The 65664-nt window shown below is 40.8% G+C and overlaps 7 protein-coding genes across 11 annotated transcripts in view; 4 read left to right on the forward strand and 3 right to left on the reverse strand.

Moving 5' to 3' along the window:
- Nucleotides 4939-5713, forward strand: LOC8082162 (auxin-responsive protein SAUR71). The gene has a single exon (XM_002455815.2). It carries the CDS (start codon nucleotides 5027-5029, stop codon nucleotides 5366-5368), a length of 342 nt encoding a protein of 113 aa, XP_002455860.1. The 5' UTR covers nucleotides 4939-5026; the 3' UTR covers nucleotides 5369-5713.
- Nucleotides 11896-16052, forward strand: LOC8082163 (protein arginine methyltransferase NDUFAF7 homolog, mitochondrial). 2 transcript variants are annotated; one of them, XM_002455816.2, is made up of 10 exons: nucleotides 11896-12237; nucleotides 12335-12396; nucleotides 12485-12628; nucleotides 12871-12981; nucleotides 13065-13260; nucleotides 14271-14329; nucleotides 14432-14484; nucleotides 14554-14776; nucleotides 15341-15449; nucleotides 15542-16052. In XM_002455816.2, exons 1-10 carry the CDS (start codon nucleotides 11958-11960, stop codon nucleotides 15802-15804), a joined length of 1500 nt encoding a protein of 499 aa, XP_002455861.1. In that variant the 5' UTR covers nucleotides 11896-11957; the 3' UTR covers nucleotides 15805-16052. The 2 variants fall into 2 exon arrangements, with proteins under 2 accessions (XP_002455861.1, XP_021310890.1); XM_021455215.1 differs by having other exon boundaries at nucleotides 11899-12237; nucleotides 12313-12396.
- Nucleotides 23713-26418, reverse strand: LOC110433929 (forkhead box protein C1-like). Its single transcript, XM_021457075.1, has 2 exons — nucleotides 25531-26418; nucleotides 23713-25442 (listed from the first exon to the last, which is right to left on the reverse strand). The coding sequence occupies exon 2, from the start codon at nucleotides 25340-25342 to the stop codon at nucleotides 24479-24481; it is 864 nt and encodes a 287-aa protein (XP_021312750.1). The 5' UTR covers nucleotides 25343-25442; nucleotides 25531-26418; the 3' UTR covers nucleotides 23713-24478.
- LOC8082460 (cytokinin riboside 5'-monophosphate phosphoribohydrolase LOG) lies at nucleotides 26531-30792 on the reverse strand. The gene is made up of 7 exons (XM_002458025.2): nucleotides 30344-30792; nucleotides 29569-29666; nucleotides 28945-28975; nucleotides 28246-28345; nucleotides 28066-28136; nucleotides 27082-27225; nucleotides 26531-26949 (listed from the first exon to the last, which is right to left on the reverse strand). Exons 1-7 carry the CDS (start codon nucleotides 30533-30535, stop codon nucleotides 26830-26832), a joined length of 756 nt encoding a protein of 251 aa, XP_002458070.1. The 5' UTR covers nucleotides 30536-30792; the 3' UTR covers nucleotides 26531-26829.
- Nucleotides 59594-63264, reverse strand: LOC8082461 (30S ribosomal protein S1). Of its 3 annotated transcripts, none has more exons than XM_021456821.1 (8): nucleotides 62540-63189; nucleotides 62379-62457; nucleotides 62196-62267; nucleotides 61923-62003; nucleotides 61097-61194; nucleotides 60714-60839; nucleotides 60514-60562; nucleotides 59594-60389 (listed from the first exon to the last, which is right to left on the reverse strand). In XM_021456821.1, exons 1-8 carry the CDS (start codon nucleotides 62935-62937, stop codon nucleotides 60219-60221), a joined length of 1074 nt encoding a protein of 357 aa, XP_021312496.1. In that variant the 5' UTR covers nucleotides 62938-63189; the 3' UTR covers nucleotides 59594-60218. The 3 variants fall into 3 exon arrangements, with proteins under 3 accessions (XP_021312496.1, XP_021312493.1, XP_021312495.1); XM_021456818.1 differs by having other exon boundaries at nucleotides 59605-60389; nucleotides 62379-62453; nucleotides 62540-63264; XM_021456820.1 differs by lacking the exon at nucleotides 59594-60389 and having other exon boundaries at nucleotides 60514-60619; nucleotides 62379-62453; nucleotides 62540-63264.
- On the forward strand, nucleotides 63335-65463 carry LOC8082462. Its single transcript, XM_002455817.2, has 2 exons — nucleotides 63335-63577; nucleotides 65155-65463. The coding sequence occupies exons 1-2, from the start codon at nucleotides 63455-63457 to the stop codon at nucleotides 65263-65265; spliced, it is 234 nt and encodes a 77-aa protein (XP_002455862.1). The 5' UTR covers nucleotides 63335-63454; the 3' UTR covers nucleotides 65266-65463.
- Nucleotides 65545-65664, forward strand: part of LOC8082165 (putative methyltransferase DDB_G0268948) — a 4452-nt gene continuing 4332 nt past the window's right edge. The window contains exon 1 of one of the 2 annotated variants that reach the window (XM_002455818.2): nucleotides 65545-65664. This exon is cut by the window's right edge and continues 20 nt beyond it. The gene's annotated coding sequence lies outside the window, so the exon portion shown is untranslated. The other variant, XM_021456822.1, reaches the window with a different exon arrangement.

The following is a 65664-nucleotide window of genomic DNA, read 5'->3' on the forward strand; positions in this document are numbered from 1 at the left end:
CTCCAAGTTCAAAACCAAGCTGAGCACTATTAAAGCTCACAAAGTCAACCATGACGGTCGTCTTATTTACATTAACTCTATCCTTGCTTCAATTCCAATCTATTACATGTCCACCATACTTCTCTCTAAAACTTTCATCTCTAAAATTACCTCGATCATCATCATTTTTGGTGGGCTGGGGTGAAGAGGACAACTCTACTACCACTTTTCATTTCAGGTCTTGGATAGATATTTGCAGGCCAAAGAAGGAAGGTGGGTTAGACATAAGAGATCTTCTCACTGTCAATAGGAGTCTCATTGTACATGCAGCATGGAACATAGCCACAGGTAAAAATCCTTTTTTCAAAGACATTCTTAAAGCTAAGTAGTTCCCTAACACAAGTTTCTCGCTGGCAAGCAACACTCCCATCAAATCTGCCTTTTGGTCATCTATTCTCCAAGTCAAAAAGATCCTTATGGACAATTGCATTATCCAAATTCACAATGGTCAATCCAGCATATGGTCTACTCCTTGGTGTCCTATTTAGCATCAAATCCATGACCACATTAAACTGCTAGTAATGGTTTCTAATTTGTTCTAATTTGCCTAACACTATCTCTGATCTCTGGGACAACAACACTCATCACTAGTATTTCAACATCATCTTCCAAATCTTTGATAATCATGCTGCTAAAAAAATCTGCTGTACTCAAATCGTCCACTCCCCTGATCCAGATATTGTCACTTGGAAACCAGCTACAAAGGGAGTATGCACAGCCAAAGAAGCTTTCAATTTTTTTAACTCTCATATGCAGGTTCAGCCTCTTAGCCAAGGCTCCAGAGCCATCACGGATCAAGCTATGGCCATTTTAAAAAGAGCTTGGAAGCACAAACTACTGTCTCCTAATATTAAGACTTTTGTTTGGAGAATCATTAGGAGGGCTATTGCTACAGGTGCTCGTGCAGGAAATCTCTCCAGAAGAATAAATAAAAATTGTGACAGATGCAATACTATTGAGAATGATGCTCACTTGCTTTTCCATTGCCACTTTGCAAGAGCTGTCTGGTTTTCTTCTAGAACTCCTTTGCGCACTTCTCTTTTGCCTTTTGAGCAGGATGGAATACAAGACATTTTAGCTGCCATTATCAATACAAATATCACTGATTCCTATTTTCACAGAATCATGATCACTCTCTGGTATTTATGGAAAGCCAGAAATGATCTCTGCTTTCAAAAAAAGAAATGGACGATTTTGCAGGTACATCATGCAATAGAGGCGAACATCAAAGCTTCTGAAGTTGAAGGAAAACCTGCTACATATACAAAGAATGTAGTGAACAGGACCCAGGACTACCTTCATAGCCGTCCCAACCTGTTAGCTCTTCTTGCACTTTACCTTGTTTGATTGCAGGTCGTGGTACACTGATGCTTCTCTACGGCCCGACAACATCTCCAATGATGAAAGACCTGCTGGACTAGGAATTTTCCTCCTCGATTTCAGCAGACAACTCAAATGTCTTATCAAGACAAGTGTTCAAGCAAACTCAGTTTTACAGGCTGAAGCTTCAGCCATGGCCCTAGCAACAAAGATCATTGCTCTTCTAGGAATCAAAGAGGTATCCTTCATCGCGGACAACCAGCTTTTGGTGAATTTCTTCAATGGAACAAGCTATGATATGCTGCCTCATTGGAGCATTAAATCCTCTGCTCAAAGCTTTCTCAATGCTGTTCATGGCTGCAAATGGAAGGTCCTAAAAATAAGTAGAGGGGATAATGTCACAACTCATATCTTAGCAGCTCAAGGTTCACAACTCATGTTCTTCGGCAAATGAAGTATAGTTTGTAAGAATGCAAATCATGTAATCAATTGCCCTCTGAAGGAGGCGCTAAATTCTGTATCAGGGGAGTTCATCTCCTCTATAGTAGCGGTTTGCTGCAACTAATAAACTTGATGGTTTTCTTGTCAAAAAAAAAAAAATGATACTCGGTCCTGGTACCTTCACGGCTTCACGGACAAATGCTTCCTCTATTTCAAAAATCTTGGAGTTAAAACATCTTAAATTTGACCAAAACTATAGAAAAAATTATAAAGATTTATAACATCAAATAGATATACTATGAAGTATAATTAATGAAGAATCTAATAATACTTATTTGATATCATAAATATTATTATCTTATCATATAAATTTGATCAAACTTGAGATTTTTTACTCTCTAAAATTCTTAGAATGACTTATAATTTAGAATAGAGCAAGTACTCAACATGCCAAAAACAAGGCTACGTGTGTCCTTGTTCGGTAGTCGTACACGTTGATCAAACCAAACCGAGCGACACGGCAGAAGTGTGCTTAACGTTTTCAGAGCAAAGGCCTGCTTGGCCTAGGCGCCAAGTTTTTTGTAAAGCAGAAAAAAAAAGGTATAACGGGTACTGGGGTTCCCGGCTCTACAATAAACGCATGCAGACGTATCAGATCAGCAGACGTTGTTTCTCTTCTAACAGGTTGTATTGGAGTGTTCGCCTTTAACAACCTCAAATGGTAGTCAGCCAACAGTATCATACACTAGTAGAAAAGAGTATAACGCCGACGCTCCCTTTTTATACTACAGGCGGTTGTAGTTATCACGCGCCTGTAGTGTAAAAAGGGCGGTGTCAGAACTACGAACCGTCTGTGAAGATGCATTTTTACAGGCGGTTTTTCTAACTGAACCGCCTGTAGAAATCATGCATTTCTACAGGTGGTTGTTCTAAGGAACCGCCACTAAAAATCATATTTCTACATGCGGTTTTCCTAACAAAACCGCCTGTAGAAATAATTTGAAATTTATTTTTTTGAGTTTTTCAAATGACCTTGTTTGAAAAAACTGTCAAAATGAAAGTTGTAGATCTCGAAAAGTTATGAAACTTTGTAGTTGATAATTTTTTCATCTGACATCATCTTATCATCGAAAACTACGTTTGAATTTCTTAAATTTGAAATTCAAATTTTGTAAATGACCTCGGATGGAAAAACTTCCAATATAAAAGTTGTACATCTTAAAAAGTTATAAAACTTTGTAGTTGACAACTTTTCCATTGGAATCCGTTTAGGGCCTCAAATAATCAATATATGCTCGATTTGTGATAATATGTGGGGAACTAAACTCTAAAATAGACACAAGTGAGTGATAGGTGGAGTGGTAGAGGAGGCTACGCGCAAGGGCGAGGTCTCAGATTCGAATCCCACCAGCCGCGAAGCAACATGATTTTACGCGAAAAAAAGCGCGACTTGCGACTACGACCGAGACGGGCGGGCGAATAGTCGATGGGTCTTCCTGTATTAAAATCTTTTTTTTCTATTTTTAAAAACCGATTTTCTATTTTCTGGAAAAAGATTTCTACATGCGGTTAGCATAACTGAACCGTCTGTAGAAATGCATTTCCACAGGCGGTTCTTTGTTACCGCCTGTAGAAATGTCTCATTTCTACTGGCCTCCAGCGCAGGCGGTGCTGAAAAACGCCAGTAAAAATAGGTTTTCAGCCGCCTGTATAGTATGTGTCTGTACTGGTGATAGTTAGACGATGTCCCTTGACACTGACTAGCAGCTATTGCTACAAGTCTAAACACAAATAAACACAAATAATTTTCACGGAAAAAATTAAAATCACAGTTTTCATTACAACCTCCGTTTCAAAAAAGAAGAAGAAGAAGCAATTTTAAGTTTAAATCCAGTTAAACTTTTTTAAATTTAACCTTATGGCTACATATCTATGTAAATTTAGCTTTTCTATATAAAGAAGCAATACAAGACATTTTAGCTGCCATTATCAATACAATATCACTGATTCCTATTTTCACAGAATCATGATCATTCTCTGGTATTTATGGAAAGCCAGAAATGATCTCTGCTTCAAAAAAAAAGAAATGGACGATTTTAACTTTTTTAAAACAGAACTGAATTATTTAACTTTTTTAAATTTTGAAAATTATTTAACTGAATTTTGAAAATTTTCTAATAATACTAAATTGAAATGCTAGTACTTCTTTATATAGATTTGGTTAAACTTAGTACTTTTTAACTCGTAAAAGAACGAGAATTCCATTCTTTTAGGAAAAATACAATCTAAAAATTATGAGATAGCTTATGTACTAGATCATCCACCTGCCACATATCTTAATAGATAGTTTATTCAAAATAGATTTTTATCCAATCACCTACCTTCTCTCTTCTATCATCCAGCTACCACATCTTTTTTTTATATTGGTTCTCTTGTATACAGTTTTTCTTCCTTATCTAATGTGTTACATCACTATTTTTCTTAGTTGACATCCTAATTAATGGCCATAGAAACCTTGTTAGTTTCTTAGTTGGAACTGCTCCATTCTTAGTGGAGAGCTTCGTAGCATCGTTTCAAAAAAATGTCACGTAAGATACAATGCGATAAAATGTGAATAAAACAACCACCCTCAATTATGGTTTCATTTTGTTATTCCATTAAACATTTAATTTCATGACTCTAGAGTTAGAAACCGTCTCAAAAGAGTTTCATCTACGTGAAACTCAGTTATTTTTTTTCTTTTCTTAAAAACGATACATATCATCTCAGAAATGTTTATGTATAAAAATATATTAAATACCGGTTGCATGAAAGTCTAAGTGAAACTTCTACTGACTGATGACAGAGGACTACAATATAGGAGCCTTTTATTACTGAATTTGATTAATGAACTTTGACGGGGACAGCAAATATAAAACACAGACCGGCGGGGTTCATCAATTTACACTACGCGTACGTACGTAATAATACATACAGGTCAGTGTCACTATGCCCAATGACACAAGTCACGTCTGTCTACTGATCTGGAAAAAGTCCGAATCGACTTTGAATCGTCCTAACCACACCAGCACTCCGATATATATAAAAACCCCTGCGTTGCATCTCTTGATCATCATCGAGTTTGAGCATCATATCGATCAAGTCATCATCATAAGAAACACAACAGGGGCCACCCTTGCAAAATCATATCCACACAGCACTACATATCACAGCATCAGCAACAGCAATGGCCGCCTGGACAAGGAAGGCCTTGGCGAGCTGCGTGCACGGTGGTGCAATTCGTGACGACGACGACGACGACGATGGCATCAAGCAGAGGAGGATCCCGAGAGGGTACCTGCCCCTGGTGCTGGTCCGCGACGACGACGACGACGGCGACGAAGGTACGAGGGTGCTGGTGCGCGTGAGAGACCTGGAGGAGCCATGCATGGCGGCGTTGCTGGAGATGGCGGAGCAGCAGTTTGGGTACGGGCAACAAGGGGTGCTCAAGGTCCCCTGTGACGCACAGCGCTTCGACCATGTGGTTACCATGGCACGCAAGTCCAAGGTTGCTGCTGCTAGGACATAAATGGCAGCATCATTCTATCTGCATGTACGTACGCTGTTCATTAGTTGCTGCAAAACGGCATTGCGATATTTTTTGTTTCGTTTCAATCGGCTTCACGTATTCTAGTTGGGCTTGGATAGGTGTGCTAATGCGACGTAAGTCTGCAGCAAGTTTGATTGCTTATTACTATTATAAGAATTATTATAAGAAGAAGAAGAAGAAGAAGAAGAAGAAGAAGAAGAAGAAGAAGAAGAAGAAGAAGAAGAAGAGATGAAGACATATGATGGGGCGCGTAAGTGTTGTTTAGTAGATTTTTTGTATTTTAATTTTTGTATAATGTTGTATTGTTGTAACAAAGTCTGGGAGAGAACTCCATTTTCACATTTTTTGGTCAAAAAATGTCCCAGTGTTTCTTCCTCCCTTCCGGGTGCATCTACTTAACATGCCTCGAGCGTTTCGTAATTAGAATCCTCAAAGTCCCGTTTGGATCCCTTGAGAATGAAATCTATTTTATGAGGCACGGATCCTGTAAGTTGGTATGAATGAATACTTGTATGCTGTTATCGACCACATGGGGAGATACTTAGGGCTTATTTGGCATAGCTCAACTTCACTAGTAAAACTGTTTTTTAGAAAATAGCTTCATGAGTGACTTTCTAGATGAAGCTAAGCTGTTTTGGAAAAAGTGTTTGGCAAAATAGCTTCACCAACTAATTCATGCATAGTTGAGAGAGAGAAATGAGGGAGAAGCTGCAATAAGCTACTTTTTTTCAGCTTCATCCAACTTATGTTTTTGTGAGAGGAGGGGAAAAACAGCTTCACTCATAAAGCTGTTTGGAAAATAAGTGTTTGGCAAAAAAAAAAAAAACAGCTCACAACAGCTCATGAAGCTGTTGTGAGCTGTACCAAACAGGCCCTTATGTGCCGCGCTGCTGCTGCTCTAGTGAGTGAACCAATAAAGAGCGTGCGTGGTATAAGTTATTTAATAAAACATAACAATGGAGATCAACATAATTTATTTTTTTCTCGAATACGCAAAAGATTTGCGTATCTTTGTATGTAAAAAGAAGAAGTTTTTATAACGTACACAGGCGCACTAGGGATGATAATATATACAGAAGGCGCAGCCTCCCTAGCCTGATTACACATGGCGATTACTCGCGGACTAATTCTCCTAGTGGCATGCTCTCGCCTCTATCCAAAGGTCGGCGATTTGCTTGATCGTGGCGAGGAGTTGTGTGCTGGTGGCCACTTCGTTCTGGAATAATCTTGCGTTCCTTTCTTTCCCCAGCTCCCATGCCAAAAGCGCGAAGAGGGTGTCGGCACCCTTCCTTTTCTCTCTATGCCATCTCTGTCTCGACCGCTCCCACCAGTCGGGGATGGAGCCTCCCCACCTAAGCAGCGTTGGCCCCTAGCACCGTCAGAGTGGACCACCAGATGTGTCTGGAGAAGGAGCAAGTGGTGATGATGTGGTGGTTTCCGGGTCTTGGTCGCAGAGGTAGCATTCGTCGCACGCATCAAGCCCATGGCGGTCCAGTGTCTCTTCCGGACGGCGAGCCACACGAAGGTCCTGACGCGAAGCGGTGCCCAGGTCTTCCAGATCTGAGTCTCATTCTATGATAAAGACAGGTCTATATCTAAACTTCGAAAAATTAAATGTCAAATTTCAAGCCAAATAGCTTAATTCATAAAAGCATATTACAATTCCTCCAAAAACGAAGTTATCCAAACGAGCATTGAGATTCTTTCATAAATTCAATCAGAATGAATTTCATTCAAAACTACAAATTTCAATTGCTAATGTGTTCATCAAGAGGACTGGAAAACTCATATTGCTAGCGGCGCCCCTAATTGTATCCCCATGCATGTGGCCATGTATGTTCTCTATCAAGTGGAAGGAATAAAGAGAAAAAATGAAATCCTATCAAACTTGTCCTGATCAGAAGTTCAGAACACTCCAAAACATAATAACGTGTATTGAGAGTGAGACCATCCTGTTACTCAGCATCCTTTTCCTGACTAAAAAGTGCTGGGCCGTGTGTGCACAAGTCATTTACGTGAGCGACCAAGCGTGTGAGAGAGACGGTTACCGTACGGTAAGACACCACTTTGACGCTTAACCTATTATGTTAATATAATTGAAAGACCTCCATCAAGATGAAGCCAATAATTTTCGTACTCTCTGGTTTGTGCTCCTGCCTCTTTCTAAAAAAACCCGTTGGTCCGCATTATGTCCGTCTCACGGACGAGTCTACTCATAGCCGGTCACTGTCAAGTGGATGAGATGAAAAGAGAATTCTCGTCCCATTTTCTATTTTGTCTCATCCTGTTTTTTGTTTTTTGCGAGATCTTTTATTTTTTGTAGTATTTGAAAAAACAGATAAAAGGTTTTTTCTAGTCTTTTTACGGAATCCTATTTTCATTTAGAACAGACCCATATATTTATTATGTTTTCAATTTATGCAGGATATACCTAACAATTATATGTTATTGTGTCCTCATATGTGTATAATGTTATATGGCTTTTATACATGCATACTTGAAAAATATTAAATCATGTGATTTTAACTTAACTTTTTTAGCTCTCTTTCGTACTTGTCCATTTCCGCACATCCCTATATATTGATTTAGTTTTCAACCCTGGCTTTTTCATACCAAAGCTATTTTCGCCGAAGAAATATAGAAATGGCGATGAGAGATGTTTTTTTTTGTTTCTATCTGCTTTTCATCCTCGTGGATTTGATTATATGCTTGCCTATTGTTAACTATACTATAGATAACGTAACTAGAAAGAAAGGGATTGTTCTTGTCTCCTCCGGTGTGGTGGTCGAGCTTGATAGATGGAGCTTGATAGCATGATGGTTACCATTATTCCCGAGTTTGTGTACTAGACTCCTAGCCTATGTAGAATACATGTGCCACGGGCTATGCTTGTTTAGTATAGAATACATGTGCCACAGTTGCGAGATGCACCAAAACAATAGGCACCCATCTCATGTAGACCAAAACAATAGATGCGCATCCCATATAGAGTCCGACTCCCTCCGTCTCAAAAAGAGCGTCGTTTTAGAATTTTAGACATTTTTTTATCATTGTCTTATTCAAATTTTTTACATAAATATTATATATTTTTTTAAGACTTATTTTATCACTAGAGATACTTTACTAATGATTTATTTATTTTATAATTTACATAAATTTTTTGAATAAGACGAACGGTCAAACCCGATGTCTGAAAGTTAAAAACATCACTCTTTTTGGACGGAAGGAGTACATGTCAGAGGATCTGGTCCAATGAACAACACAAGGCACAACCCTAATAAACAATGACTATATATAAATGATACTATGGTGTAAAGATAGGATAGAAACTAGAAAAGAGAAAGGAGGTAGAGGAAGGGCAACTGCCAATAGGCCGATTCCACTTTCCTTTTTTTTGTTAGCCTACCCTCCATTTTCATCATTTTCCTTTAATAAAATCATTGTTATTTTAAGTGACTTTTAATAAATATTATTTCCAAAATTAAATGCAATATAAATTAATCTACCCACTTATATAAATAAAATTGAGAAAATAAAACTATTATAGGTGAGTAATGACATATAATATGTAAGTTTTCATGAACAAAAATGTGATGTAAAAATTATAACACCGTAAGTATCCTAACTTTGCCACAATAGGTAAGTAATGTTGGTGAATTTCATAGGATTTTTTGAGAAAGTTTAGATATATTAAAACATATTTTGGATATCTAGAATAAATTCTGATGCTAAATTTAATCGGGAAATCTAAGTCGTGTCTAGGATCAATCTTATGGGCCTAGCCATCTCCTCTTTTCCTGGCGAAGCTGGTCTGGTCTGGTTGTATCGCAAGTCTACCTGATAAGTTCAGGCTTGCTCAAAATAAGCCCACGCTCCATTTTTTAATTAAACAAACAACCCACCTTCTAAAATTCATATTTGACACATCAAATTTAGATTGCCTTAGTTAGTTTTCCTAAATTTAAGATATATTGATCGAAACCACTTCTATATTTTTTGCTAAATAATCTTTTTGACGATTTATATGTATTTTTTACCATTTCTTGGAATTACTTCCTATTAGAACATGTAACGCAAAAGCAATCTTTTAATCATAATGAAATATATTTATGAGTAAATTTTAAAATTTCGTACGATAGGAAAATTTGGATGGATAGTTTATAGTCACTTTATAATTGTTAAACTTAAGTACCCAAATTTCTTTGATATTGCAAAATATGGTAGGGAATCAAAACACGTCCTCACAACATCATAAAAAATTACATGAAGAAAAACAAAAAACAGTTCATCGTTTTCTTGATTCGCATTTCATCATTTCATAGCACAGCGTCCTATCTTCTGTCTACTAAGCACTATCTAGCAAGTTTTATTCAAGATTTTTTCTTACTTATTTTTTAGCAAAGAGTCATTCTTTATCGGTAATGATATACAGTAAGACGTCCGTCCGTCCGGACGTTGCTGTCCACTCATTTCGCTGCTCCTCCATGCCTTCTTATCCACTCATCCTTTTTCTCCCCACTCTTTTCTCTCGTCTCGCTGCCGCTCCCCACCGCTCCCACCATGCATGCGCACTTCCTGCCGCGCCATTGGCGAGCCGCTCCTCCCTCCTTTTCTCCCTCCCTCCCTGCTGCGACCTCTCTCCTCGCTGCGACCCACGCGCCCTCGAAGCCACCAGAGTAGAGCGTGACGGTGGTAGCTTCCACTGAACGCCGCAACTCCCTTTCTCCCTGCCCTTTCTCCCTCGCTCTTATGACCTCCATGCATCTGGAGATGGAGACAACGGCGCGGCTCCGACGAGATAGGTGGGGAGGGATTTGGATCTGAGGCCTCCCTCTCCCTTTTCCCTCCCTCCTTTTTGTGGATTTGGATCTAGGCCCTCCTCTTCTCCTCCTCCTCCTCCTCCTCTTCCTCTGGATCTAGATCTATGAGATGTTGTGTTGGCTAGGGTTCCAGCGAGCTCTTGGGATTCAGTGCTCTCGCGTGTTGTAATGGTGTTCTCTGGTTGTTTGCAGTAATATTTTTCAAATGATGTTGCAGTAGGATAGGGTTTCGGCGAGCTCTCGGCTTCAGATTTTCTCATTGTTGCAATGGTTCTCTCTAGACGTTGCAGTAGGTTTCAGTCCTTATTTCAGTTGCAGTTTTTGTGTTTTTGAGATGTTGTTTCAGTTGCTTCAATCTGCATGTTGTAGTAGTTTGTTTCATGTTGTTACAACAGTTGTTTGGTGTTGTTGTAGTACTATGTCTATAGTGTTTCAGTTGCTCCATCCAATGCTTCAATCTGCACTGTTGTATTAGTTGTTGCATGTTGTTGCAACAGTTGTTCGATGTTGTTGTAATACTACGTCCATGGTGTTTCGGTTGCTCCATCCAATGCTTCAACCTATGCTGTTGTATTAGTTGTTACATGTTGTTGTAACAGTCGTTCATTGTTGTTGTAATACTATGTTCATGGTGTTTCAGTTGTTCTATCCAATACTTCAATCTGTATGTTGTAGTAGTTGTTTGCATGCTGTTGCAGCAGTTGTTCGTTGTAATACTATGTTTTATGATGTTTCAGCTCCTTCAACTTGTTTGTTGTAGCAGTATGTCATGTGTTGTTGCACTATCATGCATATTGTGTTGCAGTGCCAAGTATGGAGGCAGGCTATAGGGACGAGTTAGCGGCAGGTAGATCTACTAGGGGCTGACAAGGCGAGGGGCGGGGCGGATCCCATGCTCGTGGGGGTGGGGCACGGACTCCTTGCGTGGGGAACGGACGAAAGGCGGTCCTCCGTGCGGGCGAGTGGCGCAGGGGCGAGTTGGTTGGGCGGTCTTCTGTGCGGGGCGAGTGGGGCAGGGGAGAGTTGGTTAGGGGCGGGTGGAGTTTCCTTTTCTTTTCTTTTTTTTATTTTTCTCTATGGTGGCGCGGGTGGTGGGCTCGGCGTCCAGACGCGTTGCTAGCGCCGGACGTCCGGGCGCTAGCAGTTCCGATTCTTTATTCATCAAGATAAGAAGTACAGACTCCATCAGGACACGAAACAAACCAAAAATAGCTTTCTACTAAAAAATTAACAAAGCTCCTAAGAGCAACTCCAAGCCTTGTTTAGCTAAATTCCATTATTTAGATATTTTATAAAATATAAAACTTCTTAAAAAAGAAGAAGTCCACAAGCTTTTTTATTTTACAAAATCAGATAGCTAGAGTGTCAGTGGTTGGCTATATATGGCCACTAAAAAAATCAAAGGATAACTAATTTTTTATTTTACAAAATTAGATAACACATCTGTTAGAGTATATATTTTGCTATACAAATTTTAAAATAGCCTCCCAACAAGAATAGACGTCGGTAAAGTTGCTCAAAATTAGCCGATGAGCATCACATTTTTTTGGATTCAAATGAGCATAAAAAATTAGAGTGTCTTCCTTCATGAGCCTGCCTTTCCGAAGAATCTCTGGGCCAGGGCAATTGGACCGTGGAACTGGCCCGAGCGAAACCCACACATCCTTCTCCTCCCGCTCCGGCCCAATACGTTCGCACATTCACCTCTCTCTCTCTCTCTCTCTCTCTCTCGTCGCGTCGCCGTCGAGATGCTTCGTGGCTCCGCCGCGCTCCTCCGCCGCCTCGCCCCTCGTGTCTCGGGCGGTGGCTGCGGAAGCACTCACCGGCGCCTCCCTCCTCCCATCGCCACCTTCCTCCAAGCCCGCTTCTTGTCTTCCCCTACCACCTCTTCCTCGCCGCCTTCTTCGTCTTCAGCTGCCGGCCACGACGAGGAGGCGGAGGACAGAGAGCTCCCCGAGATCTCCAATGGTGATGCAGGTGCCCGGCTCAGCATCTCCGTCGACCGCTCCGGGCTCTACAACCCCCCAGGTCCGCTCCGTCCGCCTCTTCTCGTTCACGAGCCACTGGTGTCTGGGTTTGGGGTTTCTGATTATCTGATAGTAGGTGTTGTGTCAAAATGCGGCAGAGCACTCGCACGAGCCGTCGTCGGACTCCGAGCTCGTCAAGCACATCAAGAGCATCATAAAGGTGCCAGCTTCTGTTTCTAGGTTAATCTCTGTTGCTCGCATTGGATAAATGTTAATTGTCCATTTCTATGTGATTGTGGTGGCGTTAGTTTCGGAGTGGGCCAATCAGCATAGCCGAATACATGGAGGAGGTGCTGACGAATCCCCAGTCAGGATTCTATATCAACCGTGATGTGTTTGGGGAATCAGGGGATTTCATCACCTCTCCGGAGGTCAGCCAGATGTTTGGAGAGGTAAAACTAGTGATCACTAATCAATTGCTATGTCAACATAATCAATTGCTATGTCAACACTATTGTGAAGAACATTGTGCTGTGCTGTATTTTGTTACGTAAGCACTATCCAGTAATGAACTGTGTGTTTCAATTATAACTTTTCAACCGTAAGATGTGCTCTCATTTTTTTTTTTCAAACCAACAAGGCATTAATGAGATTCATGAACCGAGTCTGCTGCTATTGCATTTCTTTGGTACAGATGATTGGCATCTGGGCAATGTGCCTCTGGGAGCAAATGGGAAAGCCAGCAATGGTGAATCTGATCGAGCTTGGCCCAGGACGAGGAACACTCTTGGCTGATTTACTTAGGGTATGTTTTATCGCTAGCATCTATCATGTATTGAAGTTCCATTGTGTTCTTCTTACTTCTTAGTGGATGCCTTATTTCAACAGGGCTCAGCAAAGTTTGTTAACTTCACCAAGGCACTCAGCATTAACTTAGTCGAGTGCAGTCCTACATTGCAAAAGATCCAGTATAATACTCTGAAATGTGAAGATGAACATGTTGATGATGGCAAGAGAACAGTTAGCAAGCTTTGTGGAGCCCCCATTTGTTGGCATGCCTCCCTCGAACAGGTTCCCTCAGGATGTATGAGTCTCTTTTCATTTCGAACTGGTTCTTTCACCTTCAAACTTTTGGTTTTGAATTAATGATCTATATAGAAGTTGATATTGTCATAAACGCTTGTGTAATTGACTTCTACACCATTCATCTTATTGGTGTATTGGGTGAAAAATTGGAGGCCATTTAGACAATTTTAGGGTCTGCTTATTTAATCAGAGTCATTCAATTCCCTAGCTGTAGTTAATATGAAAAATCCCAGGTAGGTACTCCCTCTGTCCCTGATTCCCTGAATAAATAGATTTCTAGAGTTCTCTTAAGTCAAACTTTTTAAACTGTGACCGAATTTCTAGAAAAACCTGTCAAGATTTATGATATCAATTTTTATCATTAGATATACCATAGAACATGTTTTCATAATGTGCTTATTTTATGTCATACATTTATTGTTACACATATTGTTACTGTTTCTTTTAAACTTAGTCAAATTTAAGATAGTTTAACTTGCACGGATTATAGGAATTGATTTATTCGGGAACAGAGGGAGTAATTCATACACCCCCAGACACCCGCACCTACTTTATTGGGGTATGGGATCTGCCTTCATATATCATAAGGAGCTGCAGTATTGGTTTATGAAACTGCAGTTTAATTTTCTAAGGACTACCAACAATAACAGTTATTTGCCTCAACTTATGTTAACAAATTCAGTTTTGATTGGAGTAAACATAACCCACTCTTGTAGTTGTAGGTAAAGGCAAAATTGAGACTCGAACACAAGTGTTGGTACTCCTTGTCACTGGTCTAAAGCATCTACCTTGCCATTGTTGACCGGCTAGTTTAGTTACTTCATGCATGGAATATGAATAATTGTTCAACCTGCTGATGGTCTAAGCCCTTAGTATCAAGTATCGGACGGTTTTCCATTTTGAAACTGTTTAAGTTCATGTATTTGCCTTTTGTCAACTTTGTTTCTTTGAAAACTTCTTGATTGGGGGCTTTTATGTTTCTCATATTTGTAACTATCTTATATGCAGCACCAACCATAATCATTGCACATGAATTCTATGATGCCTTACCGATCCATCAGTTTCAGGTTTGTTCCCATGATTAATTACTACAAGTTCTTGTTGTGCTTATCCATTCACCAACAGAGTTTATAGTCATTGCAATGAATAATCCTTCTCTCTTTTTGCAGAAAGCATCACGTGGCTGGTGCGAAAAGATGGTGGATCTTGCAGAAGATTCCTCGTAAGCTCTACAAGTTACGTTTATGTACTTTTAACCGTAAGGAAATGTGTAATGCTTACTTTGCTGCAGGTTTCGGTTTGTTCTATCTCCCCATCCCACACCCTCTTTAATTTACCTCGCCAAGCGTTCTGGTTGGGCTAGCTCTGAGGAGCTTGAGAGGATTGAGCATATTGAAGTCTGCCCCAAAGCGATGGAGCTTACTGAACAAATTGCAGATAGAATTAGTTCGGATGGTGGAGGTGCTCTTATTATTGACTATGGAAAAAACGGAATAGTATCTGATAGTCTCCAGGTTTGGATTTTAAACCACTTCACTGTATCTAAAGTAAACTCAAAATGTTGCATGTACCATAAATTCTTGAAGCCTAGTAGCTAGTCTTTGGCCTTGTTTAGTTCCCAGAAAATTTTGCAAAACTTTTCACATTCCCTGTCTCATCGAATCTTGCGACACATGCATGGAACATTAAATATAAATAGAAAAAATAACTAATTACACAGTTTGTCTGTAATTTGCAAGACGAATCTTTTGAGCCTATTTAGTCTATTGATTGGACAATATTTGTCATATACAAACGAAAGTGCTATAGTGCCCATTTCCCAAAAAATTTTGGAACTAAATGTTCTGAATATTTTACAATACTTACTGTCATGAAAAATGATATTTGAAGACCTTAGAGCAATACTTTTTCGATACTGGAAAGAGTAATAGCTAAATTCAAGGTCCTGAACTTATGCATTATTTGGCACACAGAACTAGCCTTATGGATTTTTTTTGGTTGACATATCTTGTATGATAGCAAATAGCTATTGTCCTGGATGAATGGTTTGGGGACTAAGTAAACTATAATAAATGCAGGCTATCCGCAAGCACAAGTTTGTCGACATATTAGATGATCCTGGCTCTGCTGATTTGAGTGCCTATGTTGATTTTGCTTCAATCAAGCACTCTGCTGAGGAAGCTTCAGGTCTGCACTGGCGTTATTAACTCCTGCCTGTACTTTTTGTCGGTAATAACATTCACAGTACTCACATGAGATTTTTCTCATAATTTCTGCAGATGACATCTCAGTCCATGGGCCAATGACACAGTCCCAGTTCTTGGGTTCTCTTGGCATCAACTTCAGGGTAGAAGCTCTCCTGCAGAATTGCACCGAGGAGCAGGCAGAATCATTGCGAACGGGCTACTGGCGACTAGTTGGAGACGGGGAAGCCCCATTCTGGGAAGGCCCTGAGGACCAGACACCAATTGGAATGGGCACCAGGTACTTGGCCATGGCCATTGTCAACAAAAAGCAGGGCACGCCCATTCCATTCGAGTGAAAAACTCAGGCATAGCTATCCCCTTTTCCTCCAGTAGGGACAAATAAGTGTTGTAACTCCTATAGCATTGTTGAGGGATTTTGATGATCAGCCCAGACAGGGACAATTTTTGCTCCTGCTTTCTCCTGTACACGCAAAAACATAGCCTCATGACAATGTACGCTACTTTCTTTTGTGAGGTACTAGTAATGAAGATGTGTTGTACCTACTCACCTGAAGCAATTCATAATTGTGTTGACATTTTGCCATGACAATGTCTCCTCTCTTGTCACAATGTGCTTCTGTATGTCAGCGTCTGCTATGATTCAAAATGTGAGCAGCAGCCTTGAGAAAGAAGGCGTGTCGTGTCGTGCATCTGTTGGCCGGCAGAGTCAGCATGTTTAGATGGTGTTACTACATGATGATGGCCTCTGTTTCGGAGCTTTGCTGTTGCCCTTTTCCCGGCTGGTCTCCAAGGGGACAATAGATTAGCATTGACCCTTTTACCCGTGCAACGCGGCAGCTTCGCTTACCTTGTGTGATCGTTCCTTTGATTTGAGTAAAGCATTTGGCGTGCGTCAATGCATACATCAAGCAAGTAAGCTACCAGTTCAAGTCATTCTAGTCAAAAATGCATATACTAAATCAAATGCACTTCAAAGTATGCCAATTTCCGGTCAATTAAGTATTTATCTGATACCAACTACGCATACTCTTTGACACCGTGGTACCAAAGCCAACCGTAAAACAGAACCAAAGAAAGAGAAAGAAAATACTGGTAGACTTTGATTGGAAAAAAAAACTGCATGGTCTAGGGGTGTTTAGTTGGGGTTGTTAAAGTTTAACAGGTATTTTTATTTTATTTGACAATTAGTGTCCAATCATGGACTAATTAGGCTTAAAAGATTCGTCTTACAATTTACTCTCTAGTTATGTTTTTAGTTTTGTAAATAAATCTATATTTAATACTCCATACATGTGTCCGAATATTCAATGTGACGGAAGTTAAAGTTTAGAGTGGAACCAAACAGGGCCAGCCGGTAATACATGCAGCAGGTGTCCGAATGAATCCGTCTACAATACACAATACAGTCGTCCTGTCGTGGGTAAGATGGGAAGAGACGCAGCATTTTTTTTTATTTTATTTTTTGAGACTGAGACGCAGCAATTATTTTGACAAAAAGGATGCGGATGAATGAAAGCGGAGGGGGAAAAGGGACCGGAAAACGGCCTGAAACCGTCCACGGCCGGAAAGAGCTCGCATCAACCGAATCCGTCACTGGGGAATGATATTCTATGCTGAACGTCAAGACTTGGGTGAAGCATTGTTCTTAGCTGTTCGCCTAAACAAACACACGTGTGATGCTGTGGCCCCTCCGGAGGAAACTGCTACATTCTTTCCTTTGCTTTGCTTTCACATCCATGAGAAGACTAACGAGGGCGTTTCGATTGTTCTCAAATAGCTAATCTAAGAAGAAAAAAAAGTTCTATTGGCTATGAAGGAGAGGCATCAAATAGCTAACAACTCTCAAATAGATAGCCTAGTATGATCTCCTACAAACAACTCTCTCACAATTCATATAACCCTCTACTATAGTGCTTTATTATTATTATATTTTTAAGTTTTATCTAGCTAGCTATTTATAAGTTATCTATCATCAAGGGCGCTCTAATAATTCATGACATTATTACTGCAAAGATGGCACACTGCTCGGCCCCGCCATCACTGTTACGCGCGTCCAAATTACCTGTCGATTTTATTGCATCACCATTTGCTATCCGGAGTAGTGATACAACGTGCAAGCGAATTCGCCCGTGAACTCACGTGTTTACTGTTGTGGTATGTAATAGGAACAGTAGAAAGTAAAGTGAACAGTAGTCCTTTATTGATGAACAGTGAAAGTATTTATACATGCCCTCGATGGGGCAGTTTCCAGGGGATACGGGAGCCCCGCTCCCACGACGTCCGCTCCCACGATCGGGAGAGCGGGAACGTGAAAGAAAACCGTCATTAGCAGTTGCTAATTATCCACTGATTGATCACTTTAGAATATTAAGAATATTCTTAACACTCCCCTGATCAATTATCTCCTTTAATTGTTCATCATAATAATTGCCATCATATATCCTTCGAAAAACCCTGTGGAAAAAAACTTAGGAATGCTTTGATATATCAAGATAAAACTCCTCAAAAACCCAATGGGAAAATAATAGGAGAAACACCGTGATAATCATTATAACAATATCTTAAAATATCATCTCAAAAAACCCCTTATGGGAAAAACTGGATGATATGACATATATAAAATGCTGATATTGCCTCGTTAAAAACTTTATATGAGAAAACTTTAAAGCAAAACTCATACAAAGAAAAGAGTGCAATATAATACAAATAAATCATTTATCAAGAGATACTCCCCCTGATTTCTGCAAGTCCCTAAGTCTTTTCATACCAATTCCTTCAACATATTTGTGAAACATAGAATATGGTAGAGACTTGGTGAACAAATCTGCTAGATTATCACATGACTTAGTCTGCAGAATCTCAATTTCCCCATTCTTTTGTAACTCATGGGGATAAAATAATTTTGGAGTAATATGCTTTGTTATGTTGCTCTTGATATACCCTGATTCCATTTGTACAACACAAGTAGCATTATCCTCAAAGATAATTGTTGGTGTATCAAGTGCACTAATTCCACATGATTTTAATATGTGGTCTACCATTCTGCGATGCCATACACACTCTCGTGATGCTTCATATAATGCTATAATTTCAGAATGGTTGGTGGAAGTAGACACTAATGTCTGCTTGGATGATTTCCAAGAAATTGTTGTTCCACCATTTAAAAATACAAAACCAGTTTGGGATTTACCATTATGGGGATCTGATAAATATCCAGCATCTGTATAACCCATATAAATTTTGATCTTGATTTTTGCTATAAAATAATCCAAGATCCCTTGTACCATTGAGATACCTAAATATGGTCTTAACTCCAACCTAATGACGCTTGGTAGGAGTGGCACTGTGTCTTGCTAATAGGTTAACTGCAAAAGCAATATCCGGCCGGGTACTATTAGCAAGATACATAAGTGCTCCGATAGCACTTAGATATGGGATTTCAGGTCCCAAAATCTTTTCACCTTCCTCCCTAGGTCTGAAAGGATCTTTCTCTATGTCTAAAGACCTTACAACCATGGGGGTTTTACATGGGTATGCTTTATCCATATTGAATTTCTCCAACATTTTCTGGATATAGGCAGCTTGGTAAATAAAAATCCCAGATAAAAAATGCTCAAGTTGTAAACCTAAGCAAAATTTGGTTTGACCCAAATCTTTCATTTCGAACTCCGCTTTCAAATGATGACGTGCTTCATTAATATCATGCTCATTGCCAATGATGTTTATATCATCAACATATACAGATATAATGCAAAAACCCTTTTGGGATTTCTTAATGAAGACACATGGACAATCATCATTATTTGTGTATCCTTTATGTATAAGGAATTCACTTAACCGATTGTACCACATTCGGCCTGATTGTTTTAAGCCATATAATGACTTCTGCAATTTAACACAAAACATGTTGCGATTTGCCTCAGAATTTGGTATACTAATTCCATCAGGAACTTTCATGTATATCTCAGAATCCAATGACCCATATAAATATGAGGTCACTACATCCATCAACTGCATAGATAGACGATTTTGCACTGCCAAGGATATTAAATATCGAAATGTTATGCCACTCATAACTGGAGAATATGTTTCATTGAAATCAACACCAGGTCTTTGGGTAAAACCTTGTGCTACAAGCCTTGCTTTATATCTCACCACTTCGTTGTTTTCATTCCGTTTCCGGACAAAAACCCATTTATATCCAACAGGATGGATACCATGAGGTGTTGGCAATACAGCCGAAAACACTTCCCTTTTTGAAAGCGAGGCTATCTCTGTTTCTAATGCATCCTTCCATTTGTTCCAGTCCGAGCGTTTCTTACACTCTACCATGGATTTTGGATCTGGATCATTTTGAAGGATTTCAGCAATTTGCTCAGAGAAATAAATGTTAACAATTGTAGCTTTACGATCATAGGACTCTCCAGTCTCTATATAATTAATGGCAATTTCATCTACCCTTGATGGATCATCATTATTTTCCAAAATGATTGATCTAGGGTTTCTTGATGTCCCAACTTTAGTGTTTATACACATAAGTGGGTCAGGTAACATATCAAATCTTTCCAAAAGATATTGATTAGTCACTAGGTGTATATCAACAGAAAGTTGATCTTCGTTTACTACTTTCTTTTGTTTCTTATCTTGCACCTTGGAATTGCCTCTCCCCCTCTTGTTTCCAAGAGGGATTACATGAGTGGTTTTATTTGGTACCTCCACTCTTTCTGGCACATTCCTTGCAGGATAGAAAGATTTAACAGCACCTTTATAGTTAGTAAACGCATCTGGCAGATTATTTGCAATATTTTGCAAATCAATAAGTCTCTGAACCTGAAATTCAGTTTCCATAGTACGTGGATCAGAGGATGAAATGCCTTCCGCATTCCAATTAATTTCTCGGCATTCATTTTGGTACATTTCTCCACCTAATGCCGGAAAATGATCCTCATTAAAAATACAATCAGCGAACCGGGCCGTAAATAGATCCCCTGTGAGAGGTTCTAAATACTTAATGATCGACGGAGATTTAAATCCCACATAGATCTCCAATTTTCTATGTGGTCCCATAGTTGTTCGCTGAGGTGGTGAGATGGGCACATAAACTGCGCACCCAAATTTACGCAAATGGGAAATATTTGGAGGATCACCACGTACTAATTGTAAAGGGGAATTATCATGATATGCAGTTGGTCGTAGTTGGATTAATTCAGCAGCATGCAGTACTGCGTGACCCCAACACGAAGTAGGCAACTTGTAATTCATCAACATTGGTCTTGCAATGAGTTTAATTCTCTTTATTAAAGATTCAGCCAAACCATTTTGAGTGTGGACATAGGGTACAGAATGCTGAACCTGAATTCCCATTGCCATACAATAATCATTAAAAGCATGGGATAAAAATTCAGCAGCATTGTCCATTCGAATTGTTTGAATTCGATGTTCAGGATAATGTGACTTCAACTGTATTAGTTGAGACATTATTTTAGCAAAGGCATGGTTTCGTGTCGATAAAAGACACACATGAGACCATCTTGTAGATGCATCTATTAATACCATGAAATACCTGAACGGTCCACATACAGGTTGAATCGGCCCACAAATATCCCCTTGAATTCTTTCAAGGAATTTTAGTGGTTCAGTCTTGATTTTAAGAGTTGAAGATCTTAAAATCAATTTCCCTGTAGCACATGCAGTGCATACAAAATCCGAAGATTGTGGGAATTTTGCTTTATGCAAATTGTGACCAAATGAATTGCCTATAATTTTTCTCATCATTCCAATTCCTGGATGACCAAGTCTATCATGCCATGTTTGGAATAAATCAACATTTTGAAAAAATATCTTGTATGCAACATGAGATATTGGTTTTATGTATGTATAGTACAATCCAGATTGGAGGGATGGAATTTTCTCACAAACTTGTTTGCCAAATCCGGTAAGTTTAGTAAAGAGAATAAATTCTTCTTTATTATCTACATGTGTTTCCACATGGAGACCATTCTTACGGATATCTTTATAGCTTAAAAGGGTACGGGTTGATTCAGGAAACAATAATGCATCCTCTATCATTAATTGTGTACCCATAGGGAGAACAATAGTGGCTCTACCTGAACCAACTATTAAAGCATCACTTCCAGCGATGGTCATAACATTTCCTTCTCTTTTCTTAAGAGTCTGGAAATATTTCATCTCCCTAAGAATAGTGTTTGTGGTTCCACTATCTACAAGACATAATTCCTCCATTGGATTGACATAGGAAGACATCTATAGTAAAATAAGAATAAAATTTAAATTCTTATGAGACATATAGAAATACATACACAACTTAATTTATTACAATACCAACATAAGAGTATGACATTACAATACATATAGGTCACAATACTCATCTCACAAACAAGTTTGCACAACTCAAGTCACATAGAGTTTGTACAACTTAATTTATTACAACACACTTGCATCTCTAATAAAATAATTAGATAGATATCAACTATGGATCGAGACTTTAATTGAAATCTCCAAACATGTCATTGGAAGTGAACTCCATGATCATGTCATCCCTTCCTGGAAGGTTCTCAACTTGGTGAGCATTGTTGTTCTTTGCTTCCACAATAGCCTTGCTTGAACAACCCACTTCCTTTGTGGCTTCAGAAGCAAGATTGAAGTGTGCTTCAATTCCTGGTTCTTTTGCTTTGCCTTGCTTTGCTTCCTTTAAGGACTTTTGGTAAAGTGCAACCAAGTGCTTAGGAGTACGGCAATCCTTAGCAAAATGAGAGTAAGTCCCACACCTATGACATTTATTGTCATTCTTGGACTTGCCCTCACCTTTTTGCTTATTTTTATCATTTGGCTTTTGCTTTTTGTTGAATTTTCGCTTCTCGGGCTTGTTCTTAGGACCTCCAGAAGTAGATCCTTTGAACTTTTTATTCTTAACATTATTCTGAACATTATGGACCTCAGGCAGAGGTGTTGCCCCAACTGGGCGCTTATGGTGATTCTTCATAAGAAGCTCATCATGTTTCTCAGCCTGGGTTAATGTATGAATAAGTTGAGAATAAACAGTGTAATTACTAGCCCGATACTGCTGTTGTAAGATTTGGTCAGCGGGTAGCATGGTAGATAGAGTTTTGTCTATCTTATCAGCATCCGTTGGCTCTTTCTCACAAAATTTCAATTTAGAGCAAATCTTATGAACAACATGATTGTAATCAGCAACAGACTTAAAGTCCTGCAGACGTAAATGATTCCATTCATGATTAGCCTCAGGCCATATGAGTTCCTTTTGCTGATCATAACGCTCTTTAAGAGCAAGCCATAATGTGCGAGGATTTTCCTCCATAAGGTACTCTTGTTTGAGATCCTTATGAATATAGAACCTTAACTTCTTTTGCTCATCTAGCACTACCCCTTCAATAGGTTCATTTATGTGTGCCAAAAGTCCACGGGATGCAAAGTTAATTTTGATATCCGATGCCCAAGTAGGATAATTGTGACCATCTAAAGCAAGTTCATCGAACTCTTTAGCCATGGCCATAGCCTACAAAGTAATACCATTTGATTTAATAAATTTACTCAAAGTAAATTACAATCATGATGGTAAGCAAAATGTTGTAATAAAATGCAAATTAATTTAACTAGCATAGCTCATCTTGATTTAAGATATCAATAGGTAGACAAAGATCAAATAATATTCAGGGCAACTCTCAAAAATTTGTATATATATGGTTAGATAATCTCAAATGTCATAAGACATAGAGTAGATCTTAATAGTAGGCAAATAATTTGTTGTCTTAGCACGGTCTCTGGGCCGAATAATCCAAATATTGAATTAAACGCAGCCAATGCTAAGAACTCTACTACACCATATATAAATAAATTAATGATTAAAACATGGTAATCACTGCAATAGTGTAAGCCATAAATGATCTTGGTCTAATCCTTTATTTTGGGATATATATTCAGTAGGTAATCATCTAGTCAAAAGGACTTGATGTAGACCTTTGAAAATGTGTGAATAAACTCACTGTCTTAGGCACTGTCTTTAGATTAAATAATCAATAGAAAATTTGAATCATAGCCAATGCCTTGAATATTTAAAAATATTCACCCCAAAATAAATACTTAAGCTATGCATAAATTAATTGCTGCAATTCATCAGAAATAAACTAATGAATAAGATAACAGAGAGATAAGATATGAGATACAATTATTGTAATGACACAACAAGTATGAGAGTGATCATGGAATAACACAAACATACTAGCATTCTATATTAGAATCCGAATTGGCATAAGTACAATGTAAACAAACACATTTGTACAAATATATAAAACAGCAGAGGTCTAATTAAACTGAAATATAGACACTAATACTGATGATCAGCAGCAACTAAACATAATCTAACACAAGGATTAAGTACTAGACTGCTGGAAATTTAAAAACAACAAATAAACATAAAAGATAACTTGGCTTCAAGCCCAGACATGCAGCACAGCAGCATCAGCCAGTGGTAGGGAGGCCCAGCCCGCGGCGGCTTCCTGGCCCAGCCTCAGCCGGCGGTGGGGAGCAGGCCGCAACCTGGGCATGGGCTGCCGAAGTGGCCTAGGTGCGCCACTCCCCCCCCCCCTCTCGCGCCCTGGCCTGTATAACAGGTGGGCAGTTAGGGTTGAAACCCTAACTGCCACCACTCAGCCAGCCACGGCCAGGCAGAGCGCCGCTGCCGCCGGGCGCCGCCGGGTGCTGCCGTCGCCGTCCACGCCAGATGTCGCCGCCGCCCACCTGCTGCAGCGAGGTCGCGAGCGCCGGCTGCCGCGAGGGCGCGAACGCCGGCTGCCGCGAGCGCCGCCGTCGCCGAGTGCAGCCGCCGCCGCCGTTGCCTCCTCCAACTCCTCTCTGTCGCCGGTGAAGAGGTACCGGCGCAGATCGAGGGAAGGTCGAGCCCCTCGGCCTAGGCTTGGTCCCAAGGACTAGCCGGCGGCCGGTGGCTCCCTTCCCCTCTCTGTTGGCGGCTCAAGCAGAGGGAGGGGCGCGCCCCTCCGCGGAGGAAGAAGCGCCGCCGCCGCCGCTCATGCCTGGGCTAGCGTGGCCGTTCTCCAATGCACGCACGCGGCCGTTCGCGCGAGGGCTAGCCTGCGCGCGTGCGGACTCGCCGTGCGGCACGGAGATCCAGGTTCGGCAGAGCGTCGGGCTCACCACCTGGTCGGCGACGTTGACAGCCGGAGGTGTCGTTGGTTGCGGTGGTGGTGGGGCCTGCAGTGCCGGATCGACGACGTCGCCGGCATCCCTGGAGAAGAGGCGGAGCGGAGGTGCGGCCCGGCGCGCTGCGATGGTCGCGAGCGGCCGAGGAGTTGCCAATCCGTTCGGCAAGGTTCCGTTCGCCAACGGGGAACCGGCTGCAGTAGCCGCCTCGTTCGCGGAAGGAGCCGCAGCCGAAGACGAAGGCGCTGCCATGGTGTCGGTGAAGCCAGGCGGTGCGGCCGAAGACGATAGACCGGCCTCTGGGTTCATGGCGGCTAGCGCCACTGGCACCCAGGAGGACGGTCCCGGCGCCGTGCCCTGGAACGGGCACCAGGGGAGGTGCTGGACGGACGCCTCCTCCTGTCCAGGACTCCAGTTCGCCGGCAAACCCATCACTGGGTCAACCGGTGCCACTGGAGCGGAAGCACGACGCCCGCGTCGACGACGACGACGTCCGGCCTCCACCGGAGCACCAGCGCCGCGGCTCTCTCCGAGGAGATTCCGCAGTGCGTTGAGGAGGGAGTCCCGGATGTGTTCGTTGTCGAACGGCACCCCGATGCGGCAGGCGCGGTAGTAGATCATGAAGACGAGGCGAAGAACGAGTTGTGCAGACGGTACGTACGGCCGTGGAGGCATTGTACCTTGTTTCGCTTTCCAACTCCGGTGATCGCCGGAAACACGAAGGGCTCCGGCGCCTGGTGAACTGCTCCCGGCCTTCTCTTCTCAGTGTAGAGCGCTGATAACGTGTTGTGGTATGTAATAGGAACAATAGAAAGTAAAGTGAACAGTAGTCCTTTATTGATGAAGAGTGAAAGTATTTATACATGTCCTCGATGGGGCAGTTTCCAGGGGATACGGGAGCCCCGCTCCCACGACGTCCGCTCCCACGATCAGGAGAGCGGGAACGTGAAAGAAAACCGTCATTAGCAGTTGCTAATTATCTACTAATTGATCACTTTAGAATATTAAGAATATTCTTAACATTTACCACTTAGTATAAATTACTGTACTAGTCAATAGATTCACGGGCTAGCACGCTTTTATGTATACAGTACATTACTGGGTCGTGCAGCGTCCCCTCCCGTGTGGTGCAATGCAACAGTGATTCTACCGCATCACTATTCACTGCAAGAAAAGAAATGGGGACCCGTAGCCGTAGGCTACCTTTGTGTGATGGGATTTGATCCCACCCTCACTTACCTAAAGTACCCGCTCTAACTAACTCTACTCTGCTGATTGTCACGAAAATGCCCGGGCCCACTCGACGAGATCCGTCCAAAGTCGTCAGCGATGGTGGATGGCTACCTAGTGTCGGGGAACACCTGATCGCCGATGTCAAAGCTCGCTCGCTTTCCCTTTCCTTTCCTTTCCTTTCCTCTCCTCTGCAAAAGAGAGAGAGGGCACCAACCGAAAGAAAAGCTCGCGACAGGCGCCACTCCGGTCGCCGCCGCGAGACCCACCGGCTGTCCTGCTGCCCCCCCCGCGGCGCTGCTGCCGACAGCCCCTCGCCCGCCGGACGCACGGGCGGATTCCTCCATTCAGTCCCATCCGTCGCCCGCCCCGGACAGCGACGACGGAACCGCCCGCAAACCCCACCCAGCACCCAAAAGGAGCAACAAGAGCAAGTCTTATCTACAAGCACACAGCGTGACAGTGGCACAAGAAACAGCAGCAGACTCTGATTATTAGTAGTAGATTAGAAATTGAATCGCTTGCATTGCATTAGTTTTGTTTCCAATCCATCACACGTGGCAGCGAGGCTGCATGCATGCGAGCGAAACAAATCGATCGCCACATACCCGGGGGGGGGTGGGGGGGGGAATATACAAACCATGCCTTCCTTCCTACTTCTAGGACCAAAAGCCAAAACCAAAAGGAGCAGCAATGACAGACATTACAGAGATGCACTTGCACTGCGGCTAATGATGCTACTAAGTAGACACTGTCATCCATCCGTCCCAAAAGAACAAATTGACAGGCTCAACTGATCTGAGGCTAGAGCTAAGACAACGTCCCAATCTTCTTTGTTAGATTATTATACTAGATAGAAGATGCCTACTACTTTGGGCCGGCCGTCGGTCTGAATCTGGTTAGGGTGGGTAGGCCAGCCGACGTCCTCATGATCAGGAGGAGGCGATCCCGGGCTCCAGCTCCGGGGCGAACCCATGCGCGGCCGTGGCGGCCACAGCAGCCGGCATCTGATCCTCCCACACCAAACCGACCTCGTACTCCGGAACATACTCCTGCGAGAATCACACGTGAGTGAGAAACCGTCAATCAAATGGTTCGATCGGTCAGTCAACATAGGCATCCCCTACTTGGGAGAGCAATCGCTTAGGAATCGGAATCGGAATCTCAGGTTTAAGTTTCCACACCTCAAGCTTCAGAACAAGCTCCTTCGCCGTGGGAGCTGAGATGATGATGCGCCGAGCGTCCTCCTTGATGAATCCTTCGTTCACAGCCATGTCGATGAAGGACAGCAACGGGTCGTAGAATCCATCCACGTTCAGAAGCCCAACCTGCAGGTGAATATTTACACTCGGTTAGACACACACAATTTTCCCTGAGATAGATGGTTATTGGTTATAGTAGTCTTGCATAGAGAAAATGAGCTAACGTGTGTAGAATAAAATAGACAGATTAGCAGGTTATCAAATTCCAAGCTATTGCTGATTGCAGCCTATTCCACGCTGATAGGATTCGCGTGGGGCCAAGCCAATGATCCCGATTAATATAATACTGCAGCGTTTTAAAAATTCAGTGGGGCCATCAGGCTCCAATAATAGTAAAACAGCTGACTAAGCAAAGTAGATAACAATGGGTCATCGATTGTTCAAATCTTTCATCTATCTATCATTTGTGGCTCACCAATGCGCAGCAATTGTTTAGAGAGGTTGCCAACTGCACATTCCCTTTGAAATGAGAAGTTTGACCAGTACAAGATCCACCAGAATCACTCTGTCAGTTTCGTCAAAGTATTCATGAGGTATTAAGTGGACAAAAGCGTATAAACAACGGAGAGCGCGGATCGCATGCTCCCCCAACTAAGTTCCAATTAAAACACCTGCGGGCGACTGGGTGTTAAGCGAACTAAACTAGACTAATAATGCAATGGTTTGCCTCTGGACATCCAAAACCCCAGCTATCACATGGGCACAGCGTGCGCCACGGAAGCCATGATCAAGGCAAGATGTTTGCGAAAAAAGATCGCAGTATCTCTAATCTAACGACTTTGTGATAAACTAGTGGATTATTACAGAATTGCTAGGACAAACAGAATTCTGCGCTGCACATGATGCTTAATTATTGGGAGAAAGTATTGGGTTTGGATCCAACAAGGTATCGGGATCAGTTCTTACTGGCTTCTTATGGATTCCTAGTTGCGCCCAGGTGATGACCTCAAGTAGCTCTTCCAGAGTTCCGTAGCCACCTGTAATGTAACGCCAATAGAGCGTGTCAAATTTGGAATCCTATGACCATCAACCAAATCCGCAAGAAAACTGTTGTGTACCAGTTCTGTACTGAATAAAAAACCATACCAGGTAATGCTATGAAGGCATCAGCAAACCGAGCCATCTCGGCCTTCCTCTCATGCATGCCAGAGACCGCCCTTACTTCCCCAACAGGTTCCCCAGTTACCTGCAGAAGAAGAAATCAAGAATCTAAGCACCAATCTTACGCGCTTTCAAAGATGGATACTTAAAAATGCTCTACTGAAATTAGAAATGCAGTACCACATGATATCATCCTTCGTATCATATACTATTACAAAATAAAACTGCCTAGTTGCACATAAAAGCACTAGTCAAGGGCACCGACCAGGACCAAATCTACTTTCAGCATAAGAAAGTACAAGTGCATTGCAGCAAGTAAAAAGAACAAGACAACCACATAACATGCGATGCAGTAAAAACTTGACAACAAGCAAGATCAGTACAGTAGCAGTCCGGTAAAACCATAAAGCCTGAATGAATACCTATTGAAGTACAGCACACGATGTTTTTAGGTTCAGGAGCATTAGATTCATGTGATCGATATAAATGCATCATGCCTCCCTACACAAAGGGTCCCCTTGTTATTTATTGGTGCTTGATGTCTACTATTGGTTCACTCAGATGAGAGCCGTGCTACCACAGGCATCACGAAAGCAGCCAGACATGCATTCCAAAGACAGCAGCAATGCACAGCAGCAGTAATCAAAATGCATGCAAAGTCTCCAGGACGTCGAAGAGGCTCACCTCTCTGGGCATCAAGGATTTTGGGATGACCCTGCAGTCAAGAAAAGAGAGGAAACAGAAAGGCACGTCAGTTTATTTGTAGCATGAAGCAGTCGAGCAGGTAGAAAGCACCAGGCCATGGTCTTTCCCGTTGCAGCAAACTGGGAAGCCAGGGCTAGTTCAGGCTAGGCACACCACAGCAAGAGACTCAGGCCCGGCCCCCCCTCTAGAGAGAAGCAGACTATAGCACAATTATTAAGGCAAACCAGAGAAGAGACGAGAGCACTAATGTTGCAACTTGCAATTCAAGACACATTTGGAGCATGCAGCAGAGTGGCCTTTTGGAAAACCAGGCCAAAAGGCACTTAAGCCCAACCCAGTTGCATTCAAAGTGGCTCCTGCTGAGCTGAAATGATGCAGCAAGAGACTCACGTCTCAACGGCATACCCAGGGGGCAGAGCCATGGCTGTGGCAATCAAAAGCTACCATTTTGGTGCAACCAACGCACAGGAAGCATGCACTCACAGGAGCAGGACTATGAGCGCTTCTCATCAAGGAGAGCGAGGACAGCAGCACAACTTGTCTAGTCTAGAGAGTAGAGATAGAGAGGGAAGGAAGGAAAGGGGGTTAGGATAGGATGCTCACCCAATCACATGGCGACCTCCATCATGAACGGCATGAGAGACCAGCCCCATGAGGCCGATGGAACCTCCCCCGTAGACCAGGTCTATGCCCCTCTCCACCTGGCACCAGGAAAAAAAATCGAGCAAATTCATTCACTCATCGTCAATAGCGACACCACCATGTAGAAATGCAGAAAAAAAAAACAAAAACTATAATTTTGCTACAGAAATAGGGATTTTGGTGCGCCAAGGAAGCAAGCAAAGATTGTTCATCCGCGGAGGCAAATGAGGTCACCGCGCGCGGCAGCCCAGCACCATCCATTATGGTCTGTGACAAGGACGGCCGTTCAACTACGAGACCACCGCCCAAAACAGCAAAGACTCGCGGCGCCTTTCGGCTCCCCCGATGGCGAGCAGCCGAGCAAAGGTTCGCCGCGTCCCAGCCGTGCGCCGCGCAGAGCGTGAGCGGGTGCAGGGCATGATCACCCAAGGACGGGACGCGCGGCGTGCGCCACGGCCGCAGCTGTGTCGCCGCCGCAGGCAGGAAGCAGCAGCAGCACACGCAACCGGCGCCCGGCCGCAGAGCCGCAATCGAGTGGAGGAGCGAGGCAAACAAGATGGCAGCAGCAGCAGCAGCAGCAGCAAGGCGCGGGATTTTGATCTGGGACCAGACACCAGACCGGGCAGCGGTGATTCGCCCAAACGAAAAGATTGGATTTTTGTGACCGTAAAGGCGGGATTTTTTTTGAGGCGAGGGAGGAGAGGGTGGAGGGGCCGCGTGGCGGTGACGGACGTACCAGCTCGTTGCCGAGCTCGACGGCGGCGTCCTGGTAGCTGGGCTTGCGGCCCTTGGCGCTGCCGCAGTAGACGCAGATGCGCTGGAACCGGGACCGCCTCTCGCCGCCGTTCATCCCGGCCTGCGCGGCCGCCGCCGCGACGACCCCGGTCACTCCGCCGCTCTTCGCGGCCACAGCGGCGTCCATTTCCATCGCCGCCTTGGTGCTGCTGGGGGTTAGCCGCCGATCGATGTGCTTGTGCTAGTCTTCCGACGAGGTGGTGGTGGCGCCGCGGAAGGGAGGAGGCCGCGAGGTTCTTTTGGGTAGGTGGGCGCGTGGGTGTAGCGGGAGAGAGGGAGGGAGGGAGGGTAGGCAGCTGTACACGGGAAATTGCGAGTGCTCCGACGACTGGGATTGCGATGCTGGCTGCTGCTGCTGCTGCCGCCTCGGCCTGAGCTTTGAGCCGGATGGCGTGGGAGAGCGCGTCAATTTATAGTGAAGCTGAACGGGACGGGAGGGGCCTCCTCCTGGCCTGGGTTGGTATAGGGGCTTTCTCGCCTTTTGTTTTCTACCCTTTCTTCTTTTCCTTCCTGAGAGAGAGGACCCGCTGCTGAAATCCGTGCATGTTTTTCTCTGTCAATTTACTCTTTTCTTTTGAGGAGATCCTCCTGTCTTTATTTTTATTTACGTGCGTGGAAAGTGAAAATTTTGGTCTTGGTCAAGTTTGGAGCTTTGTTGGTCGAGCTGATTGTGTATCAACTTTAATTTTCGGCGCATGCTAGTCTGTTTGAAATGACTATTCAGAATAGTGAGAATTACTTAGGCCTTGTTTAGTTCCGAAAAGTGAAAACTTATCGGAACTGTAGCACTTTCGTTTGTTTGTGACAAATATTATCCAATCATGGACTAACTAGGATTAAAAGATTCGTCTCGTGATTTACAGCTAAACTGTGTAATTAGTTTTTATTTTCGTCTATATTTAATGTTTCATGCATGTGCCACAAGATTCGATGTGACGGGGAATCTTGAAAACTTTTTGGTTTTCAGGGTGAACTAAACAAGGCCTTAGTATTTAAAGGTGTGTTTGGTTTCTTTGCTCGGTACTTTGTCAGTCTTACCGAGTGAGGATTTTGAGCGAGGCTCATATATGTGTGTTAGGTTTTCTTGTCTTCCAAAATTTGTGGGAGTGAGTTTTTGCTTGCTCATGTGAAGAACAAAACGACTCAACTGGTTACACGAGTTTCTCATTGTTTCGTGCTATCCCGGTGACAAGCGGAACCAAACACATCTTAAGGGTCTGTTTCTATTTGGATGCATCAGTTAAACTTTATGTAGCAAATTTAGCTGGGGTAAACATTCAAGCAGCACAACTAAAAGACTAGTTAAAGTTTAGTTAGGTTCAACTATTTTAATCCAACTAAAATTTAGTTGAATCAATTAGCTGGAACATCTAAACAACCCAACTGAAGTTTAGCTAGGGAACTTTTAGCTTACTAAATTTTTATTTTGAAATTTTAGTTAGATATAAACTTTAGTAGGGTCTATCTCTACAACTAAAAATTATAAAAATGACCCATCTACAACACCCATAGTGAAGCCACAGCTTCCGTAAGAAACATCATAGAACATCACATATATATTACGTAAACATGACATAACACAATATAGAACACTAAATATATACTACATAAATATCACATATATATATAGAAAATAAAAATAAAAAATAAAATTACTAAGAAAAAAATATAAAAACAAACATAATTAACAAATGATAAAAAGTGCGTAGAGCAAATAAAATTAATGAATAATTTAAATAAAGATAAATTTAAGATTAAAAGGAAATAAAATATAAAATAAGAATGAAGAAACATAGAAAATCTGAAAAGAAAAAAGAAAAACAAATAGAAGCAAGGAAGAACAATAAAAATAAAACCAAAACAAAAAAAATAAAAAGGTAAAATTAAAACAAGAAAAGAATAAGGAAAGGACAGAAAATAAAATAAAATCGAAAAACAAAAATTAAAAAAATGAAAAAAAAAGAATATAGACAGAAAAAATAAAATAACAATGAAGAAACATAAAGTATGTGGATTTTAAAATCCGTAACAACGTACGGGCATTAACCTAGTCCAAACATATATCTTAAGTTTTGTTCTAAACTATAAAGACTTCATGGGAGCTCCTAACCACTTATAGTGCTACCTCCTCAATTTTTTATTTTGCCCTGACCTAAATCATTTTAAATTGTGATAATGAATAAAAGTACATTTAGGTTCATCCAGAGTAATATTTTTTCGAGGGTACCTATGTGGTATGCTATCATAAATATTGAAACTCTTCCTATAGACATGCCAAGTTTGAGATAATTTGACTTAAAACAAAACTAGAATTGTATTCTTTTAGGAACAAAGGCCCAATAATCAACCACAAAATTAGGCTAGCCATGAGATCATAGGTGTTTAATAATAAGAAACATGATGGAATTTTCTTTTCTCCTTATTTTGTCCTAAGATTCATCGAAATCGAATATCAAGAGTCGTCGTCTTAGAGGAGTGAAGCTAGGTAAGATGTCGCATGTATGTAGATACACCTAAAAATTATAGAACGCGGTTTCTTTGCCCCTAAGGGTTTCTCTTCTGCTGGACACGAATCTTAGTGCGAACTGTAGTCCACATTGCGAGGGCATGTGCCCTTAGGGGCAAATTTTACTTTACCAAGATTATTATTTTCTCTTCTAAGGGGGTGTTTGGTTGAGGGTGTTAAAGTTTAACATGTATTGTAGCATTTTCGTTTTATTTGGAAATTAGTATCCAATCATGGACTAATTAGGCTCTAAAGATTCATCTCACAAATTACTCTTTATCTGTGTTTTTAGTTTCGTAAATAGTCTACATTTAGTACTCTATGCATGTGTCGAAACATTCAATGTGACGGACGATAAATTTTACTGAGAGCAATATCCCGTGTGATGCTATGTCAACGCCATGTAAAACTTATCATGCCTCTAAGCATAAATTTTAGGTTTTCTGAATTGAGCATATCTGTATTTGTGTAAAGTGTAACTCTTCTTTGGAGTGCCTCCTGTGTTTACGTGTTTGTAACGTAAAGTTGGTCTTTTGATCATGTTTGGGAACTGCAGAAACATGTGTGATTATGAATACTCTTAATTTTTTTCCCAAAGTGCTAATTTGCTTGGAGTATAGTACCATTCCCTTCGTCCACAAACAAGTGCATGTCTCGTTTTCCAAGAAGTCAATTTTTTAATTTGACCAAATATAGAATATACTAATATTTATCATATGTAATATGTATCATTAGATTGAGCATGAAATATATTTTCATAATATACTTATTTATATATATACAAATATTAATATTATTTGACATATTTTTAAGTCAAACTTAAAAGTTTGATTTCTTAAAAAACGAGATGTGCATTTATTTGTGGACGAAAAGAATATATCTCAGCAACCGAATCAACCTACAACTTTAATATGCATATATTTCGTCACTATGGTGCAAATTTAAGGATGCGTTTGGTATAGATAGCTCGAGCTTCAGCTTCTTGTAACAAACAACAGTGTTTACAACTATAGCGAGGAGCTACTCCGAGTCACAAGCTAAGGTGTCAAATAAACTAATAATGCTATAATTTTGAGCTCTACCATGCTACTACAGATGAGGAGCTATAGAGCCGAATGAATCTATACTATCAGACGTGTCCCGAATGCATTCCAACGGATCAGTCGAACCGTAAATTTGCCCACAAAACTGAAAATAAAACCAGCTGCTAGCTAGGTTTCACCGATTCGTGTGCGCTGTTTGGGTCTCCTCCATTTTCATTTTTCGAAAAAGAAAGGAAATGCAAGACACGTTTTTGTCTATATCCCGGCCTGGACACTGGAGCAATAAACGTGTTGTCGTCCCTTGTTCCGTTGCGTGGCAAAATCGCGAATAATAATATATACTACTGGTATACTAGTATTCCATTCCCACCTGCAGTACGTGGGCGGGCTGTGTGGCATCTATCTATGCCGTCCCATATCCATGCTCGTGAACCTGTGGTGTGTGCAGGTCGTGGGCCGGTGCGGCCGCGCGTGCCTGATTGCCTGCTGCTGCTGCTGCTCCCATCTTCTCGGCCGGGCTGTTTGACGCCAGCCAATTAATGGCACAATTACAAGTGCCAAGTAGGATCTCGTCTCGCATGCATGTTGTTTGGCTGTTGGACAGACAGGATCACAGGAGCATTCAACACACAGTGTCTTCATGCATGTTACCAATGTCAAATCGCATCGCATCGCGTCCGGTGTGTTTAGTCGTGCATGGTCAAATCAAATCTCATCCCCCCGTAGCCAATGCCCATGCCGCCTTGCGGTGTGTCGATCCTGTGAACTTGACGATGCCTGCCGGGTGCCGCGCGCGCACGCCATCTTGGGCCTTGTTTACTTCCAAAATTTTTTACAAAATATAAATAGTAGTACTTTTATTTGTATTTAACAAATATTGTTCAATTATAGACTAACTAGACTCAAAAGATTCGTCTCGTCAATTCTGGCTAAATTGTGCAATTAGTTTTTATTTTCATCTATATTTAATACTCAATGCATACGTCTAAAGATTCGATGTGACGGGGAATCTGAAAAATTTTACAAAATTTTTGGAGAACTAAACAAGGCCTTGCTGTGAATTGCAATTCCCCACTCTGCAGCTGTTGCAATTCCCCTTCTTCGACTTTCAAAATTACTGTCTTAGGGTCTGTTTAGTTTTCCCAACCATACTAAGGCCTTGTTTAGTTCCAAAAAATTTTAATGATGAATGCTCTGGTCTTGTTTCGTTTGTATTTGACAAATATTATCCAATTATGTACTAACTAGATTTAAAAGATTCGTCTCGTTAATTCCGACCAAACTGTGGAATTAGTTTTTATTTTCGTCTATATTTAATGCTTCATGCATGCGTCTAAAGATTTGATGTGACGGGAAATCTGAAAAATTTTGCAAATATTTTTAGGAACTAAACAGGCCTTAGTATATATGTAATCTATAATAGATGTGATGTTCTATAATATATTTAATGATGTTTTATGATGTATTTAGTGATGTTAATGTTTTATAAATATATTTACGATATTTAAAAAGTAACCCTTTGATATTATTTGAAATTTTTCTCCATTTTGTGTTTTTATTTTTTTCTTATGCTTTTTACTCTAGATTTTATTATTATTTTTATCTATGCCATGTATTTATGTATTTTTATGTATATTGTAATATCATTTTCATAAATCTAAAACCAAAATACTATTCTTCTAAATCGATAACATTTTTTTACAAAGACAGAACATTGTAACCTAGAATATTGTCTCTACTTAATAAAAGAAAATATTTTATCTTTATACGATAAATATTCATTAATAAAATTTTATCTAAATATATCCATGTGTGATCTTGTTTTGAAGGATTTGTTATAAGAAATTTAATGGTGCAATCGAAATTTAATTTATATCTTTGGTTTATGATTTATGACTTTTTTAATTCGTTAAAATAATTTTGCATGTAGAGGTGAGTGGGGCCTAGGTTGATGGGATAGCGTGTCATCGCGCAGTAAAAAAGACCACGAAAGGAATGAGAGTTTTGGACGGGTCCTCTCCATAATTTTTAGTTGTAGAAATAAATATTTATTAATAAAAGTTTATCTAAATATATCCACGTGTGATCTTGTTTTAAAGGATTTGTTATAAGAAATTTAATGATGCAATCAAAATTTAATTTATATCTTCGGTTTAAGAGTTATGAATTTTTTTAATTCGCTAAAACAATTTTGCATGCATGGGTGAGTGGGGCCTGAGTTGATGGGATAACCTATCATGACATAGTAAAAAGGGGAGTTGTGGCTTCACCATAGATGTAGTAGACGGGTCCTCTCCATAATTTTTAGTTGTAGAGATTTATGGATGTGAGTTAAAAACAGCTATAGTAAAAATACTCTCTCCGTTCTATTTTATCTAGCTAGCACAAGTTAGAATAACACAATCTTCTAGATTACATTGTAACCATTTATTTATTTTAGATTATATTATTTAAGTTTATAAACTTATAATCATTGGATAATATAATTAATTACAAATTTAATCATATAAATTTTGTATTATACAATATTTAAACATCATTAGCATAATTATTAGTTAAAGTTTTTAAAGTTGAAATCTTGATATACATGTGTGCTACATAAAATGGAAATGAGGTAGTAGAAGCTAGAGTCAGAGCTCTAATTTAATATAGGCCCCAATTCACAAGGTAGCAAAACAAAATTTATACCGCCAGTAATATCACTATGCTCCAAAATACTATAGGACTTAAGCTTTGTTCTAACACATCTGTAACAACATCTAAAAAATATTAAATTCTCCATGAAATATACCTTAATAGGGCATCTATCTGAACTTGTAATACATATTATAATAAGTTTCCATTAAATTTAATCAATGTACAATCTTTTTACTTAAAATAAAGTAAAGGACCTTGTAATTTGTAACAAATGGGTAGAGCGCAGTGAAAAAAGTTTTTTAGAGAGAGAAGCCGAAATCACTCAAGTGGACACATACAGAAATTATTTGCCATTTGAATTAAACTAGCACTGACAATATCTATTTTTATTGATATAGGGTGTGTTTAGATCCATTTTTTTAGATTTTGATATTGTAGACTTTTCGTTTGTATTTGGCAAACAGTGTTCAATTATGGACTAACTAGACTCAAAAGATTCTTCTCACGATTTACAGACAAATTGTGCAAATAGTTATTCTTTTTATTTATATTTAATGTTTCATACATGTGTCGTAAGATTCGATGTGATAGGGAATCTTGTAAACTTTTTAAATTTTGAAGAGATCTAACCAGGCCCTAAGAAATATAAGGCCATCATTAGTGGAACTTTTATGACCTAGTTTCTAACACATCCATATTTTGAAAACAGTGGAGAAGAGTTTCATGAGAATGAAACTCTTTTTAGAGCAAGTTTAATAATACAACTCATTTGCTGGCTGTAAGGTTTCATGTAGCCTTCTCCGAACTCATCCATACAATAGTTAGCTATTCACTATTAATACATGACCCACTTATCTCTCTCACAAAGTTTCTTGGTTCCTGTGCCTAAGCTGGCTGTAAGCTTACAGCCTGCTTCTCCTCTTTTCTCCCTTCTCTCCTCCACCTCAGCATTTAGCCGGCCTACAGCCCACTATAATACTTGCTCTTACTTTTATAAAACTTTTATCATATCTTTTTATTAATATAGTGTCATATTAATATATTTAATATGCATGAAACTCTATCGAGACTCGTCTAAGCAGGTAAACCCCAGGCTGGCTGCAGGAAACAACTTCATTCTTCTTCCCTCTCTCTTGGAGAAGTTGATGGCAGCAACTCCTCTTGTTCTTCTCTCTCTAACGTTAATTAATGGCAGCAACTAGCTTTCTTTTTTTTATTAGTCTATCTATTTTAGTTGTTCATTCAGTGGAGTTGTCACCGCGCAGGCTAGCTAATAGCTAATTAAACTGCCGCGTTAAACAGGCTTCCTCCATCATGTCCTTGAAAAGTTCGTCTAGTTTACTTGTGCATTGATGACAATTTGTTAAATTTCCTCGACGATCGGGCCTTGTTTAGTTAAGGTCAGTCTCAATGCATATTTTATGGGAGTGTCATGTACATTAAATAGAGTGCCACATAAACAAAATTGCTGACTTGGCAGGGTCATTAAATGAAGGAGTTTCATCAGATGAGAGATGAGTTTCATCCCCATGAAACTCATATGGCTCGGTTACCTAGTTTATAGTCTTGGTAACTGTGTCATGAAACTATGCATTGAGAGTGGCCTAACACAAAAAACCAACAAGTTTTTAAAATTCTCCATCACATCGAATCTTGCGGCACATGCATAAAACATTAAATATAGACTAAAACAAAAACTAATTGCATAGTTTGTCTGTAAATCATGAGATGAATCTTTTGAACCTACTTAGTCCATGATTGAACAATAATTGTCAAATAAAAATAAAAATACTACAATACTAAAAATCAAAAAAAAAATGGAACTAAACAAAGCCTAGATATCCAGGCAAGTATGGGAGTAGTCTTTTATTTGCTCCCCAGCTTGGATACCAAATCAAATCCACCACAAAAGAATTCCAACTCTAGGGTTTAGGGTTTATGCCCATCCTCCTTTACAATCCCTATGAAATTCTTGCGTTGCCACAAAAATTTTAAAACGACATTCAGATACTTTTTGAGATAGATGGATTTACTAGAAGGGAATTGTTCCACCGATTCCAAGAAGACGAGGATTCACATTATTCTAGTATATGTAATAATACTCACGTCTGGTTTAGATGACGAAATTTTTTTGATTTTGAGTACTATAGCATTTTTGTTTATATTTGGTAATTATTATCCAATTATGGACTAACTAGGCTCAAAAGATTCGTCTTGCAAATTACAAACAAACTGTATAATTAGTTATTTTTTATTTATATTTAATGTTTCATACATGTGTTGTAAGATTCGATGCGATGGAAATCAATTATTATCCAATTATGGACTAACTAGGCTGAAAAGATTCGTCTTGCAAATTACAAACAAACTGTATAATTAGTTATTTTTTATTTATATTTAATGTTTCATACATGTGTCGTAAGATTTGATGTGATGAGAAATCTTGAAAAAATTTTGACTACTTTTTGGAGGCCTCAATATGATTTTTCTCTGCATCCTACGCAAATGTGAATTGTAAAATTGTGATGTTTCTAGAAAGACCTAGCCCTGCATCTGCCTCTGATGATGATGTGGACTGAAAGAGTACACGGCTTTGCTCAGTTTTGATAAGACCACTTGCATATACTACTAGTATCTTGTTTAAGCCTAGCTTAGTTGTCTCCAGAGAGCATGGATTAATTTGTAATGTCATCACTAATAAAACAAGCCTACAAGTAAGTGGCAGCGCCACGGCTTACGTGTCGTACGAGACCCCTCTCTGACAAATTCCTCCGGCTGGTTTACTTGCGAATTTTGTGTATTGGCTTGATGCCAAATTATTATTATTTTTTGATTAAAAGGCTTGATGCCAAATTGTTTAAGTCTCCTCGAGGATCGCCCGCGCAAATATTCTGCTGCTCCTCACCTTCGATCCGTCGTCACCGGGAAGGAGCAAAGTCTTCTTGTCTATCTCACATGCCATAGATACTCGTCAGTTTCTTAATGCTGCTCAGGTTGCGTTTGTTTATGGGTCTGGTCCAACTGGAAGAAAGCTAAGATCGCAAAGGAATGGATCATTGGATGGATGGATGGCCACGAGCTACCGCCTATTGGTTGATGGGAGATAAGTAGGAGTATATAGTACTCCAATCAGCGAAACACTTGGCCGTTTTGCTGCATTAGAAATTTGTTTATACTCACTTATGAATCTTTCTTGCGCGACAATTATTGTCTAATTGAACAAGCAAGTGGGCCACACGACGTACTTGCCAATTTGTGACCCGCCAGATCTAACAAAAAGAGCACAAACAAAAGTAAGTGAATCGGGAAGGATTCGGATCGGATGTACTTCCTCCGTTTGACAAATGTAAAGTTTAGTTTTTTTTTTTATCAAGTTAAATTCCTTAAACTTCGATATCAAAATATGTATTGCTACGTTGTATTTTATAAACATGTTTAAATTTAGAAAAGTTTAACATAAAGCTACTTATGCCTCTTAGGCTTTGTTTAGATGTGAAAACTTTTTGAATTTCGATACTGTAGCATTTTTGTTTGTTTGTGACAAATATTGTCTAATTATAGACTAACTAAGGTCAAAAGATTCGTCTCGTGATTTAGAGGCAAACTGTGTAATTAGTTTTTATTTTCGTCTATATTTAATGCTTCATGCATGTGCCGCAAAATTGATGTGATGGGAAATCTTAAAAACTTTTTGGTTTTTGGAGTCAACTAAACAAGGCTCTTAGATAACAACTACTCTCTCCGTCCTAGTATATAAGACGTAACTACTTTTTGTTCATGTCCCATGATATAAGGCATGCTTTCTCACAAACATAAATGCAGTAGTATAAGTGTTGTGAAAGAGAATTAAATGTGTTCTTAGTCTTTGAACCAGAAGTAATTATGCGTTATAATTATGCCTTATATAATGGGACGGAGGGAGTACTCTATAGACACATGGTAACCATCACTTTGCGTAGTGGCAGACCTAGGGCCCAGCGACCCTAGGAGCCTGCCCAAACTCCGATGTCAGCGCATAAGGGCATGTACAACCCACAGACGGGAGGTCGTCTTCAAAAGACTGAAATCTAACATATAGACAACAAAAAAAGATAGGTCATACAACATAGAGATGAGAAGTCGTCTATAAGCACTCAATACTTCGTATGTTGCCAAGATCAATGATGAATAACAATTTGTACACTAGTGTGTTGCTGTTTGATGAAAAATAATTCAAGAGTGAATATCAATATTTGCTTGAATAAACAAACATGCATAAACAGGCTATTTGTTTTCTCGTTACCGTCGAGTTTTCAAGAAAAAAATCATCACATTTTCAGAAACTACATGCCATCCAATTTTGTAAAAGGCACGACAAATGAGAGTGGGTGCCATCATGCAACCAAGGCCTTCCTGGGAGCGGAGACAGGCCTGATCTGCGGCGTGCTGCCCAGCATGAACGCAAGAAGCTAGATAGGTGTATATGCCGAGCAACACAAGGATGCGCTGGGGCCTGACGAGGACTATGACGTTGCAGCCCTGCTCCTCCTCGGTCGCCTTGACCTGGCCAGACAGAGCACCTCCCGAGGGTTGGTTGTGCGGGTTAGGGCTCAGCGGAGAAAGCCTAAGTTTGGTTTTGGTAATTAATGATATCAAGTTGATAATGTCATTGCGTTTAATTAATTTGAGTTAGGCATAGAAACACATGTGATGAAGGAGAAATATGACATGGAGTGGTGGACACATGATCATAAAGAGATGAAACATGAAGTGGAGATCATGGTGATAGGTAAGGAGTAAAGTGATCAATGCAAAGATATAAACATAAGATTTTACTTTTGTTGGTCTAAGTTGAGTAGAGAAGTAATTAAATGGATTTAGGATAGATAGCCGACTATCAAGAGGGAAAATCACGGTCATCTCTCGAATCAAGTGCTACTAGATCAATGTCTCAAGCATATGCATTAGGATCTATTAAAGTGCTAATCTAACTCCTTTAAGAAAATATTTGTGAAATGCTAACACACATGCACAATGGTGGTGGACACCTGGTGGTGTTTACACATTTGCAAAGGAGGTGGAGTTCCTATGGTAAAGAGGGATTTGGGTTCCTCTCTCCCTCCCGCCTAGGCGGGATTCGACGCTTTTGGGAAAATAAAATGCATATTTTCTATTACGCCGGAAGAAGTTTTTGAAAAGTTGTGCGAGTGTTTTTCAGCAAGAAACACTCATCGGACTCTGGGTAAAACAACGTCAAATGCTGGACCCATGTCTGACATGTGTAGCGCAGTGAGGCAAAACTCAAACCACGCGTCGGAGCGTCCGACATGCAGCATAGGCACGACCGGTACTAGCACTGTAGCAGCAGGGTTTCGTCTCTGAACTCACCGGATGCTGAGGGTGCGTCTGATGACCCTTCGTCGAACGTGTCCGACAACCTAGCGAGTTTACAGACCTCTCTGAGTAGTATCCGATGTGAGGTGGCGCGTCTGATGCCTGGCATCTGACGCGTTTGACGCTTTGTGTTTCCGAAGCGTTAAGGTTCTACTGACCGTCAAAGATTAACGATCCATGTCCAAAGAGGGACATGCGGCAGCGATCTAAGGCATGAGGTAGGCGAGCGTCAGACACTCAACCGCGTCTAACGAGGTGGCATCGGAGTGTCCGACACCTCCGCAGAAAGCCCTAACGGCTAGTTTTCAGGCTAACCTCTTTAAATAGAAGGTGGCCTGCCTTGGGGCTTCAATCTTGTACTTTTGAACACTTCAAACATACTTTGAGCTAGAGAACACTCTCTCCACTCATCTCATTGCTTGATTGTTAATCCTAGTGAGATTCAAGTGCATTGCTTAGTGAGTTGCATCTAGTGGCACTTGATCCTTGAGTTTGCTACAAATTTCTTGTTACTCTTGGGTGTTTCCCGACACCCTAGATGGCATGGAGTAGTAGAGGTGTTGAGCTCATGATTGGAGATTATTTCGAGCCTCACTAAGTGATTTGTGAGGGGTTCTTGAGCCTTCCTCGAGGGAGATCGCCATTGGCTACTCTAGTGGATTGCTCGTGGCTTGGAGGATCCACATCTTATGAGTGGATGTGAGGCACCTACTAAGGGTTTGGCTTTGGATTGTTAATTAGCTCATGATCCATCAAGTGGGTGTATCGCCATAGCAAGGACTAGATTGCCGGGGAGCAAGTGAACCTCGGCAAAAAATCTTGTGTCATCTCTTACCGAGGATTCTCTCTTGTGATTGTGATTATGAGTGATTGTTTGGATATATCTCTACTCTACAATATAGGTATAACAATCACTCTCCACTCCTTTACTTACTTGTATAGCTTACTAGTTGTTTAGCTTGTGTAGCTTAGTCTTCTTGTTTAGTAGTGTTGCTAGCCCTTAGTTACAGTTTGTTGTTGTGACTTAATGTTTAGCCTTCTTGCTAGACTTGTATAGGTGGCTTCCATATCTTAGTTGTGCTAGTGCTAGAATAGCTTTGCTATTTGTTTTACTAACCAACTTGTGTAGTTGAGATTATAGAAAATTTAAATATGCTATTCACCCCCTCTAGCCATTTGGACCTTACACCTATGATAGGAGGAGACACTAGCACGACGACACAAGCGAACACCAGCACAGGCGTGCGCATTCACCGGATCCACACTCTCGATTTGGGGACACCCGCACCCTGTACAATGGTGCTGGAGGTGGCATCTCGGCCTCCGGCCACGTGACCTCCCCGTCGCCTCAAGTGAGGAGGCAGACCCAATCTCCTAGCATTGGTGGGGTGTTTTCTATGAAATTAACATCGTGGAGACAAGTTCAAGGGACCCGTTGTACATGCACTAATGAAGCATTCATCGCAGCACCCTTTGCCCAAAGCTTCAAAAGATGTTACCCCATGTATCACCTTAAGCTTCGCCTAGGGCTCTGTTCAAGCACTCAATCCCCTACTATTTTGCGGATTCCAAGTGTTTCATGTGTTTTGCTCTGTTTTGACCGGACAATGTAGCTATTATCTAGTTGTTGGTATTTAGATATCATATCCGCATGGATACCGTTGTAGCTTTCACCCGGAGGGTTTTAGATATCATATCCACAAACAAAAAAGATCCGCAAGCACACAGATACCGTTGTAGCTTTCACTCGGAGGGTTTTAGATATCATATCCGCATGGAAACATGTGAATCAACTACGTACTAACTTAACTATAAAAGGTGATTGAGTTGGAAACATAGATTCACCAAAACTTATGGAACTTGTTAGTTTCAAACCCTACAACTACGCTTTATGGTTCATATTAAGAACATGTCATATCAAGCAATAGTTGATGGTTAAAATGAACAATAGTGACTGTCAACACTAGCCTTCAATATGATCCAATTAATCCTGCATACCATAAAGAACTGCTACCGTGCGAGGGATGATCTATGTACAAAGAACTGTGCCAAAGATAATCCATGAGGCAAAAAAGGCATCCAAACTCAATGAAATGGAGAACATGCAAATCTTTAAGAAAACCATTTGGCGTGGTTATATATCTATATCTAATATTAAAGAGTGAATTTTTTTCTTCCTTCTCTTACTCTCTCCATCGTTTGTCCATCTGATCCCACACTTCTTTACTCCCCTGTTTCTCCATCAATCACTTTTGCTCTCTCGGTTTATGTTCTCTCACTCTCACCTTTCTTACTTTGAGTTTGAAGCTGTAAAACCTTTGTTCCCTCATTTGTCCATCAATCAATCACTTCTTTTGGTCTCTTGGTCCATGTTCTTTCACCCTCACCATTCTTGCTTTTAGGTTTGAAGCTGCAAAATCTTTGTTGACATCGCACCACTCATTTATTGGTTTAGCCATCCAAGCCCGTTTGTGTCATTGCACATCTGTGTGTGGTTCGTCTTCCGCTTTTCTTAAATGAACAACAAGTGAAGACAATAGTACATATTTAAATTGAGTCAATCCTCTTATCAAATTTGCATATAGAATTAATCATTATTACACTAGTATTTATTGTGGGTCTTAGAATTAATTTGATTTAAGGTTGGGCGAAGCCTAAATGTAACAAAAAAATAGCTAGTCTATCATCATTGCCATGAATACCACATAACAATTTGCAAACCGTGTTGCAACCCATGAACATATTTGCTAGTTAAGAATAAGCCAAATCATTCATGAGACTATGTGACAAACAATCATATTACTGGAACAACCAAATTTCGGTTTTTAAAAACACACAAAAAAAGTGACATGAGAGTAACTTTTTTAAAAAGCAAAACTAACTTTCAAGTTTTTTATGGATTTTTAAATGGCTCAAAGTAAAATAAGTTGTTTTGTAGTAAGTTGTAATATCATTTTAGATGAGTTTGTGTTGTATACCATGACAATAGTTCTACATAAAAACACATGAACAATACTATGCACATAATTTTGGAGTATCCATCATCGAGCAATAATAAACTTATTTATTTTTCCTATGTCAATTTTCATTTTTTGTTTCTATGTTATTTACCTGCAACCGTGCTAAAAAAAACTATGTAAGAATAATAGCCGTGCTTATATGTCCAATATTTTCTATTTTCTCAGAAAAAAAATCCATCAATGAATAAGATTGGTCGTATGAAATGATCCTATATACATTTGTTGATCCTTAGCCGCGGCAAATAATCCGTTGCAACTGCGAATCCATGAGGCAGTTGACCAGGCCATGCACCCCAAGCATGTGCAGGTTAGACAAAGAGGCAGCATGTTGCACTTGCACCCAGCAGTTCACATCTACAGCTGAAACCAAAAGTTGCACGCATATATGTTGTGCAAGTAGTATAGTAATGCTACAGTTGCAGAGAGGAGCAACAGTACGTAGTGTGGCTTCACCTTTTGATCGAAGTTGGTTGGTAGCAGCACACACGGCAGCAGCAGTGTTTTCAACTCTGCTCCCAGCCTTCGACCCACACACTCGCCGTCGTCTCCATTGTTTATAAATCGTTTTGCTTGCCCATCTGAGGCAAAGATTCCTTGGCTGGCCAACAGAGATGGTTGCAGTGCATTTGTTTTTAATTTGGAGGCTTCCAATTCCAACTCCAATTCCAACTCCACCGACTCAATCCATGGGGAGATATGGGTCCGTATACACGCTGCTGCGCCGATCTCTCTCTTGTAGTCTTGTTCTTCTTGGCCAGTCAAAAGAGCACAGTGCTGGTCTCCCATCTTTGCATCCAAACGATTCCGTCCGGGCGTGACCGTGGCTAGCTAATTGAGAGGCGACGTGTGGATAAGTGCAAAATCCTGATGGAACCGGTCCATGCAATTTATCTAATCGTCCGCCGTCCAATTGATCGAATCCCTTGTTTAGTTAGTTAATGTCGATAGCTGGATCTGGTTGTTACACTTAATAACTTTTTTAGTAGTTGTAAAGAAAAGACGACATTTTATCTGATAGCTGAATGGTTGGATATGTATATCTATGGTGTGAAACTTTTTAATATAGATGTAATTCAAACGGTCAGTTGAGATGTACCAATGGAAGAAATCATAGCAGTTTCTATAGTCTAGGATAATGTACCAAGAAACTATTCTCTCCAATGCAAAATTTGTTACTAGAGTCTAGATATAAATTTTTCTCAGTCATCGAACGTGTTCCTCTCTCCCATCCGTGGATCCTCTGTGCAGTTGCCTTTTCTTTCAATTTTCCAGTGCTTGACAGAGGTTTGAACAATACGCACAAAATAGGTGAAAGCAACGCCTGACCATGGCACGGAACCGAGCGCCGAGGCCCTTGCCGGCACGGCGCCTGCCGCCTCGGGCTCCTGTGAGGCTGGCTCCACCGCTGGCGTAGGAGGCGAAGGCAAAAGAGGTGGCTGGTTCCATACGTGGAACTTACGAGGGCCATCAACGAGAGCTGCGCAAGGAGAAGTAGCAGCAGGATGCGAACGAGGGCTTTCAGCGAGCGCACGCAACTGGAGCATGAGATCCAGGCCATTAAGGAAGGAAACGATCAGTTTCTTCCCAACGCGGTTTGCGTCGTTTCCTCACGCATCGGTACCTGAGAAGACTTCGTTTCCTATCAAGGAAACGGTTTCTTGGTTTCCTCTTATCTCTCTGTATTAAATCTACTACCACATCAGCAATTTGCTTAGTTGGCAGGATAATTAATAGAGATAGAAACTATCATAAATACATCATTGGGACTGCCCTAAGTAATTCAGTTACCTAAATAAAGGATTAGCAGCTCATCAGCATGACTGCATGACGAGTCGTCCAAAATTAGCTAGCTAGGAATTAATTCTCCTTTTCCAATTAAATTTTTCTTGGCGTTTCAAACGACACATAATTTGTAGTACATACCAGGCACTGCATTTGCTTTTTAACAAGGATGTGCTAGCTCTTACAGTATGTGTTGTGCTTCAAAAGAAAAAAAAAACTGCACCCTGCTCTTCTTTGGGTTCACTTGCCTCCTCTCCTTTTTGTGATCTCAACAGCGCACAACCATGTCCAACACCAACAGGCTGGCCCAGTGTTTTTCAGAACGTCCTGGAAATTAGGACTACTTAACTTAAATAACGAGAGTGCGTGTGTGAGAGAGGGAATTTTAATTAATAAACTAAACAAACTGCGCTGCGATATTTAGTTTGAAAAAGGTCAGAATCAGAGGCGAATCGTGTGTGTAGAAAGTCAAAATTTAGAATCAGATCCAAGTGGGAAAAGAAAAGGGCAAGATACGGGCAGCTGGCTGGCGCTGCCAGTGAATCGTCGGTACGGTACCCTAGTTTTATCTACCACTGGCACTGAGCTAGCTGAGCACCGGGGTTGTTTGTACGCGTGGCCTCAACTCCAAAGTCTAAACAGCACGAGCTGGATCGTATTTTTGGACCGGCAAGAAGGAAGGAAGGAAGGAATGATCATCAGAGCTCAAAGGAAAGGACCAACAAGGTTTTTAATTTCTTGGGCTTTTTTTATTATTATATTTATGTATATAAGCATACGCATAGTATGAGTTTGGTGGTGGCTGGCACCCGTATCAGCAGCGATTGGCTCCCGGAGCTGCTACTTGGAACCGGGATCTTCCTCGATGAGCTAGCTACTGATGAATATCCTCCACGGACCACACTGGGGTGGTTGTGTGACTAGGACGTCACTCTTGGCGTGGGCATCGGCACGGCACATGCCCGGAACCGAACAAGAGAACGTGTTGACGCAAGCGTACGTGGTAGCGCAGCAGATGCTATCGATGCAAGATGGGAACGCAGCGGACGGAGCTGCTGTACGTGTCGCTGTCGAGGTGGATAAGTGGATAGGATACACACAGTGTCGACCACACGGTAGCGATGGAGGCCAGTTCACGTCGAGCTAGCAGTAGCAGTAGCATCAGCTCGTACGTGACGCGACCAGAGGACAGAGGAGTACGTACTCGTAGACATATAAAAATACGCGGCTGTCCCCCTGTGGTCATGACGGGTGCAATGACGACGCGACATATACATGCCGTGTCCCGGTGTGTCGTACTCCGACCCAACGCCGTCGGGAACGCGCGCCAACGAACCAACGCGGGTCCAGTCTCCCGTCCGGTCCGGAGGAGGCGCGTGCGCGTACGAGCAGGCGCTGGCCACACCATCCACCACGACGTAGGAGTAGAGTGGCCGGTGGACCGACGCGACGTCGCTCGGCGCGCACGTGTCGGCCCGCGGGGCGCCCGGACGTGAGCGAGACGCTGCCGCCTGCCTTTGCCGTCGCCGGCCTCGCCTCGATCGTCGGCCGCTTTTCTTCTTTCTTTACACGGGACCGTGACAGCCGACGCCGACCTCCACCGCGGCGGCGGCGTGCGGGTGCGGTGTGGGGGCGCGGCCGCCGCGACGAGGACCCCCCGGTCCCGTGGCCGTGGGTGGTGGGTAGTAGTATGAAGAAGCCGGCACCCGGCAGGCGGGATCGGAGGCGCGCCGCGCGGATGTGAATGGGCCGGGGCGCGCGGCGCGGCGCGCGGCGTCGGCGGGCCAACCAGCAACCAACTACTACTACTCCAGCTGCCGTCCGCCGAGCCCACAAACGACCGACCCCCCCCCCCCCCCCCCCCCCCCCCCCCTGGATCGCGACGGCGCGTCGTTGCGATTGCGATTGCGATGCGAACCTGCACCTGACAAATGAGTTCCAATGACAAGATTCACCGTCACCGGACAAATGAGGTTACGCGGTGCCCAGATCTCAGATGTCCTGTCGCGTTGGAGAAAGATCCAGCACAGACCAGTCATGTTGTGTTGAAAAGATGAGATGAGATATATGGCCAATTGTTTATTGTTGGTTCAGCCAACAAATCAACCAACACTACTTTCTCACTTATCAGCTAAATAAACAAGGAAAGTTTACAAAAAAATTTAGATTTTTCACCGCATCGGATCTTACGACATATATATATATAAAATATTGAATATATATATATATATTAAAAAATAATTAATTATAAAATTTACCTTTAGTTTGCTAGATAAATTTTCTAAATCTAGTTATTATATAATTGAACAATATTTATCAAATAAAAATAGAAGTGTTGCAAAAAATTTCAAGGCCTGACATGAGATCTGCACAAGTGCGGAGGGACCTGCAGCAGAGGACTAGTAGAGCACTGGTAGTAGTAGACTGTAGTAGTATAGCTGGTGCATGCAGCATGTGATGTGCCTGGTCTTGTCTTGGCGTCACACGTCTCGGGGGCGTCGGGCTCGGGCGCTCCTCCGAAAGAACGGACGCCCGATGCTCCGGCCGGCAGCTACTCTACTCACTGCTACTACTACAGCTACAGGATAGTGCATGATGAAGGGTGGGTTGCATTGCATTGCATGCATGATCTTGTCGCTGCGAGCTGCCATGGTGCTTGCGTGTTTCCACTCCAGGAGCTACAGTGGAGTACGTAGCAAGCAGCAGCAGGAGCAACAGGCTACGGGCGGGCGGGCGGGCAGGACAAGTGCAAGATCATGCTCTGGAGTAATCATTAGATTTCCTTTGGGAACCGCCGAAACCGTAGAGAGGTGCCAGTGTGCAGTGGCCACTACGATGTAGTAGGAGAGCAGTAGCAGTAGTAGCAGTAGTAGCAGTCGGCTTCAGTGGAAATTGGAAATCTTGTGCACAGGGGGAATGTGATGGTTTCTCTGCCCCATTACGCGATGGCGATGCACAAGAGAGCTTGTCAGGTCATTAGATTCAGTATACCGGCCCATATCTCTACCATGTTAAAAGAGGTAAATTATAGAAAAAAAATAGATTAGCCTGTTCACTTAACTGATAAGTCTTGACTAATACTAAAGTCGCTGATTTGTTATAAAAGAAAAATATTTTTAAATGACTGAAAAATTTGGCACTTGGGTATGATCTCCTTGCATCTTTTTCTCAAGATGTGGTTACTCACCTGACTGTATCTACGGGCACACTACAACCTCTTCACACATAAGGTGTTTGGTTGGAGGTGTTAAAGTTTAACAAATAATATAGCTTTTTTGTTTTATTTGACAATTAGTGTCCAATCATGGACTAATTAGGTTTAAAAGATCCGTCTCACAATTTTCACTCTAGCCGTGTTTTTAATTTTATAAATAATCTATATTTAGTACTTCATGCATGTGTCTGAATATTCGATACAACGAGAGTTAAAATTTATCCAAATAGGGTCTAATAAGTTGAACTGAAAAGAGAAGTTTGAGAATTGAAATCACAGCTTTTATAGTTTATGTACACAATTGAGCCTACAAAACAAAGTTTGAGAAATAAAATAGTGACTTATTACTTTGAAATGAAACTTAGCCTAAAGGTAAAGTTTGAATGATCGCTTTAAAAGTTTAAGGACAAAGGCTCGGTTCGCTGTTTTATAAGTCATATTTTTTCTGTCAACTAACAATGATTTTTCTTTCATAATAAATTAACGAACAATATTTTCAACTATGATTTTTTAGACAAGCAAACACACTCAAAATTGAGCCTCACACGATGGTTGAGGGATAAAATTACCAACATATGATAAGAATTATTTATATGATGGCTGACTGAAAATTCGGTTGATGCAGATATTGATACTGATTTATTACAAGAAAAATATATTGTTCATATTTTCATTTTATCTTGTTCATATTTTCATATAATGTCCTGACCAAAAAATATATTGTTCATATTTTCATATAATGTCCTGACCGTTATCAACACGTTTCTGTTCTGATCGATCCTTTTTTTCAGTTTTAAATGAATGCCATTTCGTTTTCGTGTCTGACCATCCTTGTTTCAATCTCGTTTTCTTAAATATAAAAGTAAAAACAACCAAACATTAGAAGGTTTATCCAAAGGGCTGTTAAGTTGGTGAAAGATTTTGGCTTTAGTCATTGTAGCATTTTCGTTTATATTTAATAATTATTGTGACTAACTAGACTCAAAATTTATCTTACAAATTACAAACAAACTATGCAATAATTTATTTTTTATCTATATTTAATGCTTTATGTATGTGACGCAAAAGTTGATAGGACGGAGAATCTTAAGAACTTTGTAAAAATTTTGGGGAACTAAGGAGGTGTTTAGTTGGGTGCGGTAATGTTTAATGGGTACTGTAGCATTTTTCGTTTTATTAGGCAATTAGTGTCTAATCATAAACTAATTAGACTTAAAGAATTCGTCTTGAAAATTATTCTCTACCTATGTTTTTATTTTTGTCAATAGTCTAAATTTAATATTTTATGCATGTGTGTAAACATTTGATATGATAGTCAGTAAATTAACAGGTCCAACCAAATAGGCAACCCCTCTAATCGATCTGTTCCTTTTGATTATAAGTCTATTTTTCTATCAGTCGACGGTGTTTTCTCTCATAATAAATTAAAAAAAGTTTACATAACCCCTCCAAATCATATAGGGTGGACTATTTACCCTCCTAACTATAAACCGGATATTCTTCCTCCTAAGCTTTTCAAAACCGGTTAAATAACCCCATCGAGTGACTTTGGAGGGTGGTTTTGTCTTTTGTCTTTTTTTTTATTTATTTTTGTTGAATCGTTAAAAAATATAATAAATCATAGAAAAATAATTAAATAGAAAATCTAATCTTTTTGGACTCCATATAAGTAGATCTACCAGTAAATATATAATATGGTATGCTTTAGTACAAAGTTTTTGCTCTAACTTTAGATCTATATTTTTTTAATTAATTAGAATAATTCATATATATAGTTTCTATAGTCCAATTATAGTGAAATTTTTTTGATGAGCTAATTATTGTCTGGTTGAAGTATAGTCCAAATTTCATATCCATTGGAATACGTATAACTTAGTTATAAATTTTTTTTAGCTTTATTCTTGTTAAATCAATGTTTTATCTACAACTAAGATACACGTGATCCAATGAGTATGAAATTTTTGTTATAGTTTAAGAATACAATAATAAGCCCATAAAATTTTTTTACCACAATTAGACTATAGAAACTGCATATATGAATTATTCTAATTAATTATAGAGAAACAAATATTTAAAGCTAAGTATATATTCACTGTGTAAATCTACTCATTGAAAGTCCAATAGAATTAAATTTTACATTTTATAATTTTATGTGATCTAGTATGATTTTTCAAAGATTCGATAAAAATAAATAAAAAAGAAAAAGACAAATTATTTGACTGGTTTTGAAAAGTGCAGAAGCACAATATTCGGTTTCATAGTTTGAAGGTAAGGCCTTGTTTAGATGTGAAATTTTTTTGGATTTCGCTACTGTAGCACTTTCGTTTGTTTGTTGTAAATATACTAACTAAGGTCAATAGATTCGTCTTGCGATTTACAGTCAAACTTTGTGATTAGTTTTTATTTTTGTCTATATTTAATACTTCATGCATGTGTATTAAGATTCGATGTGATAAGAAATCTTGAAAACTTTTTTGCATTTCGGGGTGAACTAAACAAGGCCTAAGGGCACTCACAATGCAAGACTTTATCACAGAGTCCAAGACAATTAATTACATATTATTTATGGTATTTTGCTGATGTGACAGCATATTTATTAAAGAAATAGACAGAAAAAATAAGACTTAAAGTCTTATTTAGACTCCAAATTCATATTGTTCGAGGTAATAAATAACTTTAGACTCTATGATAGAGTCTGTGAGTGCCCTACATAGAATACACTCAGCCATGATTCTTCTCCGTGTTTGTTGGAAGCCGAGATGAAGAGAGCGGTGAACCCATAAACATGAAGCATCACCATTGGCCTCATTTGCAGTGTAGCCTAGTAGTAGCTCAGAGGCAGGAGTAGTAAAGTGTTCTAGAGAGCATAATGTTTGGTCTGAACGTTACACGTGAAATCAAATTGCGAAAGCAACGAGGACGTGGGAAAATATTCGTGAAATCTTGGTGGCAGGCTTCGTTTGAGTATATTCAGCAGTGCTTTTTATAATTAATTAATGAAAAATACTTTGAGAAAATCCCTTGCGGCTAATTCCTCGGTACTGAGGATCAGGGGCGTCCCTGAGCCCGTGCGGCCTGTGCGACCGAACTGGGCCTCCAAAATTTATGGGTCCCAAAATTTACTAAGTGTTCTAAGTATATATAATAATTAGTAAAAGCTTGTTACTTCTTTCGTGAGAAAACACATTGAGTCCATGATTGTGAGTTAGAAAAGTCTATGGTTGGTAATTTTTTTTCACATAAGTTTGTAACCTTTCGTGAGTTCGTGGTTTCGTCCCTTAGACTTATTCCTCGCCTTTGGTGTTGTTCGTCGCTCAAGAGTCGAGACCTAATAGCAATTATAGACGGCTGGACCCAGATTAGGACGCCAGACGGAGATCATTGCCTGGTATAATCCCTATTTTATTTAGTTAATTTTTTATACATTGTCTTTGTAATATGTTGATATTTAATATATTTTTTAGATTTTGACAATAGACACTAGACCTTCACTTATTGTTTTGAACTGGGCCCCATATTTACTCGGGACGCCCTGCTGAGGATCCGTTTGGTTTTGAACAGGAGAACAGCAAGTCCTCCAGTACGTTTGGTTTCCAGCTGGTACGCGGCCATGGCCCTACCTCGGCCCATACACCGTCTCCGTACGTGTTGGTGGAAGCCGAAGCCGAGGAGGCCAGGGTGCACGGTGAACCATCCGGGCGGCCGGCGCGCGCATGCAGGGGATTTAAATGCGGGTGATTTGACCGCACGCGGCCGCACCATGATTGATTTTTATCCTCGACTTGACTGGGGCTCAAGCACGAGCAGCCAAGCAAGCAGGGTGGCGCTGGTGGCAGGAAGGGGCAGTCCACTTCGCCTTGGGGCTTGTTTAGTTCCAAAATATTTTGCACACTGTAGCTTTTTTATTTGTATTTTACAAATATTATTCAATCATAGACTAATTAGGTTCAAAAGATTCGTCTCGTCAATTTCGACCAAACTGTGCAATTAGTTTTTATTTTTATTTATATTTAATACTTTATGCATGTGTCTAAAGATTCGATGTGACGGAGAATTTGAAAAATTTTGCAAAATTTTTTGGGAACTAAGGCCTTGTTTAATTGACCCCGAAATCCAAAAAGTTTTCAAGATTCTCCATCACATCGAATCTTGCGACACATGCATGAAGTATTAAATATAGACGAAAACAAAAGCTAATTACACAGTTTGTCTGTAAATTACGAGACGAATATTTTGATCCTAGTTAGTTCATGGTTGGACAATATTTGTCAAATAAAAACGAAATTGCTACAGTAGCGAAATCCGAAATTTTTTCGGAAATAAACAAGGCCTTGGCATCTGCAGCTCAGCTCAGCCTTGCCTGCCGCAATGCAGCATGCATGGCCCCCTTCAGCCTAGCATACAAGGCTCTCAAAGGGGTTTCCGCTGTGATTTTGTGAATGGGATCGGCCTGATTGGATCTGTGATTCATGATCAGGAAAGAAAACAGAATATGACCGGCTTATCAACAACAATCCCCGCAAAAGTATGTTCAACTTTGAAATTTTTAGGCAAAATATTTGTGGAACGACGTGTTTAGCTTCGCACTAGTAGCTACGAGTGTTCAAACGCTGTTCAATGCAGGAGCAAATGCACCTGCAAGGCTGCGATCTGCAGTGATTCCTCCGTCGTCTCCCTGCTCGAGGCCGAACAGCAGCCGCGCCCGCGCAGCGTCAGCCAAGGAGGGCAACAAGTTCCAACGCGCAACGAAACATTCCATCTCTGATCCCTCAGATTCAAATTATCTCTAATCTCATCACAAAAGATACGCACCGTGGCGTCAGACTTCACTCTGATGAGCCTGAAAAGTCTGGCACACGGCACAGCCATCAGCTACTCCCCTCAAGGCCTTGTTTAGGCCTTGTTTAGTTCCCGAAAAATTTTACAAAATTTTTCAGATTCCCCGTCACATCGAATCTTTAGACGTATACATAAGTATTAAATATAGATAAAAATAAAAACTAATTGCACAGTTTGGTCGGAATTGACGAGACGAATCTTTTGAGCCTAGTTAGTCCATAATTGGATAATATTTGTCAAATACAAACGAAAGTGCTACTATTCTTATTTTGCAAAAAAATTTGGAAGTAAACAAGGCCTTAGTTCCCAGAAAATGCAAAATTTTTCACATTCTCCGTCACATCGAATCTTTAGACGTATGCATGGAGTATTAAATATAGACGAAAATAAAAACTAATTGCACAGTTTGGTCGGAATTGACGAAACGAATCTTTTGAGCCTAGTTAGTAGTCCATGATTGAACAATATTTATCAAATACAAACGAAAGTGCTACGGTGTCGATTTTGCAAAATTTTTCGGAACTAAACAAGGCCCAAGTCTCTCCTCAACTCCTCCTAACTGTACGGATCTACTGGAACTGGAGCACTGTAATATGAGCTCATCACGCCTCTTCTGATCAGGCACGGAGGAGAACATACATATACTCCCTAAGTCCAAAAAAAAATATCGTTTTAGAATTTTAGATATCTTATTTAATTATTTGTCTTATTTAAATTTTTTATATAAATATTTTATATTTTGTTGACACTTATTTTATCATTAGAGATATTTTATTAATGATTTGTTTATTTTACAATTTATAAAAAAATTTGAATAAAACGAATGGTCAAATATGATGTCTAAAAATAAAAAACGTCACTTTTTTTTAGGATTGAGGGAGTATTTCAGAATAATACAATGCATTCTAAATACCTTCAGATACTAAAGACACACGCCGCTCGGCGTCACTGCTAAGGATGTCTCCAAGAAACCCATTTGGGAACCTAAATCCAAAATCTGTCTCCAATACAATACCTATAGCCTCCAACAGAGTAACCACACAGAAGATTCATTTTGGGTATCAGGAGAGACATAGTCTAAATTTGGGTATCATCTCTCTTTGAGACCCATTTGTAGAGAGTGTTATCTTTTAGGTCTTATTATTAGAGAAGACTAAAAATAGATATAGAACTTTTACCTGTAGCGCTACTTAAAGGACAAATGAGTCTTGTACTTTGGGTGACGATTGTTGAAGATAGTCTAACTTGTACTTTGGGTGACGATTGTTGAAGATATTCTAAGTTTGATGATGGTTGCTCTGCTGATATGCCACGAAAATATGATGAATGAGTTGTGGATTGTCTATCTTATAATTTGAAGATGCTAAAAAATGACCTGAAAGCTAGGCTCAATTGGGGAAGCGGGGCAGCTGCCTGTAATACATGAGTTTGACATGAGTAGTGGTAGAGAAAGAAAATTGCATATAGGAGGATTCGATGTGACAGGAAATCTTGTAAAGTTTTGGGTTTTTGGGTGTATCTAAACAAGGCCTAAATGATACAGAACCGTCCCTTGCATTTGTTGAAAGGATGGGTGATAAGAAGTTATTCTTATTTGTTGATGTTGAGAACAAACCCAGAGAAGTGTTTTGTAGCTATGTAACAGAGGCAGCAACAAGTAATGTGGGGCTTGATAATGTCATAGGACCAATAGATTCAAGCAAGGAGGCATTTGTTTCTCATGCAATCGACTGGGACAATCCGGAGATTATTCCTCTTGGGCTCTTGGACAAGATCAAATTGGTGGTGTATTTCGTGTGTTGGATGAAGATGCAATGTATGAGTTTGTTGGCCTCAGGGCAGAGGATGAGAGGGCTGAGCAAGCTCGAAGGTGGCTGAAATTAATCTTGATAATGTGGGCCTATAAGATATAGAGTTGTTAGTTAATGATCGTATACCCGGTGAGGATTATGTGTTATATGATAGAGAAGACCCTCCAATGAAAGCTAGAACCATATATGCTAGTATGTTGTATGAATGAGGTCTTGTTCAGTTCCACCCAAAATCCAAAAAAAATTCAAGATAATTTCAAGATTCTCATCGCATCGAATCTTGCGACACATACATAGTACATTAAATATAGATAAAAATAACTAATTACATAGTTTGTCTGTAATTTGCTAGACGAATCTTTTGAGTCTAGTTAGTCCATGTTGGAATGTTGGACAATAATTAGCAAATACAAATGAAAATGCTACAGTGACAAAAAAAATCCACGTAGAGAACTAAACAAGGCCTGATTTCGGGGCCGCAGTGCGGCAACATGCTATAAAGGGACAATTTAAACTTGCAACAGATAAACCTTGCAAACATTTGTTTAGAGGGCACTGCACTAAGCTGAGGGTTGTCCATGGTCTATTGTAGCAAGGATGATGCCTGATCAAGTCCAAGTCAGGGTACTAACACTTTTCAGATATGCAGTATGCTAACTTAATGTATTATGCAGTATTAGTCCTCATGCATGTATGTTGCTTTACTAACATATTTGTTTCCATTTAACAGATTACATTGAATAAAGAAAAGGATTTCTGTCCATCTACTGGAAGAGTGAGGACCAAGATGGCATCATACCATTGGGTACACGAGAAGTCAGTCCCCTTACTAATGAAGGATCCAAACATGGGTGCAAAGAAAAAACAAAAAGAGTTAGAGGACAAGTATCAAGTTAAAATTGGGTATGATACTGTGCATAAGGGTTTTGTTCTGGCGAAAGAACAAAACTCATGGGACATGGTTACAAAGTTTTAGATATTTATTCAACTTCAAGGCAGAGATTGAGCTTAGGATGCCAGGAAGTGTTGTAGAGATATACGTCGTGAATAAAGAGCAAGGTGTATTTTTTTTACAGATTTTTTTGTTGTTTGAAACCAAGTATTGATGGTTTCATAAATGGTTGTCGATCATTTTTGAGTATTGACTCCACAACTCTCAATGGTAGATGGAGTGGTGAAGCAGAGGTGATAGAGGTCATAAATTCCCAAAAGATCATAAGGCATGTGGTTAATATTTGGAATCACACATGTACCTGTAGGGAGTGGCAAGTTTCAGGGAAACCATGTGCACATGCTTTGCTTCTAATTACCACACATAGAAAATCCTAAGATGAAAGATTACCTTGATCCATACTACTCAGTGTACCATTTTAGACTAGCCTATGGTAATGTGATCAAACCACTACCTGATAAATCTCAATGGACAGTGTGGATCCTGGATTTAAAGTGCTACCACCACTTGATAAGAGAGAGGTTGGAAGACAAAGGGAACTCAGATATCTAGCTGCATTGAGAACAAGGGAAACAAGCCTAGGGGAAAAGGCATGTGGCAAGTACAGTGCAAAATTTGCTTAGGTCATGGCCATAGGACAACATCCCCAAAGTGTCCTCTCAATGGAACAAAGAAGAGGTAAATGTGTATTTCTTTTTCGAACTAACTCATATTTTCTTCATATTTTGAACTTATCTCTATTTTATATTTATAGGAAAAGTTGGGCCAAGAAAGGAAAGGCAAGTAGGCCTGCTTGTTCTACCAAAGGTGATGCGGCTCCTAGTCCATCCAAAAGACAGAAGGTTCATGTGCAAGAAAATTCAGTGAATAATAGTCCTGGACTTGTGCAAGAACTAGAAGACACAAGAGAAATTAACACTAGTCCTAGGCCTGTTACAAGAAGGTGAATTGCCAATTGACAATGAATAGCCTAAAAATTAAAAATGATCTGATTAGCCTAAAAATGATTTGCCTAAAATACAATTAACAATGGTGGAATCTGAAGGCACTAATCAGATCATCGCAAGCCGTACAACAATGACCATAAGGTAAAACAATACACTATGTTTAACATGTTTGTGCTTACCTTACTTCATATACTGAACCAGATTACTTTCCTATGGTATTTAGTCAAACCGGAGAAGGGGCAAGTAATACTATGGTCACTCCAAGGAAGAGGCTAGGTCTGAAGAAAAAACTCACTCCAAAGAAGAGAGAGAAGATCGATGTTTGAATATTCCTAGAACAATGCTTGGAGACTTTTATATTATTGTAGATTATCAGCCATCAGGATGTTTCTTTTGTCTATGTGAACCTGTATGTCAAATTGGCTGGATGATTCTAGTGTTTCTATGTGAACCTGTACTTTTTAAATTGCCTACATGGTTCTATTGTCGACTTGAACCTATTTACTAAATTGTATGCAGTTCTATTATGTACGATAAAATACATTGATTTTTTTACTAAATATGTTAGCTCCGTGTGAAATTTAAGTTCTGGGGACTATGGGAACTGTTAGGAGGGCCAGCAGGGAAGATGTCGGGAAAAGAAGTGCAGAACCAAGAGAAGTGGGGCGCTGGGCGAGCGTCGAGGCTTCCAGAATACAGGGGATGGTAGTATCATCATTTCCCGTGACCTAAACAATGGCCTTGTTTAGTCCTAAAAAATTTTACAAATTTTTTTATATTTTCCGTCACATTGAATCTTTAGATGTATGCATAGAGCATTAAATATAGACGAAAATAAAAACTAATTACACAGTTCACCTGTAATTTGCGAGACGAATCTTTTGAGTCTAGTTAGTCTATGATTGGACACAATTTGTCAAATATAAACAAAGTGCTACAGTGTCCATTTTGTAAAAAAAATTGAAACTAAACAAGGCCAATAATGTAAAGAGGTAGCTGGAAATAAGAAATGAGTCAAATTCTTCGTAATCCCTTCAATTGAAACAATTCACACGCATAGAGTTAAATATTGAAAGGCTTGCGATCGCGAAATCAGGGTTAAATATTGAAATTTCTCACTCTAACACGACTGCCAGTGGTAACTAGCCCGGCAGAGTGTACATAATAATAATCCAGAGACTCCCTTGCGCCCATCACAATACCTCAAAAATTCAGGGACATGGTGCTACTACATATTGAGCCAAAATTTCTGAAACTATTTCATGGACAGATCCGTGTTGTTGCCACGGAGTGCTCTGACTCGTGTTTGACAGAATATGAATGCAATGAAGCTATATTCTACAGACAGATAAAATGATATTACAACATTTCACTCCAGGGGGAACTAGGAATGAGGCAATTCGAAACACCAATGTTCTGCAGCCAGGAACCATTTCCCTTATTTTGGTTGCCGGATGAAGTTGCCTGTCCAGTATAATTCTCCATGATTGATGCTCGGTTATGGAGGTGGAGTGCTACCACCAGTGGTCAGTATTTGACTTCAACAGGTCCTCTAGCGATGGTTCAGCTTTGCATTATTGCATAGTCAACAATTGCCAGATATGTGTTCTGCTACATTAGGTGCCATACTCTTTGACGTGATCCATAATTTCCTCAAAACTATGGAAGATCTCTGTTGCTGTTGTCACCAGGTTAGTTATGATGCAGAAATTTGAACCATTGCCAGTTTGCATACAGTTTAGCTTCGTCATCAAATGGTAGCATTTCTCCTGGAATGCCATCATCTAATATAGGGTTCTGAGACATAACTGGAAGCTGCTCCCTGTACCTCTTTGCCATTTCCTCAGCTTCTGAGAACACTTTCTGCATCAGTACAAGACAAGTAATACTAAGAATAGATACATATAGGAGGGAGATTCATCAAACAAGAGATGTAGTATTCCGATATATAATAACTACTAGGCTAGAGTGCAGCTCAGTATCTCACCTCTCTGTCTGAAAGAAACAAACCAGGTGCACTCTCCAGGTCTGCTGTGCTGTTGACCAAGTAGCAAAAAATAGTTTCAGAACTCTACGATCTATGTTGATTAGACCTTACCACAAAGAAAGTATTCAGTAAAATCGAGACAAACACAGCAGCTAGTTCACAACTGAATAGAGCCAATGCTAGTGTGAGGTCAGGTTTACCTCAGTGCAATTTTGTCTGGGACATTTGACTTGATCACGATAACTTTCACCTCGTCATCTATCTTCAGGATGTCACTTACTGACAAAACATTGCCTCGAGTAATATTCGATATGTGAAGTAAGCCACTGCAAATAAGTAGTTGACTACACTATTAGTTGCATTTATAGGGAAGTGGGTCTTGATTTCTCTCTAGGTCATTGGGTTGACCCAAAACTCATGCAAATGAACTAATCTAGATTTCAAAGTGGAATGAACATCCCATTGGGTACCCACTTGCATTTCTTGGCTTAATAAGAAAAACAGACAGTTTTTTTAGCTTATGCAGTTATGCTTGACTGTAAATACACAAACAGCATGCAGACTTGTAGGTTCCATTTCACACCTTCTGTTTGTCCCAGCAATCCTAACTTGTGCACCATACGGAAAAATCTTGCGAACAGTCCCTTGTAGGAGGGTTCCTTCTTTAAGATAAGTCATTTCCTGATGATTATAATTCAGAACATCAGTACATTCAGCATTACAAATTTACAATATCTTTTGCAGTGTTAGCTATTTGCAGACAAATTCAATGTCAAGAAGCTGATTTACCATTGATAATTTGGGCAAGTATGATGGCATTCAGTACATAAGTGCAACCGTGCAAACAAATAACCTACACAATTTCCATGTACAGAATTTAATGTGTCTCAACATACTTGACTGTGGTAAACAGTAAAGTACAGTTAGCATTTTGGGCATCTGGTCATCCCTTCCGTCCAGAAATGATAATCGCATTTTACCAAAGTAAAAGTAATACAAAGTTGATTTTGACCCTTAATTTCTCTTACAATATGTAGTCAGTTGCTAAATATCAATGTGAAAAACCTATTGATGTAAGTTTTGCCAACACTCTCACGGTGCATCTGGTCAGCACAACACGCCAAAGAAGCGGTTGGCCGAGCCAGCCTGGGTCCGAGTCACGGCACCATCTTCTTAAGATGAAAATCAGGGGGACATCTCTCCCCCTAGTGGAGTCTTTTTTATTGATGTAGGTTTTATGCTCTACACTTGCATATAATTTGAATTGTTGGTCAAATTTATAAAGTTTGACTTCTCCTCTGGTCAAATATGGTTATCATTTCTGGATGGAGTACAATTCAATTTATAAAACATACACGTAATATGTAAAACAAAACCATAGTTGTAGCTTATAGAGAGATGTCACCGACCCATGCTTTCTTTTCACTAATTATCAGGTCGTTAGTTTCTTCATCGAGCCTTGCAATGCACACACGAATGCTGCAACCGACCTGTATGCCAAGGAGCAAAAGTGATGTCAGCCAACATAACCACAAGATTTTAACTTAAATATCAGATAGTGCAGTCCCTTATTTAATAAAAAAAACAGAAAGCACAATCTGTTTCCAGTATCATAACCACGTAATAACGACAATCAAATGATGAAATGGGCATTAACAGCACTACATCCAAAAGCTCCTTACCTTGTTTTTCAAGTCTGTAAATGAACTTATCCTGTCCACAAGCTCAAATTTAGGAAGGAATGCTCTCAGACCCTGAAATGAAGTTGGCCTAAATCTTAGCCTTGAACAGAAGTCAAAATAACACAACTGGTGACCATATGACACATCAATAGTAGAAGGGGTAGGGAAAAGACTCTTCCTTGCCTCAATTCTTGTGAGTAGCCCCCCGGTGTTCCACTCGTAAATTTTTACCTGAATTGGCTCGTCAAGTTGCAGAATCTGTCTGACAAAACGCACCAATCACTGCATCAGCACCTATACTATCTGAATCATCAATGTCTGAAGGGAGAACAAATGCACTCAACCTGCCTGGCGCGGTGCCACGCGAGGCGCCGGAAGAGCCGCCGCGCCGACAGCAGTGGCCGCCCGCTAAGCGTCCGTCCAAGCACCTCCGCGAATACGACCGTCCCGGGCGCCACCAGCGTCCTGCTCCCGCGCTTCTGCCTCCGGGCCTCCTTGTCGTCGTCCACGGTGAGGCCCGCCACGACGCCGATGCTCCCCGGCCCAGGCAGAGCTTGTCGCGTCGGCGAGTCAGCACTGTCGCGGTCGAGCGGGAGAAGCTCCTTGGCGAGCAGCGTGGCGAGACGGTCGGCGCCGACCGCGACGTCGAGGCGCGCCTCGGTGCCGGAGACCACGACCCCGACCGCGAAGTCGCCCGGCTTGGGGTCGTAGCGCCGGTCGGTTCCGCTAGCAGAGTCCGCATCCTGGACGTGGCCGGCGTTGAGGAGGCGGACGAAGCCGGCGGAGAGCGCGTCGTCGAGGCGCTTGGAGCTGGCACACATGACCGGCTGGGGTCGGCCTCGCCCTCGGGCCTGGGGTTGCGCCTGCCGAGGGGATAGGACCAGGGCTTTGGCTACGTGGAGGATGGGTTGCGGCTTCGGGAGGGAAGGGAGCGGCGGCGCCGGCGCCGGCATTTCGTCCGTTGCAGCCTTGCCTTGCAGGCGTTCCGGCCGTCGCCAACACGTCCGGTTACTTTATCCGGTAACGATACGATTTCTTTTCTCTCGCAATGGGAAATGAGTAGGCTGGGCCGAGTGCAGTGAGGCCCGTGTGGTGCTACTCTTTCCACGAGCCCATTATCAGCCCAGATAGATATATCCATTTTTGGGAAAAGAAGAATCGTGGGCTCTGGGCTGTGATCTGTCGTCTTCGTCTCCGGCGGAGCAAAGCGGCGGCGAGGCGGGAGATAGAGAGGAGGAGAGCTGACAGGTGAGAGCGGGATGGGGTACCTGTGGAGGGTGCGTCTGTCGTCTTTCGCTGCCGGCGCAGCGACGGCTTCGGCGGCGGGGTTCTTCCTCATCTACAAGGACCACCTGATCGCCCGCGCCGCCATCACCCGCCAGGTGAGTCCCCGGCCTCCGTCTAGCCGTTTTTTTTCTTCTTCTGGCGGATATCTGATTAATTACCCCGGTTCATTTGCGAATCTGTTTGTTGTCTAGCAAATTTAGTCCCCTCTGGTTGTCGAGGCATTCTCACCTTTCCGTGATCTGGTCGCCGCGGCGTTCTGGACGACTAACTATTAGCCCCTGCCAAATTTCTTCCCTTGTCAGATTATTGATCGAAATGCGCATTTTTTGGTTCCCAGAATTGAAATGGACTAATTGCAAAACACGGCCTCGTCAAGGGAAATGTGGGTTGTAGTTGATTCCATTTCATGTGCTTATTCTAAAAGCTCCAGCTGTTCGGACTTATGTGTGCTTGCAGCAAATTAATTTTAGGTTGCTGCAGAAGATTGCTGTATAAATGAGAATGCTGTAGAACAGAACATGTCATGCTCGGCTGTGTAGTTAGAGCAACATCCAGAGTTTGCGAGGCACATTGACATCAATATACATCACATGAATAATTATGCCCTTTTTAATGTGACCATGTAGGTGTTATGTGCATTATACACGTTTAAGGTGCCAACATTTGCCACTTAGTTGGTCTTATCAATGCGTTCTGTATTATGACTTAGGGCACCCGCTTGATGAAAAAGTTAGCCTTAAGCAATTAATGCTTGTACTATACAATACCATAGCCATTGTGGAAGAACACCTCAAGCAAGATGCACCATAAGCTTAGAGTGCACCATAAGAAATAAACAAGTACTTTCTCTTTCTGTCCCTGATATCACGCTCCCTCACTGCCAACTGACCGCAAAAGTACAAAGTCCTATTTCCTTCAGAGACATATGCATTGTAGAATTGGTCATAGCTATTGCCAATTGAAGTAGGCCCCACCTTTACTGCCAACTGAGTCACAAGCATTGCCCTTGCCCTGGATCTCCACAAACTGCTTATCTAACTATAACTATGTGTTGCTGTTGAATCTTTTTTTTTTTTGAGCGGTCAGCGGCGTTGAGTCACATGTTTGTTGTCAAACTATGAACCCTGAGAGTTAGAGGCACTGTTGGTGAATCAGAGTTTGCACTCATCATATGAGAGATATTATGAGTCTCAGTGCACCTTGCATGTGCCAATTGCATTAGCTAACAAGGTCAGCTGAGCTTCTTCTATGGGAGTATTATCTATGTCCTGGTGTATTTTGTAAGTTGGCTTACCAAATTAACGTGTGGCGTGCTATTAATTATCAAGGATATTTATCTCATATAGAGGATTGATGTAACTGAGTTCCTGTGGTTTTATAAATGGTAGTTGAACTTAAATTTACTTTTATCTAACTTTTGGTGTAGTCATCTGTGCATAAACAAGTAAAACTATTCTTGATTTTGTGCATTTAAATTCTGTTGTGAAGTAATTATGATTGTTTTGATGTTTCTTTTTTGTTCGAAATATTACAACCTCATGATGAATTTTCCATTTATGTCTTTGTTTTCCCTTACGAGGCTGGTACCTTAACACAACATTTTGAAAAAGGTCTGCATTTAAATTTGGTTTGTGTTTGACTAGTGGTTAAGATTTGATGTGCTTAATTCCAGGTGGAGGACATTAAAGAAACTTCTGAAAAGCATTATGCATCCCTAAATAAGAGGATATCGGCACTGGAAAGCAGAAAAGAATCAGGAACTATCAAAGAGGCATCAGATTAATTCTATGAGTTGGGCTTATGTCATGGTTACGTCTGCCCAGGTGTTTTTGATTGCTGCATGTGGTATAAACTGCAGCGTTTTAAGTTGTACTATTTTGTTGTTGGAATTCTATGAACTCTGAATTTGAATTGTGTTCTGCATGTCTATGTCATCTTTTTGAGATGGACAAAGATCAAATAAAATACAACTTTTCTTGATTGAATAAGTTATCAGATGCGTGCATACTATATGTATATATTTTTTTTCCTATGTGACCATTTGCTAAGCAACAGTTTGGCACTTGTTAGTCTGTGGCTCCACACATTGCATTGCTTTTGAGCACTTCAGCAATTTACTTGTGAATTTTATAAAGCACTGGTGACTGCAAAGCATGTAATGAGATGATTCCTTGAACTTCAC

Source organism: Sorghum bicolor, chromosome 3 (assembly GCF_000003195.3).
Source record: "Sorghum bicolor cultivar BTx623 chromosome 3, Sorghum_bicolor_NCBIv3, whole genome shotgun sequence".
NCBI classification, from domain to species: domain Eukaryota; kingdom Viridiplantae; phylum Streptophyta; class Magnoliopsida; order Poales; family Poaceae; genus Sorghum; species Sorghum bicolor.

What these genes read in the sequence shown, in the direction of transcription:
- LOC8082162 (XM_002455815.2), top strand. Translation starts at nt 5,027, where the DNA reads ATGGCCGCCTGGACAAGGAAGGCCTTGGCGAGCTGCGTGCACGGTGGT.
- LOC8082163 (XM_002455816.2), top strand. Translation starts at nt 11,958, where the DNA reads ATGCTTCGTGGCTCCGCCGCGCTCCTCCGCCGCCTCGCCCCTCGTGTC. An exon ending in CGGGCTCTACAACCCCCCAG is followed by an intron (nt 12,238 to 12,334) that starts GTCCGCTCCGTC and finishes AAAATGCGGCAG; the next exon opens with AGCACTCGCACGAGCCGTCG. An exon ending in TCAGCCAGATGTTTGGAGAG is followed by an intron (nt 12,629 to 12,870) that starts GTAAAACTAGTG and finishes TCTTTGGTACAG; the next exon opens with ATGATTGGCATCTGGGCAAT.
- LOC110433929 (XM_021457075.1), bottom strand. Translation starts at nt 25,342, where the DNA reads ATGCCTCCACGGCCGTACGTACCGTCTGCACAACTCGTTCTTCGCCTC.
- LOC8082460 (XM_002458025.2), bottom strand. Translation starts at nt 30,535, where the DNA reads ATGGAAATGGACGCCGCTGTGGCCGCGAAGAGCGGCGGAGTGACCGGG. An exon ending in TAGGAATCCATAAGAAGCCA is followed by an intron (nt 27,226 to 28,065) that starts GTAAGAACTGAT and finishes ATTCACCTGCAG; the next exon opens with GTTGGGCTTCTGAACGTGGA. An exon ending in AGCTTGTTCTGAAGCTTGAG is followed by an intron (nt 26,950 to 27,081) that starts GTGTGGAAACTT and finishes TGATTCTCGCAG; the next exon opens with GAGTATGTTCCGGAGTACGA.
- LOC8082461 (XM_021456818.1), bottom strand. Translation starts at nt 63,148, where the DNA reads ATGCCGGCGCCGGCGCCGCCGCTCCCTTCCCTCCCGAAGCCGCAACCC. An exon ending in CGTGGCACCGCGCCAGGCAG is followed by an intron (nt 62,454 to 62,539) that starts GTTGAGTGCATT and finishes TTTGTCAGACAG; the next exon opens with ATTCTGCAACTTGACGAGCC. An exon ending in ATTGCTGGGACAAACAGAAG is followed by an intron (nt 60,840 to 61,096) that starts GTGTGAAATGGA and finishes ACTTATTTGCAG; the next exon opens with TGGCTTACTTCACATATCGA.
- LOC8082462 (XM_002455817.2), top strand. Translation starts at nt 63,455, where the DNA reads ATGGGGTACCTGTGGAGGGTGCGTCTGTCGTCTTTCGCTGCCGGCGCA. An exon ending in GCGCCGCCATCACCCGCCAG is followed by an intron (nt 63,578 to 65,154) that starts GTGAGTCCCCGG and finishes GCTTAATTCCAG; the next exon opens with GTGGAGGACATTAAAGAAAC.